Source organism: Poromitra crassiceps (genome assembly GCF_964638095.1).
Source record: "Poromitra crassiceps genome assembly, chromosome: 2".
NCBI classification, from domain to species: Eukaryota; Metazoa; Chordata; class Actinopteri; order Beryciformes; family Melamphaidae; genus Poromitra; species Poromitra crassiceps.
This window is the reverse complement of record NC_139624.1, coordinates 6345104-6417192: the sequence shown is the minus strand read 5'-3', so window position 1 is coordinate 6417192 and position 72089 is coordinate 6345104. Positions and strand designations below refer to the sequence as shown.

The 72089-nt window shown below is 45.6% G+C and overlaps 3 pseudogenes across 3 annotated transcripts; 2 read left to right on the top strand and 1 right to left on the bottom strand.

The window, feature by feature from the left end:
• Positions 1-7419: 7419 nt before the first annotated feature.
• Positions 7420-7901, bottom strand: LOC310798165 (sulfotransferase 1B1-like; annotated as a pseudogene). The gene has a single exon. The product of its transcript is annotated as a sulfotransferase 1B1-like (transcript).
• Positions 7902-28361: 20460 nt separating this feature from the next.
• LOC310798155 lies at positions 28362-35220 on the top strand (annotated as a pseudogene). The gene is made up of 3 exons: positions 28362-28452; positions 34246-34291; positions 34496-35220. The product of its transcript is annotated as an uncharacterized misc_RNA (transcript).
• Positions 35221-45362: 10142 nt separating this feature from the next.
• Positions 45363-46366, top strand: LOC310789961 (protein phosphatase 1A pseudogene; annotated as a pseudogene). The gene has a single exon. The product of its transcript is annotated as a protein phosphatase 1A pseudogene (transcript).
• Positions 46367-72089: the final 25723 nt, after the last annotated feature.

Sequence of the window (72089 nt, the reverse complement as noted above, 5' to 3'; positions counted from 1 at the left end):
AAAAAAAGGCAGGGGCTCAAGCCCCCTTTCATGTCTATGTGTGCACGTGCCTGGGTCTACCTATACATGTGAGCCTAGCTTTTCTCATATGAATGCAATCAAAACAAAGGAACGTTCTTCCATGACGAATGAGAAGTTGCATGACTGTCTGAGGATTGCCCTCACCGCTTACGAGCCAAACTATGTTGACATAGTGAAATCAAGGCCGTGTCATTTCTCTCACTCAGACTCAAAATGACAGAAGTCTGATATGTATGGTGGTGCTTTAAAAGTAAATCACCTGATCGAGGCATGTGTAATGCTAGCTAAATGCAGTGTATTTCTCTCACTGACTAAACAGGCTCAAAATGACAAGTCTGAAATGTATCTTGTTTTTGATATGAGCAGGCCATTTATTTGTTGCTGAATATGGATATTGACCAGCTATAAGCACTTTTACCACCTTCGACCGTTCCTAGAGGGCTGACCGTGGGTAGCTACTACCCACAGAGCCCGGTCCCTCTACGTACCAGAGCCTCCCCCCCCCCCCCCCCCCCCCCCCCCCCCCCCGGTCCCGGCAGAGTAGTTCCGGAGCAGCGGATTGAGTGGCCCTGACCACGTGACCACCTTCGACCCTTCCTAGAGGGCTGACCGTGGGTAGCTACTGGGACGTAAGTTGGGGCTTGGCCAGCCCCGGCTGGGTCACCTGGCCGAGGGTGTATGATGTTGCGAGACCCGAAACATCCTATGACCCCAGGGTACATCACTGAGGATACATCCCAGTTGCATCCATGCAATGTTTTCTCTTTATAAGTTAGCCTGGCTTAGCCTAGTCAGTGACTCATAGGAATAGACTACGTGACAACCAGGAATAGACTAGTGACCACTGGAGAGACAGTTGACAGCCGGAACAGGGACGGCACCCGGGAGCAGTATGGGTTAGCGCCCCAGCCTGCGTCTTCCGTGAGGAAGAAGCCCAACAATCCACGAGAGGCCTTTTAGGAGGGCCATTCAAGCCGCAAGTGGAGTCTGCAGTGCCACCAATTACTGGTACTGCATGGTATCCACCAAGATACCATCATGTCGGAATGAGATGTTTGGAGCGGGGGAGTCTGGTGCAGCGCACAGGTCCTAGACCTGGTGAGACGAGGGAGGAGCCCGGCCGGGTGGCAACCAACAGAGCCCGGTCCCTCTATGTACCAGACCCCCCCCCCCTCCCCGGTCCCAGCAGAGTAGTTCCGGAGCAGCGGATTGAGTGGCCCTGACCACGTGACCACCTTCGACCCTTCCTTGAGGGCTGACCTGTTGACTGGCTGGCAGGCTGACTGAGTTGGGGCTTGGCCAGCCCCGGCTGGGTCACCTGGGTGAGGGTGTATGATGTTGCGAGACCCGAAACATCCTATGACCCCAGGGTACATCACTGAGGATACGTCCCAGTTGCATCCATGTGATGTTTTCTCTTTACGTTTGTTTTGAATTGTTTTTGATATGAGCAGGCCATTTATGGTTAGTCTGAATATGGATATGGAGCTGCTATAAGCACTTTCTTTGTTTAGTCTGATGGCTACTGTTTATTTTCTATGCATCTTGCATTTAGCATTCATGGATGTGGACCTGTTTGACATGATTTTGGAGTGTTGCTGAGGATATTATAAACAGGCCTATTTACTGGAAGTCTGATGGATACTGTTTCACTATTAATCTTGTTGTTCTACAATTGTGGATATTGACCTCTCAGAGTTCTACCTCATTTCTCCTTGTTACTTAAACAGTTCCTTTGTGTAACATTTTGCACTTCTTGTATCAAGCCCAACATGCATGCTGGTCTTACCACCAGAGTCAATTACAAGGATCATCATACCATTTTATTTTTTATTTTTTTTTACTTTACCGTTTAACTCATTGAGTGCCAAGGACGTCTTTCGACGTCCAATTAAATAGTGACGTAGAGTGCCAAGGACGTCTTTCGACGTCCAATGCGTTTTTTGACGGTGGGACATGGATGAAAGCCTCAGGCATCTCCTGTACAAATATGGGAGCTATTGAAGGTGTAAAACCTATTTTACGGACTCATTAGGTGGCGACAGTGCTCTCCAGATTACAGACAGGTCCGAGAAACAGCAGGAAAAAGCCGTGATCAAAGACAAACCGATGCATGCTGCAGCCAGAGCCATATAGGTTGCTCTGTCTGGAGCTGACGTAGGCTCCGAGTCAATCCGCGCCCACAACTGAGCCCCTCTGTCTTTGTCTGTCTGTATAGTTTCTCCACACGATTAGCCACCAGAAAAGCAGCACCCGACGCCAAACCATTCAGCAGTCCGGTTTAGCTCTTCCCTGTCGCGCTGAGAGCCGCCCGGCACACACAAACGGAGCACTCCGAAAATAGAGTGGGTGCGTGTTGGTTACATGTGGGGAGGAGTTTGCAGCTGACGGGGGGAGGGGGGGAGAGGGGGGTGGGGCACGCAGGGCATCACACAACAACTACACTACGTCACTACATCAGAAAATATTATCTTCAGACTCAGTGAATGTGCTTGAAATGCTGCATTTCACAACAGGCGGAATATCTCAGCTAATAATTTGAAACGCCTGTATTTGCTCAAAACGACCTATCTTCTCCGGCTCATAACTAAAGAACGGAAAATCGTATCAATAAACTTTTTTTTGCTGATGATACAATAGAGTCTCATCGTTCTTTGTGCGTGTTCGGTGTTTACATAGTAATATCACACAATATTCTGTGGGCCTCGAGAAATCACTGAAAACGCTCTGAAAACTCTGGCACTGGGAGCGTCCGTTCTCCAAAAGTGGCTGGCACTCAATGAGTTAATGAGTCCAAAATAAAAAATACATTAACATTTTTGGACACCAAGCTTGGCTGAATCAGACATGTTATTAAACAGAGTCCATAATGATTCAATGACTTAAAGGTGTTCAAACTGTACACTAAACAACAAACTGTCATATCAGCCCATTTAAACAAATATAATAATAGCTTTGCCAAACAACGGTATTTTCATTTACCTTTATTTATTCAGGAAAGGTCAGTTGAGAGCGTAAGCCCTCTTTTACAATGACGCCCTGACATAATACAAATACAACAAAAACATCACAATCAACACCAAGTATCAAAAGACACAAAGCCAATACAGTACGAATAATACAGAATAAATAATACAGAACAGCATTTCAGATACTAAAACAGGAACACTCAACTGATACTGTATCCTCCAATAAAAGTTTAAACTGATTAAGTGAAACCAGTTGATTTAGTTTCAGTGATTTCTGCAACCTGTTCCACTTGTCTGGCGCATAAAAACTAAAAGCTAATTTCCCAAGTTCAGTATTAATGCGGGGGGTTTCAAGGGTTACGTGTCCTATGTGAGAGTGATTTGAGCTTTAGAAGAGATGTAAGATATGAGGGTAGCTTATTGAGTAATGCCTTATAAACAAAGAGGAGGCAGTGGTGTTCCCTTCTAACACTAAGCGAGGGCCATCCTAATTTCTGATACAGTAAACAATGATGTGTTCTGAATTTATCCCCAGTTATGAACCTTAAGGCACTGTGATAGCAGGCATCAAGTGATTTTAATGCGGAAGGGGCTGCATGCATATATAGTATTTCGCCATAATCCAGAACTGAAATGAGGGTAGACTGAACAATATTCTTTCTATTTTCAAAAGAGAAAAATGATCTATTTCTGTAGAGGGATCCCAGTCTAGTCCTAAATTTCTTTTTGATCTCAGAAATGTGAGTTTGAAATGAAAGCTTTTCATCTAGCCAGATGCCTAAATATTTATAAGTGGCCACGCGCTCAATCTTCGCTCCATTAAGGGAGCAGATATTTAGTGACATGTCTTGGTTTCTAGCACGTGAGAAGAGCATAAACTTGGTTTTAGATTCATTTAGAACTAGTCTGAGATCAAAGAGGGATTTCTGAATACAATCAAATGCGACTTGAAGATTTTTCACAGCCTGTTCAGCTGTTTGAAGTGTATGAAGTGAACAGATAATATAACAATATATACACAAATATGTGAAATACAAAATGTGTAAAATTACACTAGATACAATTCGTAGAAAGTGCAAAACATACATTTGGCCTGTGACCCTACATTGCATAAGTTCAGAAAGCTAACCTTACTTTTTCTGTTCTTAGTGTGCAGCACAAGATCCAGAATACTTGCATCTTTCACATAGCTACTAATTTGCACAAAACAGTGTTAGTTAACATATGATACAAACATATCCCCCCCCGTAAGGAAAGTAATACAACAGGCCATTTTCAACTTGGTTTTTTTTCAGATAAATATGCCTAGCAACTGGCCAGGAGGAGCGATGAAACGTTCCCGTGTGATTGGACTGTTGCCGAAAGTTGCAACACACACTTTTATAATATATTATCACCTTAATTTACATATAGAAAAAGCAGAAAGCAAGGTACAAGGTAGTGATCCATTTCAGAAGTGTCCAGAACCAGATTGGAAGGACTGTGATGTCGAAGCCAATCTTGGTCAGAGAGGAAGGGTCATCATACCATTCTTTTTGATGATACAATTAAAGTGAAAGAAAATGGATGTGCGGGACTGGTTTATTCCATGTATACCTATTAATGATTATACTGTGAAGCTCAGGGAAATGTCCGGCCCCCAGGCCCTTAGCTATCCGACAATGTGGCCCCCTGAACAATATAATTGAATAGCCCTGCTGTAGGCCTTAAAATACCAGTCGAAAACTTTGGCCCAGAATCCGGATATTAAAGGATAAAGCCAAAAAGCGTCTGACAGTGTACCCTCTAACACCTGGCACCTATCACATAGTGGTGAGACAGATGTGTAAATCTTGTGCAATTTCGATTTGGAATAGTGAAGACGGTGAGTAACTTTGAATCAGCTGGTGTCTGCTGTTAACTGAACAAAATTGGACCATAGACAAACTCCTGGCCCATATAATCTGCAACAGATCAACACCGAGTTTGTCCTGCCATGCCTCTCTAATCCTCTCAGTGGAGGCCCTGATATAGTTATCGAACAAATGTACTAATCCAGAGATAAGGTGCGTGGAGTGGGGGGGACTCAACAAGACCTCAGAAAAGGTGTGTTAGTCTGGGAGAACTTCAAAGTCTCGAAACTTAGAGCGTACATAATCTCTGATTTGTAGGTATCTGAACCAATGCGTGTTGGGTAACTAAAATGTCCTCGTCAGAAGATCAAAAGAGGCAAAATGGCCATCTACTGTATGTATAAGTCTCTAATTAAACAGAGCCCTTTCTCACTCCAGGCACGATAGGTTCTGTCTGACCGCGCGGGCAAAAAGGTGTGATTAAAACTAATTGGTATATGAGCGGAAACATCTGGTAGACTCAGAACTCTTCTGATCTGGTTCAGGATTTTGACTGAGTTTTTCACCACAAAGCTTAAATTCTTGAGAGCCCCTGGCGTTTCTAGCTTAGATAATAACATTGCTGACAGGGAGGAGTCTGTGATAGAGCTGGCTTCCATTTTTAGCCAAAGGGGGGTCCCAGGAATCAAGTTGTCAGGAGTCCCCTGTCACCAAAACATTAACATTAACATTAACACTCTCTCCCTGCTATACGCCCTCACAGTGTGGGGGGGTGCTCCCCTCTCTCCCTGCTATACGCCCTCACAGTGTGGGGGGGGGGGGGCTCCCCTCTCTCCCTGCTATACGCCCTCACAGTGTGGGGGGGTGCTCCCCTCTCTCCCTGCTATACGCCCTCACAGACTCACTCACAAGGCAGTGGGAAAGACAGATGATCACTTTGCAGGTACCTCCTGCTGTGTGTTTAGTTAGTTAAGTGCAGTTAGTTAGCTCTTGATCATGGTGGATAGCTCAGGGCTTGTGCCCTTTTCTATCCATAAGCAACTGGCTTGGATGTGGCGCCCTATGGCCCATGATGTGCTTTATTGCAGCACAGCTCATACATTGACTGGGGGTTGGCGAATGGGGTCATCAGTGATGACGTCATCATGGTGATGACCGGTGTTGGGGGTAACGCGTTAAAAAAGTAACATATTACATGTATTACTTTTAGCAGTAACTCAGTAATATAACTTATTACCAATAGGATTTCAGTAATATTATACCAGGTACTTTGTCAAGTAACACAAGTTACAAATTGATTTTTTTTTATAGCACATATAATAAAGATACAATCATTTCCTAATCAAATTGTGTTTTATGCAAATAACCACTATAGATGACAATAACAAAGGAACACATTTAGAATTTTGGATGGTTTACAACACTGACTTCAAGATGGTTTAACTTCTTTTTTGGGATGGTTCCGGGATGGCGATGTCATTCTGCTGCTGCTGTTATTTTGGTGAAAGTAATGCAAAAGTAGTGTAATAAGTAATGAGTTACTCTACAGACACTAATAGTGTAAAGTAACTTATTACTTTAAAATGAAGCTATCTAGTAATATGTAGTATATTACATTTTGAAAGTAACTTGCCCAACACTGCATAAACCCATTCCCTAAAGACAGAAAGTAACATGGCGGGAAGGTGAGACGCTGACAACGTACAGGTCGGGAATTACTAAACATCTAAGCTGACCCGTTTGTTCAGGGGCTGAGGCTGCTCAGGTGACTCAGCATCTTATCAAAACTAACAACCTTTAACAAAACTAACAACCTTTAACACTAGGCTTGTTAAAATATAACCAGACCAGACATGTGTTACCCCTGACTCCTCCATCTGTCTTTGTTCTGCAACTCCAGCTTATCACTTTGGAAGGTTGAGTGGGCCAAGAAATTTGGCCCATGTGGTAAAACTTTGATTTATAACTGTTAATTGTTTGTCATTTCAAGTAAATGTGTTGTGTTGAGAGAGATAAAGAAGCAGAAAGCTACCAGGCTGAGAACTGAAACACCTTTTTACATTCAGTAAAAACAAGTTTGGTGATTCTATTCATGTGCTGATATACGGCCATATCAGAGTGAAACTGCACTACTGGCTTTTCGTTGTCACTTTTAATGGGCAGTTTCTCACTTATACTGTACAATGTAACATGACGATCACTCATAAATGCCTCGGTCCATGTGGGGAGCTTGCGCACCATCTGCACGGAGCAGGGCTTAAAGTAATAAAACATTCTGAGCCTGAAATGTTGCTGACTGATTTTATATATAATATGATGATACAAATATTTGTATTGTATAGCACATCTTTATTGATCATTAAAAAACCTTAAATTGTATGACTTTCTCTACACAAAAAAAGCTGCAGTGATTACATTGTTTTACATCCAGGCTTGACAAGTGAGTTATTTTATTATTATATATGTATATATATTTTTAAGTGTTGTATCTTATATTTTTCAAACTATATTTCTGCCTCCTGAGTGCTGTGCTGCAGTGTCAGCTTGGTGGTCTTTGGTTTGCAGAGTTGCACCAATTTGTAAAACCCAAGTCCCGGTTAGATTCGGGTCCTGAATTGTATGTTGGATGCCTTCATTTGCATATCTTAATCTTCATCAAATATCTTTGATTGGTCAGGCGTGAAATGATGAGTCCAATCACCTACTTCACCCTTTCTCATTAAGGGAGAGATGGAATGGTCAAAGACGGTTGCAGGCATGAAGGTGTAGTTCGCCATCGGGTTCACCTTCATGATCTTGAAGGATGTGAGCTCCACAATGCGGCTGAGGACATCATCAGAGAGGGACAAGTCCAGATAGCGCATGATGCGCTCTATTTCTTGCAGAGGATTCTCCTTCATGTCTTCATAGAAGAGGTAAAGGATGGTCTTCTTCTCTCTCTCCTCCCAATAAGCCTTCACATGGTCATACCAGGAGCCCCAGGCCAACTCTCCTCACATGAACTTGTGTATGTAGGCGTCCCAGGCCCTGGCTCAGGCTGAGCCATGTTCATATGCTCAAAGTGGTAGTAGCTCACCATGTGGACTCAATTCGCACCATGACAAAGATGGACTAAAAGAAAAAGCCCCTGTCGGCTCATGATGAAATAGCTAGAGCAAATGAGCTGAATCATTTTTATATGTGTTTTGAAGTTGATACCTCTAAAGAGTACAATGAAGTGTTGGACAATCTACACTATGATTTGAATGACAGAGTGATAATTGATCCAGATTCTGTTACGCGTGTTTTTAAATCACTGTGTGTTAACAAAGCTACTGGACCAGAAAATATGTCTGCTTATTTACTATAAACCTTTGCTGAGGAACCAATGCCGGCCTGGCACCCACTTCTTCAGCTCACAATAGACACAGAGGTGCCAGAGCTCTGGAAAAAATCATCATAATTCCAGTCCCAAAAAAGGCCTGTCCCCAGGAGGACAACGATTATAGGCCAGTGGCCCTAACTTCCAATGTAATGAAAGGGTTAGAGAAGATAATCATAGAGAAATTAGATCAATATCAATTTGCTTATACTAAAAATCGTAGCACAAGCGATGCCATTTCCACCATTCTGCACTATCTTGAGGCATCTTGAAAGTGCAGTGGCATACGTCAGATTGCTCTTTGTGGACTTTAGCTCCGCTTTTAATTCAATTGAGGTGAGGGCACATGGTAATAGGGTACATTATGGCCCAGGTTAAAAGGGAAATAAGAAAATATGAAAAGTAATCAAATAGAATGTTGACAGAGACCTGATTTAAGTTTATTTATTTTTGAATTAAATAGGGGTAGGACCAGATAAGCAGAGGCTTCCTTCCTACTCCTTTTCGAACAAATACTGTTATTTCTATTGCAATTATGATTAATATTGTACATTATTGTTTTTTCCTTTTTTTGTTTTAAAATGTTTTTAACACATTGAGTGCCAGCCATTTTTTCATCCTGTAGGTAAGTTGTGCCAGGGTTTTTTTTGAGGATTCGGGCTCATTTTACAAGAGCCGAGGATTATTTTCTGTTAAGAATTCATGAACACCAATCATCTAAAAATAACTAATAGAATGTGTGCTTTCTCTGTCTAAAAGAGTTAGTTTGCAGAGTTAGTAGTTATGTAGATATTAGCCGTTGAGTACAGCATGGTTTCAGCGTCTGGAAATTTATTCAGAGATAAATGGCTTTTTGTGAATTCGATAGAACAGTCACTTTAACCATTCATTTTTGGCATCAGTAAGACCGTCAGACATTCTAAACAATAGTTTTGAACAGTAATTTCCTCCATAACAACAGGAAACACCCCTCTCATTCAAACTCCTCCCTCCGTGTGTCTTCTCCTCCTTCCTCCTGGCTCTACAGCGGGCGTGTCAGAAGCGCGTTGCTGCTGCCTGCCTGCCTGCCTGCGTGCCTGCCTGCCTGCTTGCTTGCCTGCGTGCGGACGCTCCTTGTGCGAGTCAAGATGGGCCGGGGAATGCGTGGGCGATGGGCAGATGTTGATTCTGGCCTTTCTGAGGTGTTTCAAAGTGTGTTTCACCTATAATCTATTTTGCAAATCGCTCTCCGCTCTCTGTGTGCTGCTGCCGGTGCGCGGCCGCTCTCGGGCAAGACAAGTCTGGAATGGATTACTGTAAAATCGCCTCGCCATTTCCTTGAATGGCTTGCTCCCGCGGCAGTTTTTTCTTTGATTTCGCTCGTCTGGGGGAGCACTGTCAACACTTAGTGGGTCGGTAAAATAGATTATACACATTCTCTTGCTCCAATAGTGATCTCGAAGATGTAAAAGTTGTTGATTGATGTCCCACCGTCAAAAAAAAAAAATGTTTATGTAAGACGAGTTAGCTCGTCCTTGGCACTCAAGCGCTGGATTATGTAAGACGAGTTAGGTCGTCTATGGCACTTAATGTGTTAATGTATTGTGTATTATTATTATACTTATTATTTTTTATATTGTCTTTTATGTTAATGTTCGAAATAAACATTCATTCATTCATTCAATTCATCCACATATTTTGCTAAAGAAGCTAGTTCAGTTGAATGTTAATCCATTCTTTGTTAAATGGTACCACTCCTTTCTAGGCCACAGAGACTGAGATTTAACTCTGCACTCTCAACCAGTAGCGGCTCCAGGCAACCTGTGGCACGGTGCGGGTACCACTGGTACATGCACTTTTTGTTGTTGTTGGCAGAATATGAACATGGTGAAAATGGCCATTTGAATGTAGAAATGCCTTGGGCTCACATGTCTTGGTCTTGATACAATACAATGCACTGATGTTATGCATTTACAAAATACATTAAATATATTCACTCCTACAAGTAGGAGAAACAAGTTGTTGTACTTTCCTATATGTTTAGTGGTTAACGTGATACTCATTTGTCAAGCCATATTTCTCCGGCCCCTCATTTGGGCTCATTTCCATGAGCTGGCCCCCATTCCAAACTAGTTGAATAGCCCTGCTGTATAGCCTGGATGACGTTAGCTAATGCTACCCAGCCTTCCATTGGCATATGCTGCCTTTAGCTTGTGGTATTATGGTACAGTAATATTGTATAGCTGGCTAGACAGACGAGTTTATCTGGAATCAGTGTGACAAGATCCCTGCTGCTAGCTTGTCTGCCTTTCTGTGTCACAGAGTATCTAGCTACAGTATCTTAACAGACTGCACATGCTACACCATGCAAATATATTTCGATATATCCAGCCCACCATACCATGGTGGGCTGGACTGTACAGTATTGCTGTGAAAAAGTTACATTTGATTGTGTCAACTGTGTGCACGTTATATTTTTAACTGAGCTTTGCGGAATTACCTCAACACAATTGTGTATCAGCTTTAAATGTCCAATATATACACAGCATTAAACAAACGACCAGCAGCATTAAAATGTGCAAAAACATTATATTTATTGAAATGTGGTGATCTCATGTCACATTACATAACGTTATGCCCAAATGGTCTACTGCCCAGAAGCGTCAATTTACATGTTTGGTAGGGAATTATTTTCATTATGTTAAACCTATGAAGACATTAGCTGATCACCACAGAGCTGCACAGACCAGTTTATCAGATAATTTCGCCATAAAATGTGTCCAGGTGATCAGCTCTAAAGCCCCGGCTTGTATGGTCGCTGCCCGTCCCCTAAAATCCGATTTTGATATAGGTGTTATTTTGACCAACATACCTCCTACTGTTACGTGTGTCTACTAACATCACTAAAAGATCATAAAGGTAACGCTGTCTCTGGTAGTTTAGTTTTAATCTATGGCTACGTTGCTAGCTAGCTAGCCTGCCTTGGCAACTGGTTGTGCTGTGGTTGGGATCATCTGGTTTCCTGTGGCTCATGTTAATCAAGGAAAATCCCACCCCAAAAGTTTGTCTTTTTTATCGCCTCTTACTCGAAATGGGACCATAATTTAGAAAACGGAGCCCATGAGAGCATGAAAAAGACTTGAAATTATTTATTCAGACCATAAACTCATTCGGAAAATGTTTATTTAAGACACAGACCAAGAGAGAAGTCGGCACATTTTTCAATTGAAGCCAATGTACGTGACATCACTTCCAGACCTGACATGCACCCCCCTCCGGCCTTTCGAGTGAATGGAATTCCAGGACGGGCCTCATAAATTCCCCCACTGTGTTGCCCACTGCAGGGGATGTGTCTGGCAGCTGGTCTGACTGGAAGAGGAGAAAAGTTTCTGACGCACGTTTTGCGCTTTGTTTACATAACCGGCATCGTTTCAAGTATGTGCATACCGTGCATTGTGTGGCTCTATATGGACTGCACAAAACATTCAAAACTCAGCTGCAGAGTCAAGGTGATTGATTGGAGACAATACGAGTCGGACAGATACTGTAATAGGCTAACGTTAGCCTCCACTACAACCATAGTACCATACACACTGGCTGTTTTCATAGCAACAGGCAACAACATGTCATGGATGGATAGTGTGAAAGTGGAGAGGTCTCATCCCAACGTGGATTTACGTTCCTGCAACAGCAATCATAAAGGCAGTATGGATTATACCGGACATATTGGAAATAGCTGGTACGTCACTTTGCTTGCTGTAACTGTCTGTAGTGTCTGATAGCAGAGCTATCCAGCTGGTTAGTCAGCTAGCAGCTGCTAAAACATAATTAACGTACATCAGCTGACGAGTCTCGGCCAGAAAGACTGCTATTCGCCTCCCGTATGAAACGGTGGCAGTTTCGTTAGGGTCACTACAAAATGTTTGCACTGCAGATTAACGGTTATTATATACAGTATATGCGGTTCCAGGTCGGGGCGCGGGTCTCATGTGCCGGGGCCGGGTCTTGAAAATCAGACCCGCGCAGGACTCTGGCTGACACTATACCCAGTGTCAGCCAGCATCCAATCAGACTGCAACCAGTCAGCCAGCATCCAGTCAGCAGGCACCCAATCAGCCTGCAACCAGTCAGCCTGCACAAAGTCAGCCTGCAGCCAGTCAGCCAGCATCCAGTCAGGAGGCACCCAACCAGTCAGGAGGCAGCCAATCAGCCTGTAACCAGTCAGCCTGCAACCAGTCAGCAGGCAGCCAATCAGCCTGCAACCAGTCAGCCTGCACCAAGTCAGCCTGCAGCCAGTCAGCAGGCAGCCAATCAGCCTGCAACCAGTCAGCCAGCATCCAATCAGCCTGCAACCAGTCAGCCTGCACCAAGTCAGCCTGCAGCCAGCATCCAGTGAGCAGGCACCCAATCAGCCTGCAACCAGTCAGCCTGCACCAAATCAGCCTGCAGCCAGTCAGCCAGCATCCAGTGAGCAGGCACCCAATCAGCCTGCAACCAGTCAGCCAGCACCCAATCAGCCTGCACCAAATCAGCCTGTACTCAGTCAGCATTCCAGTGAGCCAGAAGCCAGTCCATCGGAGCCAGCACCCAGTCAGCATACCAGTGAGCCAGCAGCCAGTTGGATCGGATCTATTGAAAAAATTAAAGAGACAAGATAAAATCACCAACAAAACAAGGGCGGCACTAAGAAAAATAAGGAAGGAAAATGCAGCTCTCAGGAGGACCATGAAAACTAAGGACAAGAAATTTAAGAAAACATTTTCAAAAGACCAAATCAAGGCATTAGGCAGAGTAAGCACAAAATGGATGAAATGGAGCAATGGCACAGTTAAGAAGGCATACAAAATTCACTTTGCTGCTGGTGCAACAGGTTACAAGACCCTGCGGGAATTGCATATTCCTCTGCAATCAATAATAACCCTGCAAAGAAAGATGCAATGTATTCAATTTGAGCCTGGTGTGTTGACAGAGGTCTTTGATTTCCTAAAACTGAAGGCAGATGGATTGACACAGTTTGAAAGAGAGTGTGTGTTGACCCTCGATGAAATGGCAATCACACCAAGTGTGGAGTTGCACATGGGTACCAGCAAACTGTTTGGTGATGTGACATTACCAGGTCATACAGGAGTAGCCACACATGCAACATAAACATGTGTTTATGTTGGCTGGAGACACAACACGGTGGAACACAAGCAAGTAGTGGCATATCATTACAGTGGAAATTCAACCAAAGGAGAAGCCAATACAATACAAGCCAATAATTATTGAAATAATACAGAGGGCAGCATCCATAGGACTACATGTGATTGATGTCACCACCGACATGAGGAGCCCTAACCGGGCCATGTGGAAATCCTTTGGGGTCGACCAGAACAAAACATCAGTGCCACATCCAGCAACACCAGAGAGGCAGCTCTACTTCGTGCCTGATGTCCCACATCTTTTCAAAAATCTGAAAAGTGCCCTTGTTCGTGGACAGGTGTTCACAATTCCTGACGATATTGTAAAAAAAGAGAGCCTCCCCTCTAATGAGGTTTCAGTGGTCCCTATCAAGGACTTACTGACCTTTCAAGAAGGGATGGCATTAAAAATAGCTCCCCAACTATCAGCTGCAGCCATCGAGCCAAGTCACTTTGAGAAGATGAAAGTTGGTCCTGCACTAAATGTGTTCACTAAGGCAACGAGTGCTGGGCTGAAATACATGGTGCAGCACGAAAACCGCCCTCTGTCCTACATGATGACAGCATTGTTCCTAGAGCAAGTTGACCATTGGTTTGATCGAATGTCATCTCGACATCCAATTACAGCCCTGAGCAGGCTTAAGATGGAGGAGTATGAAAAGGCCATCACCTTCCTCCAGGACATCATCCATCCATCTGGCTGGTTGCACTGAGAGCGGTGTCCCGCCTACAGCAACAGTGTGCCACCACCATTTTACAAGGGATTCCTTTGTCAAACTGAAAAGGAATGCTGTGCCTCGGCCAGTGGCAGTACACGGCCGCCATCACAGCCGCATCGTCAGGTGAGTCGAAGCTAGGTCCTTTGATATGCTGGTATTGATGAATAATGTGTTTGTTATGTGAATAGTTCGGCTGATTAGAATTGGAATACGGTCAACAGAAAGGTAATTTTGCGAGCTAAACGTAGCGTTAGTTTCAGTGGTGTTATCTCCCCCGAATAAACTCATAAAAACCTCCAAGCAGTTCACTGCAACATATTTCATTTTAGAAGAGGCAGCGAGACAAAAGACTGCTGGAAAAAACAGAAGATGGTATATAATCATTGACATATATATAGTGGACCAACGGAGCTCATTGACTTTGACACAGCAAAATGAAGCTCACTTCTCGATATTGTTTGATTTCGTTTGATTGGTTGAATGGATTAATTCTACACGGAAGTACGAGGAGAGGGGGCGGCTGCCCCTAGTGGCTGCCGGGGGAGTTTCCAAATTTGTCTCACAGGCTTGAACTGACTGCCATCTTGTTGTTCGCTTCTGATTGCTAGCTTGCTCGCTGGCTGGCTGGTTGCAGTGGTGAAATGGTCCAGGAAAACAAATACTTTTAGCCGGAAGGTATGGGCGAGTAGCAGTCCAGCCAGCCGACCACCGTCTTGTCCGGGCCCTGGCCAAGAGACCATGGTGTGGTGTGAGCCTGGCGTGAGCCTCCAGCCTGCTAGCTGCCTGCTAAGCCTCCACAAGGTAAACTGCTATTATACTTAGTACTGTATATCTCTGGGCAAACTCTAAACTTTATAACTGAGGTGGATTTGATCACGCACTTGGTGCTCTGCTATGTTGGACTGTTTGAGTGATGCTCATGTTTGTAAGCTAACGCTAGCTCGATTAGCATCGTGTGCTAACGTAAACATGTGAGCAAGGTGGTGAGCACCGTTACTATACTGTAACTAAAATTTGGTGGCGTTAATGTTATAGTGATTAATATAACACGGTGTCGTTTGTTTCTTCAAGGGATGGCCGCCGGAGTACCATGGTGGAGCAGGAACAGCAAAACACAACAGAGGCACATTGTCCCCTGGTCAAATGATTTGTGGAAATTAATGCTACGTTTTAATTCTTATGTGTATGGCTCATTATATAATTTTCTGATCTCCTGAGCTTATAATGGTAACGTTAACATATTACTGACCGGCACCTTTCCTGAATCTCTGAAAACTGCAGTAATCAAACACTTACTTAAAAAGCGTAGTCTTAACTAGAGCCCGACCGATATTATCGGCCCGCCGATATTATCGGCCGATATTGGCGATTATCGATATATCGGTATCGGTAAAATATATATATATATATCGGCCGATTTCTTTTTTTTTTTTTTTTTTATATATATATATATATATATATGTTATAGACAGCATGGACAGCATGTTGTGTATATTTGATATTTTTTCTTAACTATTTGTTCTATTGTGTTTTTGTATTTCTAGTTATTTATAATTATTAAATTCCCAGTTAAGTTTACTGTTTCATTGCATTGAGTTTATTAATAAGCTGTAAAATATCCTGCCTACATCACATATTTCAATTCATGTCAACTCAATCATATCTTTGTCAAGTGTTTGATATTTGAGGGTTGCTGATGTGGTGCCTCCTCTGGTCGTTAAGGGCGCCTGTTCGGAGGGAGGGGAACTCGTTGGAATATCGTGATCCTCCCACGTGCTATGTCCTACCGGTGAAGCTTCCCCTGTCAGGTGAAAAGAAGCGGCTGGCTAACTGCCCATGTGGAAGCATGGAGCCAGTTTTCGGCTCTCCCCAGATTGGCAGAGGGTGGAGCAGCAACCAGGATAAATAAATAAAAAATTAGCACTAATGGGGGATTAGCACTAATGGGGGATAAACATTTGATGATAAAAACAAAAATAAAATAAAATAAAAATATCGGCCGATATTATCGGTATCGGTAATTTTTTATTCCCTAAAATCGGTATCGGTATCGGTTTCAAAAATCCCATATCGGTCGGGCTCTAGTCTTAACTCCTGATTACTTAAAGGGATAGTTCGGTTTGTTTGAAGTGGGGTCCTATCAGCTAGTTCGATACACTAACTTAATTAGGTACAGTGATCTGGAGGCTGGGCGCATTGTGTAACGAGACCGCGCACCCAGAGCAGCAGCCAAACCAGCCTTTTCTCTGTGAGTACGTGGGGTCAACAACTAAAACGTAATTTAGCCACCTAAAACAACGCCCACCTAAACAAATCGACATCCGTGTACATGCACACTCTATTTTGACAATTTTCAGCGCTTTACTTTTCCGCAAAACAGCAGTTTCATTCGGCACTGCTTTTTCTCCCAACCGTACAACTACCGTATTCCTCCGCTAAAAGCCCGCACAAAGCCGCAGCACTGGATTACTCCGCAGATCAGCTGTTATTTGGGGGTATTTTATTTCTCCCGGTTTGTTAGTGAAGACACAACAAATAGAATACACAAACGAAAATATGAGTGATTTTGATAGCGAGGATGATATGCCATTCACCTTGGTGACAAGAGGATACAATTATGAACCAGAGAGAGTAATATACAGAAGAGGAACTTTTGCAGATAGAGTGAACAGGCAGAAAGAGAGATGCGCCTGCTGCCTAAATGCCGGGGTGCCCTGCAGACCTTTTTCACCATTCCCAGGATAAATTGTGGAAAACGTCCCAGACCAGAGAGGCCAGGTGACTTGTTGTCTCTAAAGTAAGTCAGTGTTTTATCTCTCTTCTAAGCCTTCCTGTTTTGTAAACCGCAGCTCTGTGCTCTGTGCTGGCTTTTAGCGGAGGAATACGGTAGTTGTGGTTACATGCTGCCACTCCGACGTGCTGCCACTCCGACGTTCTGCCACTCCGAAATATCGGCACTCAGAAAGGGGGTCTATATTCCCCGTTTTTCACTAACCTCTCCCAGCCCCCACACCAAACCTAACCTCCCCCCATGCCTAAACCTAACCTCCCCCAGACCCTAACCCAAAACCTAACCTCTCCCACCCCCACGCCTAAACCTAAGGTCGGCATTGCGGCTTCTAAGGTGAACGACCGCCAGTCCGAATAATGGAAGTTAACGTTCGGAGTGGCAGGGCTTCGGAAAGGCAGAGGAACCCCGGTAATAATAATAATAGATGGGACTTATATAGCGCTTTTCCAGGGCTCAAAGACGCTTTACAGTAGGCTACACAAAACTAAACACTGGGGGGGCGGGGGGAGACGTTAGTGAACATATAATGACAGAGATTACACTAAACACTGAGTACTATGTGGGGGGGGGGCGATAGTGGTGGGACAAGACAGTAGACAGAGACAGCACACAAGCAAGGATGGGGGGAAGGAGCAGAGGGACTAAGAGAAGGCGGTGGAAAAGAGATAGGTTTTGAGGCGGGAGTGGAAGACTGTGAGGGACTCTGATGTTCTGATTTCTTGGGGGAGGGCGTTCCAGAGTCTGGGAGCTGCCCGAGAGAAAGCTCTGTCCCCAAAGCTGCAGAGTTTGGACTTGGGGGTGGAAAGGAGGTCGGCTGAGGAGGATCTGAGGGACCGGGAGGGTTGGTAGGGGGAGAGGAGGTCTGTGAGGTAAGGGGGGGCCAGTTTATGAAGGGCTTTGTAGGTGATGACCAGGATTTTGTAGTTGATGCGGTAGGGGATGGGAAGCCAGTGGAGTTCTTTGAGGACAGGGGTGATGTGGTGCCAGGATTTGGTGTGGGTGAGGAGTCGAGCTGCTGCATTCTGAACCAGTTGGAGTCTGTTGATGAGGGTGGAGTTGATGCCGTGAAGGAGTGAGTTGCAGTAGTCCAGGCGGGAGGAGATGAAGGCGTGAATGAGAGTTTCAGCAGTGGAGTGTGAGAGGGAGGGGCGAATTTTGGCAATATTACGGAGGTGGTAGAAGGAGGATTTGACAATTTGACGGATGTGGGGTTCAAGGGAAAGGGTGGGGTCGATGATGACACCAAGATTGCGTGCCTGGGAGGAAGGGGAAACAGTGGTGTTGTCGATGGTGAGGGTGGGGTTGTTGGTTTTGGAGAGAGTGGACTTGGAGCCGATGAGGAGAAGTTCTGTTTTATTACTGTTGAGTTGTAGAAAGTTTTCTTGCATCCAGGATTTAATGGCAGACAGGCAGGAGTTGATGTGGGAGAGGGGTGGGTTGTGGGGGGAGGTGGTGCTGAGGTAGATCTGAGTGTCGTCGGCATAACAGTGAAAGTCCAGGTTGAAGTGACGGAGGATCTGACCGAGGGGGAGGATGTAAGTGATTAACAGAAATGGACCGAGTACAGAACCTTGGGGGACACCGTGTGAAACTATAGAGGGAGCAGAGGAGTGGTTGTGTAGGGAAATGAACTGAGAACGGTTGGAGAGGTAGGAGTGAATCCACCTGAGTGCAGTACCTTCGATACCGAGATCTTCCAATCTGGAGAGCAGGATGTTATGGTTCACGGTATCGAAGGCTGCACTCAGGTCGAGGAAGATGAGGATGGTGAGGGATCCGGAGTCGGCAGAGGTGAGGAGGTCGTTGAAGACTTTAAGGAGTGCTGTTTCAGTGCTGTGGAGGGGGCGGAAACCAGATTGGAGGGGTTCGAATAGGTCATTGGAGTGCAGGTGGTGTTGAAGTTGGGTGGCTACTATGCGTTCCAGGGTTTTTGAGAGGAAGGGGAGGTTGGAGATAGGCCGGTAGTGATTGAGGCAGGATGGGTCAAGACCAGGTTTCTTCAGGATGGGAGTGACAGCAGCAGTTTTGAAAGCAGAGGGGACAGTGCCATGGGAGAGTGAGGAGTTGAAGAGGTTTGTGAGGTAGGGGCAGATGACAGGAAGGCATGATTTCAAAAGGGGGGTGGGGAGGGGGTCAAGGGAGCAGGTTGTGGGTTTGGATGAGCTGATGAGTTTGGAGACGGTGGAGGCAGTGACAGGGGTGAACCGGGAAAGACGGCGGTGGGGGGGGAGGCTAGGAAAGGCAAGCGGGATGGAGAGGAGAGAAGCAGGGGTAGGGGCAGCTGGGGGGGACAGAGGGGACAGTGATTGGTAGATGGTGGTGATTTTGTCAGCAAAGAATTGAAGGAAAGCAGTGCATTGTTCAGATGAGGAGGTAGGGAAGGCGTCAGTGCGGGGCTTGAGGAGGCTGTTGACGGTGGTAAAGAGGGTTTTGGGATTACGGCTGGGATCGTTGATGATGGAGGAAAAATAGGCAGACTTGGCGGCAGTGAGGGCATCTTTGTAGGTTGAGAGGTGGAGTTTGTAGGCTTCAAGGTGAACGGTGAGTGGTGTTTTCATGATGAGTATTTCCAATTGGCGGCCGGTCTGTTTGAGTGTGCGGAGTTGAGGTGTGAACCAAGGTGCAGAGGTGGTGAAGGAGATGGTTTTTGTTTTGAGAGGGGCCAGCAGGTTGAGGGAAGCAGATAGTGTGTTGTTGAGGTTGTTTGTGAGATCATCAGGTGAGGTGGGGGGAGGTTCCTGGGGGAGAGTGTTGGAGATCAGATCGGAGAGTTGGAGGGGGTCAATGGATTTTATTTTCCGGAAGGTGATTTGCCTGAGGATCTGTGGACGTGGGGTTAGGGGTGGGACAGTGAACTGGATGATGCTATGGTCTGACAGAGGGAATGGGGACGGATGGATGTTGTGGACTGGTTGATTGAGGGAGCAGACGAGGTCGAGGATGTGGCCTTTGACATGGGTGGGGAAAGTGACGTGCTGGGTGAGGTTGAAGTTGTCCAGTAAGGTGGTGAATTCAGAGGTGAACTTGGAGGTTGGTGAGTCGATGTGAATGTTGAAGTCGCCGAGGAGCAGTAGACGGGAGGAGAGGGATGAGGCAATTGTGAGAAGTTCAGACAGATCAGATAAAAAAGATGGGTTTGGTTTGGGGGGCCGGTAGATGAGAATAACAGTCAGTGAGAAGCAGGTTTTGAAGGCAAGTGATTCAAATGAGGAGACAGTGGGGAGGATGAGTTCTGAAGTCCGAAAGTTCTGGTTGAATATTACTGCAAGGCCACCTCCACGGCGGGAGGGACGGGGTTTAGAAATGTAATTAAAGCCAGGGGGGGATGATTGGTTGAGGGAGAAGAAGTGATCAGGTTGTTGCCAGGTTTCAGTGAGGAGGAGAAAATCAAGTGAGTTGTCCAGTACTAGTTCATGCAGGAGGGGGGCTTTATTGTTGAGTGATCGGGTGTTGAGGAGGGCAAAAGTGGTTGGATGGGAGGGTGGAGTAATGGGGGCAAACAGGAGAGGTCGGAGGTTGTCGAGGTTGACAGTGCGGGATGTTACAGTGGAGGGGGGACGGTGGGAGCTAATTGTATGGATGTAGGAGACCGGATGGATGTTGGAGATAGTGGAGGAATGAGGATGGCGGGGGTGTCTGGGGCTGCGGTGGAGATAGCGGCGGCGGCGGAGGATGCCAGCAGAACGAGTGGGGATGAGTGCATCATGGTGTAGCCTGTAGTTGTTATTAAGAAGCAGGAGTTCATGGGAAGAGTAATGGATATGAGGGGGGAAGCTGGGCTGAGGGAAAAACAGGTAGGGAGTAGCATGGAGTAAAACAGGGGGTAGGGAGAATAGGAACATGAGAAAATTGAATGCGGGACCCATAATGGCAGCAGAGGGGTGGGAAAGTGGGGTGAAAGTAACGTTAGCACGGGCAAGCGTTACGGTGCTACTCACGGTACAGATGCGTTTGTGATGAATGAGGCCAGGGAGAGTGGTGTCCGGAGGGTCCAGTGAGTGAGGTAAGGGTAGTGGTAGTCCGAATGAGCAGAGGGAAATAGTCGGGGTGAGAAATACGAGCGGAGAAATTAGGGACAGAGCCGAGGGCAGCTACCAGACGTTAGCTAGCCGGCTAGCCAGGTGGAGCTAACAGCCGGTTAGCAGAGGAGCGTAGGTAGGGGGGGTAAGGAGACAGTGAGACAAGACGGACAGAGATGAAAACGGTATAGAGAAAGCAAAACAAAAGTCGATAAAAGAATAAAGTAACGTTACAAAACAGGGAAAAGACAAACAGTCAGACGAAGAAGCGGCAGCCACACACGACGCCAGCAGTACTCTCCGACAAACACAAACACAGTGATGTAGTGACGTAGGACGTCACTGGGAGGAATGGTGGGAGTAGTTGTACGGTTGGGAGAAAAAGCAGTGCCGAATGAAACTGCTGTTTTGCGGAAAAGTAAAGCGCTGAAAATTGTCAAAATAGAGCGTGCATGTACACAGATATCAATTTGTTTAGGTGGGCGTTGTTTTAGGTGGCTAAATTACGTTTTAGTTGTTGACCCCACGTACTTACAGAGAAAAGGCTGGTTTGGCTGCTGCTCTGAGTGCCGGGTCTCGTTACACAATGCGGCCAGCCTCCAGAACACTGTACCTAATTGAGTTAGTGTATCGAACTAGCTGATAGGACCCCACTTCAAACAAACCGAACTATCCCTTTATTAACTATAGACCAATATCAAATCTCCCATTCATATCCATCCTGTTTATCTTCAACTAAACAGATTCCTGTCCAGAAATGATCTGCTAGACAAACTCCAATCAGGCTTCCGTCCCCATCACAGTACTGAGACCGCACTCACTAAGTTTCTCAACGATCATCAGAATAAACTCGGATGCCGGAAAAAATTTAATTCTTGTATTGTTAGACCTTAGCTCTGCGTTCGACACCATCGATCACTCAATTTTACTAGACAGGCTTAGAAAACTGGGTGGGGCTCTCTGGTACGGCCCTTTACACACTGTGCCGCTGTTAGCTGGAACAACCTGCCTGAGGCCCTCAGATTTTCCCCAACATTTCCTATTTTTAAAAATGGTCTAAAAACTTTTCTGTTTAGGACCGCCTTTAACTGTTGAAATGTCTATTTATCCTATTATTTTCTTGTATTGACCATACGTGAAGCATCTTATTGCTTTTTTGCTTTTAATTGTCTTTTTATCTTATTTTATTCTCTAATGTCTGTAATGTCTTGTGAAGCACTTTGAATTGCTTTATGTATGAAATGTTCTATATAAATAAACTTGACTTGACTTGACTGTTAGTAGGGCACCTCAGAGGGGTCCACGCGCACCCCCTTATTTATTTTTTCTAGTCTGGATTTTTGGCATCCATAGGACCTCTAAAATAAAGATTTTGATGATCCCAAGAAAAAAACCTGTCCAAAATGTGTTTTTTTTTCAATGTTTTATTACCCCTATGACACCCGCGGCAGAAACGCCGGTGAGACTGTCTTTCAGAGACTGTGGCGCGCTCAAATCTTGACTAGGGCAAAGGTAAGGATAGCATTTGAAAGTAAACAACCTAAGGTTTCCAATGGGCCCAAGCATGTCATGCTAGCTTGTCGGGAAGGGAGCTAAATAACTAATGATTTAAAGTTAAACAGAATTTTGGCGAGGGAAAAATGGCCATCAACATTTTCCTAATGGTCCCTTGACCTGTCACCTCAATATATCTGAATGGAAATGCGTTATATGGGTACCCACATGCCTCCCCTGTACAGACACGCCACATTTATCCTTTTTTTTTTTCTTTTCTCAGATTTGTTTATTAGTTTTTCAACAACATACAGGTGTTCAAAAGGTAATTTGTCACGCTTTGATATTGTGTCAAATATAGTATGCAGAAGAACAAGATCTTGCACAATCCAATGACAGAAACATAAAAAACAACACCAACACAAACAAACAACACAAAACGTACATATTGGTCACCAAGAAGAAAAGAAAAAAAAATCTATACTAAATTTACATGATACAGAATGATACATTCCAAACCCACCATCTGTGCATGAAAGACTGTTACTCTGGAATGGCAGTAAACTCCAACTTTTTAACGTGTGTAAAAAAGGGAGCGTACCTATGTTCCCCGGGTCCTATATTCCCCGGGTCCTATGTTCCCCGTTTTTGTGAGACCGAACCTAACCTCCCCCAGAACCTAACCCAAAACCTAACCTCTCCCACCCCCCACGCCTAAACCTAACCTCCCCCAGACCCTAACCCAAAACCTAACCTCTCCCAGGGAACATAGCGGGGTTCTATGTTCCCCGGTCCCACAAAAACGGGGAACATAGGACCCGGGGAACATAGGACCCGGGGAACATAGGGATGACCCCGTAAAAAAGGGGCCCCAGGTTTGATCAAATTTGGCAAGTGAGCCATTTACAGAGCACCTGATTTTTTCAACTTTAACAAAATAAAGAATGTCCCTGATCCATGCGGGATGAGAGAGGGGTGCAGTTGACTTCCACCTAAGCAAAATCAGACGTCTAGCTAATAAAGTTACAAAAGCAACAAAGTTTGCTTTATATTTTGGAAGCGGCAGAGTGTGAGGCAGAACCCCAAACAATGCTGTAATAGCTGTTGGTTCAAATTGGGACCCAGTACAGTCTGAAATAGATTTAAAAATGTCCAGCCAATAACTGTACAGGGAAGGGCAAGTCCAAAACATGTGAATATATGTAGCAGGAGCCCGGCGACATCGGTCACATGTAGGGTCAACATCATTATAAATCCTAGAAAGTCTGACCTTAGTGAAGTGAACACGGTGAAGGATTTTCCATTGGGTCAGACCAAATCTAGCGCAAATAGATGAGGAGTGAACCCGATGCAGAATGTCCTCCCACAGTTCCTCGGAAATCTCCTCACCCAGATACGCCACATTTATCCTAATCTCATGCAGTTTTGGGCAAGAACCACATGTTTTTTACATGCAGTAAGCCTGGAAAAGTGTAATTTCCGCCTATTGCAAAAATGGTGTATTTGACCATTTCTGCATACTGGAGTCCCTAAAGAGTCTTGGAATTTCATAAATTTGGGTATGACTGGACAGCTGAGACTCATAGATTAATTAAGCCCAATTGGTGGCTATTCATGTCTGATCTATAGTCCCCAGAGTAGCCATGTCATTGTAGTGAGACACTTTTTTGAAACTAGACCTCACTGTATGAAAAGAAATGACCTATGGCTACCTCTAGGACAGGGGTTTTCAAAGTCTGAGACTGTGGGCCTCCCCCAGACAAAACTTGGAAAAAGGAGCCTCCCTCACTCAACTCCTGGATGCCTATGGTATCAAAATGTTGTTATTTGATCCCCATAGACACTCAACAATCGATCCCTGATAGCCTGATATTGCTGTTTGACATACTTCAGATTACACCAAATACATACAAAGGTCTGTCTGAAGGCATTTATTTGCTTCTGACTCTGGGAAAGTCAGATTCCCCAAACTACTGTATCTCTGAACTATCTCTTTAACCAAATCACACACATTTAGGCTATTCTATGAGATCTCCTTTTAATAACTAATATAATATTTTTTGACTTTATAATTTGACTGAGCCTCCCTGAAACTGCTTGGAGCCCCCCTGGGGAGGCCCTATGAAAACTCCTGCTCTAGGATATTCATAGCATCATAAACCTTTGCAACCACGAACTAGAGACCTGGGTCATTCAGACAATCCATGACTTTATTGTTTCTGAGCAATTTCCAAAACAGAAGTGTTTATCATCAGGTTTATCCATTGTAACCTTTTGGGAGATGACCAGTGGGGACGTTTATAGTCCTCCAAATTTAATCTGTCATTTAAGTGCCATACAATTTCAGTGTGTCATAGAAGTGACATGCAAGTTGAATCTGTCATACAAGTGCCATACAAGTTCGGTGTATCTGTATGTTAAGTATTTTAATTTGAAAACACTTGAAAATTGACAATACATTTTGTTAAAATGATATAGAAATGTACATTTGTACGATATTATTTGGAATACATAGGGGTAGGCTATTTAGACATTATGACGTTCTGACCTTTGCTGGGAGGAAATTTTAGTAACTGGACCTTTTTGAATTCTAATTGAAGAGCCCTGGTCTATACAGATCACAACCCCTTAACATTTTTGAACTCACTGCGCTGTCCAAATCAGAGACTTATAAGATGGCCTTTATTTCTTCAATCGGATACTTTAGATATATGCCATATTAAAGGAAAGGACAATATAGTTGTGGGCGCTTTGTCCAGGGCCCCATGGCAGTAGAATTCTTCTGTTATTTCTAATCTTGATATCTCTGTCTCTCTCTTAAAAGCTTCAAGGATCCACTTGCTGAGAGGAGATGTGAGGCTTTTAAGGCTGAAAGACAAGTGAACAAATATTGGGGTGGTGGTTCATTTAAGATTATATATAGATTTGCATTTTGATAATTGTACTTTTTCACATTTCATGTAATTATGCCTCCGCCGGCGATAGCCAGCCTGGAGGCATTATGGATCCGGGTTGTCTGTCCGTCCATCCGTCCGTCCAATATTCGTTAACACGATATCTGAGGAACACCTTGACGGAATTTCATCAAATTTGCCTCAAACATCGACTTAGACTCAAGGATGAACTGATTAGATTTTGGTGGTCAAAGGTCAAAGGCCAAGGTCACTGTGACCTCTCAAACGCCATTTTCTTGTTAACGCGATATCTGAGGAATGCTTTGACGGAATTTCATCAAATTTGCCTCAAACATAGACTTGGACTCAAGCATGAACTGATTAGATTTTGGTGGTCAAGGTCACTGTGACCTCTCGAACGCCATTTTCAAGCTTGTTAACGCGATATCTCAGGAATGCCTTGACGGAGTTTCATCAAATTTGCCTCAAACATCGACTTGGACTCAAGTATGAACTGATGAACTGATTAGATTTTCGTGGTCAAAGGTCAAGGTCACTGTGACCTCACGAATGACATTCCCAAGTTTGTTAAAGCAATATCTCAAGAACGGCTTGATGGAATTTATTCCAATATTGCTCAAATGTCGACTTGGGTGCAGGGATGAACAGATTACATTTTGGTGATCAAAGGTCAGGGTCACTGTGACATCTCCAACGCCATTCTTAAGCTTGTTAACGCCATATCTCGGGAATGGCTTGACGGAATTTCATCAAATTTACCTCAAACATTAACTTGGCCTCAAGGATGAACTGATTACATTTTGGTGGTCAAAGTTCAAGGTCACTGTGACCTCACGAACACCATTCCCAAGTTCGTTGACGCGATATCTCAAGAACGGCTTGATGGAATTTCTTCTGATTTGGCTCAAACATCGACTTGGACGCAAGGATGAACTGATTCCATTTTGGTTATCAAAGGTCGAAGGTCAAGGCCACTGTGACCCCTCAAATGCCATTTTCAAGCTTGTTAATGCGATATCTCGGGAATGTCTTGATTGAACTTCTTCGAATTTGCCTCAAACGTCACTTGAACTCAAGGATGAACTGATTTGATTTTGTTGGTTACTGTGAGGTTACTGTGACCTTTTGTTGGTTACTTTGAGGTTACTGTGACCTCACACACCCAATTTCCAGGCTCTGTAACGCAACATCTCAGGAGCGCCTTGACGGAATTTCTTCCAATTTGCCTCAAATGGCGATTTGGACTCAAGAATGAACTAATGGCGGAGGCATAAATCTGCGGTGCGGTCGTAGTTTGATCTATGCAGTTATAGCTCATGTACTGTATAATACCTGTTGCATTGGTTGGTGTCCAGGTTTCCCCTTGGGACCCTGGGCTCTATCTTCCCAAAAGCGCTATTTTAGCGTTTGCGCTCGTTTAACTCCGTGCGCAATGCAAATTGGGGGCGGACACAAGCGCATGCCTGTGATAACTGTACTGGGCATTGGCTGCCACAAGCCAAAGCAGGTGTTTCAGCGCTAAATGGTGATAGATGGCATTATGCTATCAGCCACAGCTCTAATTTGCGCTTGCGACAGGTGCCGTGAACGTTTCCGCATGCCCGCCGAGAATTGCATCCCCAACATATTTCGGGGCTGTTTTAACTTAGAAATCAGGGAGGTCACGTCTACCAGACAATTATATCACTTTGAAACAGTTACATTTCTGTATAAATTATTACAAGTAGCTCCCGTGAGGTGGGGATGCTTTTTTTTGCTGCTCGGTGGGGGAGCAAAACCCGGCAGAACAGCTGGCGGATGGCGCAAGGCGGAATGCTATCTTCCGTGCCTTAAGGCACGCGCAGTGTGCAAATCGCTATTAGGGGATAGCACCTGTCGGAAGATAGAGCCCCCTGTCTTTATGGGGGGGGGGGGGCGTGTGTGATTGATTGATTGATATCTTTATTGATTCAATATAAGCAGAATTGTGCAAGACAATACAACAAAACAATATTGATCAAAAGGAGTAAAACACAATAAAGCCCAAGGGCTTGTTTCCATTGTGGTCCTTTGTATGGGACAAGTGGAGTGAGTGTATGTGTGCATGTGTGAGCGCGTGTGTGCGCGGGCAACATAAACAACAAATACATTAAACAACACTACTCAACATCAATCATTCCTTTGATTCAAGAATGATTGACCTTGAAGCCATACACTCAATTACTGGAATGGTTAATAAACAACAACAAAAATGCACCAATCAATAAATAAAAAGAGAGACCAGCTCATATAATAAACCAAAAGACCTACCAGGGGTTCAAATGCTGCAAGCATACAGGAGACAGGGGAAAATAAAAGGTTAGGAACCCATTTGGGAACCAACCAGCCATTTTTTCAAGGCGAGCTTAAAGGAAAACCTGGAATTAAGGGTCTTTATACTCTCAGGGAGTTTGTTCCATAAAATAGCTGCTGAATAAGAAAAGGTACATTTACCCATTAAAGATTTAAATTTGGGGGGAACGATGTTGGAAGTAGTCAGTGAGGTAGCGAGGAGCCTCCCGTTTAAAAATCCTGAAAACCATGCACAGTTTGATCTGAGAAACCCTCTCTTCCACTCTGAGCCACCTAAGGCTAAGGAAGTGAGAGGGGAGGATATGGATTCTGGGATGCAGTTTCAGGATAACCAGTTTATTTTGAGACGTCTGTAGCCTGTTTTTGAGTTTCATGGTGATTGCCGTGAACCAGGAGGAGCAAGCATTGTCAAAATGACAAAATGACTGATAGCCCAGGGCCTCTGCTGGGGCTTGTGTGTGTTGTGTGTATGTGTCTTGTCTGCCTTGCAGGACCTGGTGATTGAGGCACCAATCAGTTGGAGTTGGGAGCAGCTGGCCACTTCAAAACCTCAGTCAGTCATTAGGCTCGTTTGAGATGACTGCCGCCTGGCCTTGAAAGCAGGCGAGTGCAGTCAGGCGAGGCGTCAACAAGTCAAACGCTCTTGACAGCGCACTCGCTGCTCTTCTTCTTCTTCTGGTTTAACACCGGTAGGTAACCTTCTTAAGAGGCGCATTACCGCCACCAGCACTAGGACTCAAACAAAGCACCATGGCTGATATCGCCTTTGCCCACATCGTTGTCGATGAAGTAGATGCGTTCATTTGGAGGTATTGCTTGCACATGAACGCCATCCGTGGAGGTATGTTCTGAAATGGCAAGTTTGTATGTATAGAAGAAGAAAACCACAAGATAACATCACTAACGTTAGGCTGAAAGCCTGTGTGTGTATGTTGTGGAGTCTCGTCAGCCTACCCCCTGACAGGTGAGAGCAGGAGGACAGCCAGCCACCACAGTGACGTCAGAGCAGGGGGATCCCAACAGAAACGCTGTCTGGGACGCGTCATCACTGATAGGTACTTCCCCAATTATGTCCTGAATCAGTGGGACCGCTAGCAGCCGGGCGCTGTTAGGAACAGAGCGCCCGGCTGGAACAGATCCCCAATCAGTGGCCCTAGAAAAACAGACGCCGCTCTGAAGCTCACTGTGTGGCCGGTTTTCCTCCAGGTGGAAGCGCTCCTTGCTGTCGGGCGGTAAGTCAGATTTCCACTCCTCTCCCTAACCATTCTCGTGTCATAAAATGATGTTGCCTGACAGACCCTCTCTCCTCTCGTCCACAGGCACGTTACGGGAGCACTTAAACGAGGAACGGAGCCCTGGCTACGTGGTGGGGAGCAAACCCCCTCACTGGCCCCAGGCTAACCCAGCCTACTTTAGTTATATATATTTCATGGACATACCCCGATAAGGGAAGAGTTTTCATTTTGGTGAATAAAACAACGCTTCGGCGTTTAAAACTGTTTTATGTGTCTTGGATTGAATCAGAGTTGCCACAAGTGGTGGAGAATGCAGGCACTCTGATTCAACGCCAACCGCACGCACCATGGAGCAAGCACAGGCTCTGGTGGCCCTAATCCAAAGCCAAACTGACCTACAGCAGGCAGTACACGAACTGATAAAAAAAATAGAGAAAGACGGCTCGACTTCCCGGGCTCCAGGAGATGTCCTCACTAAGCAGACCCCCGACGATGATATCGAGGCATACATGGAGCTCTTCGAAAGAACGGCGGTGCGAGAGGGATGGCCCGCAGCCCACTGGGGAGGCATCATCGCGCCCTTCCTCACGGGCCAGGCACAGAGGGTTTGCCGGGACATGTCCATGGGAGAGGCCCGCGACTTTGTGAAGCTGCGCACCGCCATCCTCGCCAGTTACGGCTACAGCCTTCCTGCTCGCGCACAAAGGTACCATGGCTGGAGGTACACCCCGGACCAACCGCCCCGCTCCCAAGTCGCCGATTTGCTGAGGCTCACCCAGAGTTGGCTCACCTCCACCGGGGAGCCCCCGTGGATAGAACGCCTCGTAATAGACAGATGTATCCGCTCCTTGCCGCCCGACGCCCGAAAATATGCTGCCCAGGTGAGCCCCTCATCGCTGAACGCATTGGTGGCCTTGCTAGAGAACCACCAAGTCAGCGCCGATATGATGCGCCACACGCAGCACGAGCCCCTCCGAAAGCCCGCCATAGCCGACAGACCCAGCCGAGACAGCCGACGCCGGCCACCGCCGCTACAGCCCCCGACCCAGAGGGACCCTCGTGCCCAGGCCGACCGAGTGAGTCGGCAGCTGAGGAGGTGCTATGTCTGCGGACAAGAGGACCACCTCTCCTGGTCCTGCCCCGACCGGGATGTGTCGATGCCTTCCGCCGCCGGAGACGAACCACGGCCCTCCCTCCACACCGGAGGAGCCCCTAGCCAGCAGGCGACACTGCCGGTCCGGGTGGGCCGCATCGACACCCACGCCCTCCTAGACTCCGGTAGTGTGGTGACGCTCGTGCGGGCTGACCTCGTGGAGGTCCTCACTACAGAGACAATGCCGGTGACGTGCGTCCACGGGGACGTGAAGAGCTATCCGGTCAGTTATATACGGGTCCAGACCCCGAAAGGCGACGTAAAAGTAGCCGCCGGCGTGGTGCCCAACCTCCCGGTCCCGCTCCTGATAGGCACCGACTGCCCCCTATTCAGCCGGTACTGGAGTCACGGTCGTCGGCCGGAGAAGCCCCGACGAGAGAAACCGAGGGGAAAAAGGATGGCCCGGCCGCGCCTGGCCTGCCCAGCCTTCCGGCCGGGATCAGACGGACCGCAGTCCGAAACATCAGCCGCGGAAGACGGTCCAACCCGGCCAGCCGAGTCGGACACGCCTCCTCTCGACGAGGACCCTTTCGCGGAGTTTCCGCTACCGGACGACCCTGGACCTCCGGGCCGCGGAGAGTTTGCCTCGGCCCAGTGGGCCGATCCGAATTTGGAAGCCGGCCGCCGCGCCGTCGCTGGCATCGATGGCCAGCACTGTTCCGGGGTGAGACAAAACTTTCCACAGTTTATTGTTAAACATGGGTTGTTGTATCGAGTCGCCAAAACTCCGGGGGTTGGATTTAATAGAACAATTGTTAGTACCAAAAACATACGTATCCAGAGTGTTGTATTTGGCCCACACTCACCAACTGGGGGCCCACTTAGGGGTCCAAAAAACGTATGATAGAGTGCTACGCAGATTCTATTGGCCCGGCATAAAGAAAGCCATTGAACTGTTCTGTCGTTGTTGTGGCGAGTGCCAGAAAACGGCACCCCGGCCAATGTACCGGAACCCACTGATTCCACTGCCAATCATCGAGGTCCCGTTCTCCAGGCTGGCCATGGATATCGTGGGGCCTCTCCCGAAGTCCAGCCGAGGACACCGATACATACTGGTAATAGTGGATTATGCTACTCGTTACCCTGAGGCAATACCTTTACGCACCGCTAATGCCAAAAATGTCGCTCGAGAACTGTTCCTGCTATTTAGCAGAGTGGGAATAGCGGAGCAGGTACTCACAGACCAAGGGTCCTGTTTTATGTCCAGAGTAATGACGGCGTTATACAAATGGCTGAAAATCACCCGTATCAGAACTTCTGTTTATCACCCCCAGACCGATGGACTTGTCGAGAGATTCAACCAAACCCTGAAAAAGATGCTAAAAAAACTGATTGACGTGGACGGAAAAGATTGGGACCAACTCCTCCCATACGTGCTGTTCGCCATACGGGAGGTGCCACAGGCCTCCACCGGATACTCACCGTTCGAACTCCTCTACGGCCGAAACCCCCGTGGCCTACTCGACCTGGCCAAGGAGGCCTGGGAAAGCCAGCCCTCCCCCCTCCGGAATGTTATCGAACATGTGGAGCGGCTCCAGGAGAGAGCCAAAAAGGTCTGGCCACTGGTACGGAGTCACATGGAGGAAGCCCAGGCAGCCCAGGCGCGCACCTATAACAGGGGAGCCAAACCCCGGCAGTTCCAGGTAGGAGAGAAGGTCCTGGTGCTGGTGCCCAGCCATGACTGCAAATTCCTGGCAAAATGGCAGGGACCATTTGAAGTAACCGAGAAGGTCGGGCCAGTGAATTACCGGGTCTGTCAGCCGGGGAGGAGGAAAGGCCACCAGATATACCACATAAACATTCTGAAGCCATGGCACGACGCCGAGAGACCCGGCCCCCTAGCCCTCCTCACCCTCGCACAACCCAGGCCACCGCAGACGATCCCCGTGGACATCGGACAGGACCTGGGGCCAGAGCAACGACAAGATCTCAAGGAACTCCTAGGAAGGAGTCATGATGTTTTCTCCGAGCTGCCAGGACGGACACACGCTATCCAACACGACATTGAGACGACGCCGGGAAAAGTGGTGCGACAGCGGCCCTACCGCATCCCCGAGGCCCGGAGAGAAGCCATCCGGGGCGAAGTGAAGAAAATGCTCGAGTTGGGCGTAATAGAAGAGTCCCACAGCCCCTGGTCCAGCCCCATTGTCAGTGTGCCGAAGCCAGACGGGACGCTTCGGTTTTGCAATGATTTTAGAAAACTGAATGAAATATCCACTTTTGACGCATACCCGATGCCAAGGGTAGATGAATTAATCGAGCGGCTGGGGCCCGCTCGATTCGTGAGCACCCTGGACCTCACCAAAGGCTATTGGCAGGTACCCCTAACCAGACGGGCGAGAGCCAAAACCGCATTCGCGACCCCCGACGGCCTATTTCAATACCGCGTCCTCCCCTTTGGAGTACACGGCGCCCCGGCCACATTTCAGCGACTGATGGACAGAGTCCTCCGGCCCCATCGCGCTTATGCGGCGGCATATCTAGACGATATCGTCATACACAGCAGCAGCTGGGAGCAGCACATGACACAGCTGGAAGCGGTGCTGGGAGCCCTCCGCCGAGCCGGACTCACCGCCAACGCCAAGAAATGTAAATTGGCATGGACAGAGACAAACTACCTGGGATACACCATAGGCCGGGGGTGCGTAAAACCCCAAATAACCAAAGTGGAGAGGATACAAAATTGGCCCCAGCCCAGGACGAAAAAACAAGTAAAATCCTTCCTGGGCCTGATTGCATATTATTTAAAATTTGTAAAAAATTTTGCCACCATAGCAGCCCCGTTGTATGACTTAACGCGCCAGAAGCTGCCCCACCATGTCAAATGGACGGAGGAAACAAACGCCGCATTCTGTGCCCTAAAGGAGGCGCTCTGCCGAGAGCCGGTGCTGATAGCCCCAGACTTCGCTAAGCCATTCATCCTACACACAGACGCCTCAGGAACAGGAATAGGAGCAGTGCTGGCGCAGGTAATAGATGGGGATGAACACCCCGTTACCTTTATAAGTAGAAAATTGCTTAAACATGAGAGAAACTACTCAACCGTAGAGAAGGAATGCCTGGCGGTGAAGTGGGCCATTCACTACCTACGCTACTACCTATGGGGCAGGGTATTCACCCTCATCACGGACCACGCCCCCCTAAAATGGATGGCGACGAACAAGGATAAAAATGAGCGGGTAACGCGGTGGTTCTTGGAACTTCAGAACTATAAGTTCAAAGTGGAACACAAACCAGGAAGAGAGATACCACACGCAGACGCCATGTCACGCCGAGATGAAGCAGGGGAAAGTGAAGCTCCCCGCACTGGCAGCGAGCTTAGGGGGAGGATGTGTGGAGTCTCGTCAGCCTACCCCCTGACAGGTGAGAGCAGGAGGACAGCCAGCCACCACAGTGACGTCAGAGCAGGGGGATCCCAACAGAAACGCTGTCTGGGACGCGTCATCACTGATAGGTACTTCCCCAATTATGTCCTGAATCAGTGGGACCGCTAGCAGCCGGGCGCTGTTAGGAACAGAGCGCCCGGCTGGAACAGATCCCCAATCAGTGGCCCTAGAAAAACAGACGCCGCTCTGAAGCTCACTGTGTGGCCGGTTTTCCTCCAGGTGGAAGCGCTCCTTGCTGTCGGGCGGTAAGTCAGATTTCCACTCCTCTCCCTAACCATTCTCGTGTCATAAAATGATGTTGCCTGACAGACCCTCTCTCCTCTCGTCCACAGGCACGTTACGGGAGCACTTAAACGAGGAACGGAGCCCTGGCTACGTGGTGGGGAGCAAACCCCCTCACTGGCCCCAGGCTAACCCAGCCTACTTTAGTTATATATATTTCATGGACATACCCCGATAAGGGAAGAGTTTTCATTTTGGTGAATAAAACAACGCTTCGGCGTTTAAAACTGTTTTATGTGTCTTGGATTGAATCAGAGTTGCCACAATGTATATATATACACATATACACACATATACTGTATATATACACATATACACACATATATATATATACACACACGTGTATGTATATATATATATATATATATATATATATATATATACACACACACACACACACACATATATATATATATATACACACACACACACACACACATAGAGAGAGAGATACTCTGAATGTGGGCCTACATCTGTCAGGATACAGATCACAGTGAAACGTTATGTCACATAATCTATAACCTCAGTATCTCAGTAAACCGGTTCCAGCAGCTGCTCCATGTGTCTGCCTTCCCTAGGAGCTGTACCCAAAACCCAGCAGTTTGTGGAAGTGGTGGTCCCGCAGTACAGCCTTTCAGACTTCCAAAGTCATTTTAGACTGTCGCGCGAACATGTTGAAGTATGTACAAAACCAGCACACATTGTATACACGTATGTTGTTATAGGCTACGCCTTATGATTAAATGCTAATCTCTTTTGGCTCTCTCTCTCTCCATCATCAATCAGGACCTGATTACTGACCTTGGTCCCCATTACATGAACCCACAGCACACCAAGTTGCCAGTCACTAACAAGTGTCCTTGCCTGTCTCTGGACCCTGGCCAACCAGGAATCCTATCGAGGCATTGCAGACCGCTTCAACATCACAAAATCCACCGTCTCACTCCATATCCATGAATTCTGCAGTCAACACCCACCTATCACACCACATTACTTGGCCCACTGATCAAGCTCTGCAAAATTCAGAGCTAGGTTTCCGAGCTGCAGGATTTCCCAACACTGTCTGTGCTGTCGATGGATGCCATATCCCCATCGTGAAACCACACTGCAATAACCCAATAGCATATCTCAACATAAAACTGTTCTATTCTGTCCTCCACACTGGATTCTGTGACAGCCGGCGCCGGTTCTGCTATGTCAAAGCAGGTGACCCTGGCAGTTGGCATGATGCGCGGGCATTCCGCACGTCCATTGTTGGTTTACAGCTGGAGCAGGATCCCCTTTCCGTGGTGCCAGAGGGAATATACATCATCGGAGACTCTGTATATCCCCTATTACCCCAACTGATGAAGCCATACACGGATAACGGCCATCTAACTGGCAGGCAGAGACGGTTTAACCAGAAGCTGAACACAGCCCGTGTGGTCATTGAGCATGCCTTTGGAATCCTAAAGACAAAGTTCCGGAGGCTCAAATGCCTACACATGAAAGACATTGGGAACATTAGTTAAGCAGTCACCGCCTGCTGTATCCTCTACACAACATCTGCTTGAGGCCTGATGACAACCTTGAGGATGACCCTGATGAAGATCAGGTTGATCCTGACCCTGACCCTCATCCACCCCGAGATGGAAATCACTACAGAGATTTAATTTCTGGCCTCTTGTAGACACAGTGAAAAAGGAGGGAGACACGCACATCCAAAACCCAAAGTTGGGGCAGGTGCTGAGCTGAACTAGAACAGTGAGAGAAAAAGAATAAAAACTACTCGCACACCGCAGAACTCCTTTTCTCCAGATGTATTTGTTGTTGTAACGCGTTTCGAGCTACATGCTCTTCATCAGACAAGACAGTACAGGACGCCACCATAGATATAGTGGTCAAGTGTCACATGATACAGTCACATGATGAGATCAGGTGGGATGACAGACACCTGTGTAATTGAGAGAAGGAAAATGCATATGCACACCAGGTGTAGAGAAAACGGCAACAAATCTGCCATTAACCATTAACAATGGAAATATAGAAATGAATCACTAAAATGACTCTTAGGAGAAAAAGTCTAAACATGTCAAAACATCTAAACATGTCAGCCTGACCCACCAATCATAGTGGAAAGAAACCATTTTAAATCTTAAAAACATACAAATACCATTTATCCAAAGGGACAAAATGGAAAAGGGGTAAATACATTTAAAGATGGTCTGAAATAGACCAAATATTCACCAGCACAGTCAGGACAGGTAAGGGGGGACCTGCCAAAGGCGTCTTGATAGTCTAGGTGGCACTACCAGTTAGGGGCCAAAAAAAGGAAACATTTTACATTTTAAAGAGGACATTAGAGACAGCAAAGGAGCAAGTTTGAATGCAACCAAGTTCCTGTGATAACAGGACAAAAATAGAAATGGAAATAGAAAAGTGTAACAGAAAAGGGCGGATATCCATCTCCTCATCGAGGCCTTTAGGTGACATTGTGTCTAAGGTATAAATCCAATATAATTCTCTTTGTAGAAGCAGTTTGTTGATGTCGCCGCCCCTTCGTGGGAGCTGGACACGTTCGACACCGACATAACTGAGCGACGCAACAGTGTGCCCAAGAAGGCTAAAGTGGACAGCAACAGGACTCTTTGGCCCAATCTCAAACCAGCCCCTATCCACTACCCCTCCGTTTGCGCGTTCACGCGGAGGTCCGCCATATTAAGGGCCGTCCCAAACCAATTCCTACTGAGTGGAGGCGGCTTGTCAAACCCTTAAATAGCGAGTCTGCACTGGTGCAGGCTCGCCGACGGTTGCTGCAGAAACTACGTCCGGAGGAAACATCATTCAAGTGTAAGTTAGTTCCGTCTCAATTTGTGTGCAGCAGACATAAAAAGCATAGCGAATACATGAAAAAACAGAACATGAACAAATTAAAACAAACATGGAGCATGGCAGCAGTTTTCCAGCAGAAAAAGGATCAAGTAAACACAGGATAAAATAAAATAAAAACAAAAATAAAAACACACCTCAAAGGATCTGTACGATGTACTTAAAAGTAGTAAAGACACGTACAATGTACTTAAAAGTAGTAAGAGACACGTGCATGAACTTAAAAGTAATAAGAGTCCAGGACTTATTTGAGCTCACATAAATAGGTAGGTAAAAAATAAATAAAGATATATCTCGAATATAAAATATATAAAGAATATTTATAGCAGCAATACCTACCTAAGAAGAGAGACAAGGAGAGAGAGTGCATCATCTCCTCCGCCCAGCAGCGTTTAAGCTGCACGAGAGACAGAGAAAAGAGAGCGAGAGAGAGAGAGAGAGAGAGAGAGTGCACTATCTCCTCCTCTCAGCAGCATTTAAAGCTGTTATGGAAACAGGAACGAAGGACAGTTTATATCTGTTTCTCGTAGCCCTCGGAACCTTTAGCCGAAGGCCCGAAGGGAGCAGCACATACTCTGAACAGAGAGGATGAGTATCGTCCATGCGAATGGACATGGCCTTTTTAAGCACCTGTTTGTTAAAAATGTGGTCCAGGCTACTAAAATTTACTCCGGCTATTTTTGATGCCGCTCTCACGATCCTCCCGAGAGAGTTCCTCCCTTGAATACCAAGGTTTCCATACCAACAGATAATAGAAAAAGAGATTACAGACTCGATATAGGCACAATAAAATAGTTTCATCAGAGTCCTGTCAACCTGGAATCTAGCAAGCTTCCTTAGGCAAAAGAGACGTTGTTGACCTTTTTTGCACAGCATTTCACAGTTTAGATCGAACTTCAACTTGCTGTCAAAAATAGTGCCAAGATATTTATAGTTGGTCACCAAGTCTACTGGTTGCCCATGGACAACACTGTTCTGGGGAACTGGGGAGGATCGTCTAAAATCAACACAGATCTCTTTAGTCTTTGAGACGTTAAGTTGGAGGAAGGCTTCTTCACACCAGGACAGAAAATCATTTAAAACCTGGCCATGACCGACCTCATCCCCATCAAGCAGGCTGACAATAATAGAGTCATCAGCGTACTTGATGATGAATCTGTCGGCATGACGGCTAAAACAGTCATTTGTATACAGAATATACAAGAAGGCAGACAAAACACACCCTTGTGGTGAGCCGGTCGAGGATGTTAAGAAGCTGGACAGAGTTCCGTTTACTTTTACTTGTTGTGATCTATTTGTAAGGAAGTCCAAGATCCATCCAACAAGACCTGCGTCTAAACAAAAAAGGCGTACAAGTTTCTCAACTAAAATGAGATATTTTATAGGCTACTGTATTCAAGACAAAGTGGCTAAATGAGAGCTAAGCATAGACCTAATATAAACACAGTCAGGGGTCATATACATCAAGAGCGATGCGAATATACGGCACGATATCGCACAAGTTTTGACCCACCTGTCAATCCACAGATGTGTTCCGACGCGTCGGAAACGAATTTCTGAAAAATCGACGTGGTTCGAAAAAATAAACACCACAATAACGCTCAGCGAAAAGGTGCCGCGTCTATGTGCCGACAGGTCGCAATGCCGATAGCCCACAAGCAGAACCAGCTGAGCGAGGCGGCGTGCAGCGTGTCGGTGGAGCTAACCTCTCCCAGCCCCCACGCCAAACCTAACCTCCCCCCATACCTAAACCTAACCTCCCCCAGACCCTAACCCAAAACCTAACCTCTCCCACCCCCCACACCTAAACCTAACCTCCCCCAGACCCTAACCCAAAACCTAACCTCTCCCACCCCCCACGCCTAAACCTAAGGTCGGCATTGCGGGTGGTCGGCATAGCGGGTGGACACCAGCGAAAATGACTTAGAAGCTTTATTTTGTAGCCCATGTGTGTCTTTTTCATATTTGTGGATGGTTATTAATTAAAAAATATATACATTTTGTGTGTAGTCTAAAACATGTCTATGCATAGACAACATTATCCTGGGCTAAATGCATAGACATAACGTTAAAATCTTGTGCTCAGATAAATTACCTTTTATGCTAACGTGGAGGACTTCTCTAGTGTATATTTTTGTATTTACTGCTAATTATTCATTTTAATAATGTATTTACTGCTTGGTCTAAAATAGGTCTATACATTAGCCAGCTATATGAGAGCTAAATCATAGACGCCCCGTTGAAATCACGTCTATTGTGGAACAGCATGACACAGGCAACGCGTCTGTCCATCTCCATGGTGACGGCTCCTTCCTGTTTCCATCTCCATGGTGACGGCTCCTTCCTGTTTCCGGTAAGGTAGCGAGGGCGTCTCACTTGTTCGGCTTCTCTTTTATGCCCTCCCCTTAATCAGCAGTGCCCTCTACAGCTGCGAGTGGAACTCCATTTGCAGTGGCACTACCTTGGAGACAGGTGGCCCCCCTTGCTCAATCCCTACATGCCTATGGAATGATGATTTGTTATTTGATCCCTTAGGGACAATTGAGCCAAGATAGCCTGATATTGCTGTTTGACATGATTATGTTATGGAGAGCCCCTATTTTAAATGCAAAAGTGAAATACCCACAGCTATGACTACAGCATATTGGAGCAAGATATGAGTGTTTTCCAGTCGAAGTGAACCACTAGACCACAGTCTATCTTTGCTGTCTGTCTAGTAATGTCTACGCTGTAAGTGGGGAGTGAAAGTCTAGAAAGGCGCTATGAATCCAATAAATTATTATTGAAACCTCTGGTTAGAAATGTCCTTAATTCTTGGTGCTAACTTCTAATAAATGAGGCAATAATGAAATTAAACTATCCATTCTGTTTTACTGCGGACCCGCTAAAATGAGCCCTGGCCTGGAACTAACTTACTTTAGCATGGCCATTTGACTTTGCTGTTACATTACACTAAATTGTGGAAGAAAAATGTGTGACGCCTGAGAGAATGTATCCCATAATAACGTTAAAGACACGTTTGAGCAGAAAACTTCAATAGCTTGCAGTTGACATTGAAACCTGTGGTAGTGTGTGTTTATGTTGAGATTATTATGGGTCGCTAACTGGCTAGCCTACTACGTTATGTGCTACAATAACCAACTAACGTTAACGATATTTGCTGTGTCACTCGCTTCCAGCGGCGGCCATATCCCGTACACTATCGATTACGTTCATTTTGAATCACGCTGAGGGATTACTTTCTTTTAGATTCAATGCTGGAGTTAAAAGTGGGTGGCTAATCAGCTAACGCTAGGTAGCTAGTAGCTAGCTCCAGTCCGACTCTCTCCTTCCGGCTTTAGCAGCAGCCAGCGTGCTGACGTTGTTATGGTGACGTAGGATGTTGGGTCTGACTAACCTCTGACCTGATTGGTCTGAGACTATGAGACCTCCTGATTGGCCCGTTCAGACCTTTAAACTTAACGCCCGCCTCACAGCACCTCATTCCAGTCAGACGCTGCATCAACTCGGTTGGAAACTCAAGACGTGAGATCAAGAATTGACACGGTGACGGTACATCACATCACTTGAATATCCTCATCTTTTCTCATCATGGAGCGGGTAAGTCAGACACAAAATGGTCCGTGTAACGTTTGCCCTCTCAACTCTGCAAGCATGTTACACGACATGGAGCAGTTAGTAACATTGCATTCAATTAGAAGTGAGTCGCCTTAACGTTTATCCCAGTCTTCTGTTGCAACACGGCGGCCGGTGTTTTGCAGTGCAAACGGCATGGTTTTTCACCAGACCACGGATGATTCGCTCAATCTGCAACTCCCCACCTCCCTCAAGCATAAAAACGTTGTGATATTTGGAGGTTTTTCTAATCTTGCAGCGTTTCCTCAGGTTTTGTATTCGCAAATTGAAAATGTGCTTTAAACGGTTTGATGGAAATTGTATTTTCAAAATGATAGTGGCCGTCCGCAGCGTCGGTCGGCGACAACAACCGTCAACAACTGACAACAACTGACACCATTCATGTTGGCAGTTGTTGGTGAATGTTTGATCCAGCAGTAAAAAATGAATAAAAAGCGTCAAAAAGCGTCAAGCTCTTCATCAGTCTGATGAAGAGCTTGACGCTCAAAACGTCACATTTTGGTTGTTAAAATAAAAACACTGAAACTGGAGCCCACGCAGTGTGCAAGCTTTTTAATAATTTTGTACTGCTTGTTCACCTTTGAGCTCGGCACCTGCCCAATCTGGATTCGGATGTGCGTGTTTTCTCCTTGAGAATGTTTGATCCAAACATCTCCAAACCCCATGCTCCAAACAAGGACAGACAGCTATGGCACACCAAACAAACACCTGTGTTTGTTGGAGAATGTTTGCATTTTGAGTGACTTTAATTTATGTTTGTAGAGTTATGAAGCAAAGTCAGCGTTTTGAAGCAACTTGCATTGTGTTGAACTAGCTAACAGCATGTCTGACTCTGAGTGACATTCAATCGTCTACTTTGTGCCTTCAGAAGACCGGACCAGTGAAAACCTCGGCCACACGTCGTGTCAGCCGAAAACTGAAAAAAGATGTGGTTCAGCCTATGCGTGGTGAAGACCAGGTGGACGCAGCTGAAGACCTGCTCCCGCCCGTGGCAGAGCTGCAGACAGCTGATGTGGCCAGGAGACAGACAAGGAAGAAACACAACATAAACATGGCATTTAGCCTGCTCACATGCCCTTCCTGTGGCTGGAGCAAGGTGACGAGTGTCCGGGGTCTTCACATCCATCAAAGGAGGATGGGGTGTGTAAAAAGCCAGGTAGAGAACACACACACACACACACACACACACACACACACTGGGTGGACGTCGTTTTGTTTTTCACACTGTGAAGAGAATATTTTGTAACTGCTAAAATCCAGAAGGTGGCGGTAATGCACAAAATGCTGTTTGCCAACGGTCATTAAACATCAGAAGAAGAACACACACGTAGAGTTATGAAGCAAAGTCAGCGTTTTGAAGCAACATGCGTTGTGTTGAACTAGCTAACAGCATGTCTGACTCTGAGTGACATTCAATTGTCTACTTTGTGCCTTCAGAAGACCGGACCAGTGAAAACCTCGGCCACACGTCGTGTCAGCCGAAAACTGAAAAAAGATGTGGTTCAGCCTATGCGTGGTGAAGACCAGGTGGACGCAGCTGAAGACCTGCTCCCGCCCGTGGCAGAGCTGCAGACAGCTGATGTGGCCAGGAAGCAGGAGGAGGAACTGGGCCAGGCTTTCTCTGAGATGCCCCTCTCTATAGAGGACATTGATGTGCTGGAGGAGGTCGTCTCTACAGAGGAGGAGACAGCCGATGTGCCCATGATGCAGGAGGTGATACGGGGCCAGGCTTTCTCTGAGTCACCCCTCTCTATGGAGACCATTGATGAGCAGGTTGGAGACATGATGCCACAGCTCCACTCTGAAGACCAGGTGGAAGAACCTGAAGAGCCGCTCTTCCCCGTGGCAGAGCTGGCGACTTTCTCTGAGTCACCCCTCTCTCCTCTCTCCTCCTCTCTCCTCACGCCTGGTTTGAGGTAACGTCATGCTGTTTTATTAGCCCTTTACTCTGCTGTGCTCTCTTTGGCATTTGTATTTTATATGACAAGATGTTCTGTCTCCACAGGTGCACCTTGTATTTTATATGACAAAATGTTCTGTCTCCACAGGTGCACCGGGCTGCCGTCCGCTCCGAATACATCAGAGACTTCTATGCCTGTCTTGAGGTAATTCATGCTGTTTATTTGCCCTTACTCTCTCGCGTGTTCTTTCTTTTTGCATTTGCATTTTATAATACAGGTATGTTCTGTCTCCACAGGTGCAGCAGGCGGTGCCAGCCAACTCCATGCAGGGGTCCACAACATTCGCTAAACGCAAAGATCTTCTGCTCGACTGGGTGAAAGATGTTCACTCCCGCTTACAGCTGCATCAGGAGACATGGGACCTCACCATTGCCATCTTGGATCAGTTTCTAAGGGTACAAACAGCTTGCTTTTCTTTTCTAAATCTCTTCTATTGGTTAATACATGCAGTGTAGAGCATTGGACATAAGTTGGTTCACACTTGGTAGCAACATTGTTACAGATCAACCAATTATCGGTAGTGAGTAGGGAGTGGTTTGGGATTGGGCCATCGTGTCATGATGTCTAATGTTACTCCTATGTTCTGAGTTTCGATTTTTCAAGGGTCTCGATGTTTTACCAATATAGGGAAGCCCACAAGGGCACTTCAGCATATAGATGACATTATTGGTATTACATAAAATAATGCCTGTAATGTGTAGCCGGGTGGATGAAAGGAAGCATCATTATTATTTACTCCGCTAGAGGGCGCTAAGTACGTTGATAATCCATAAGGTCGGAGTTTGCTAAATATCGCGAGACGAGATCAGGAAGTTAGAATCCAGAATCCCTTTCCTTCCTGTTGATTCTGACAGAGCAACTCACATAATCCCGGACTTCTACCTTGGTAAATAATGCTTTGCACACGAAATATAAATAGATTAATATTATTCAGAGTGTGTATAGACATATTTGGGTCCGCTGACTCACAGGTCGGGTCGGGTGACGGGGGATTTCATCAGATTGGGTCCGCTGACTCACAGGTCTGGTCGGGTGACGGGGGGATTTCATCAGATTGGCCAGCCACGCTAGTTTTCACGGAGCTTCTGTGCCGCTTACCTTCAGTCCTATTGTAAGTTGATTTGGGTTTTTGACTTGTCTAATTTATTTTGAATGTGAGTTGTGTTTACAACAGAGTTCAGTCGTTTTACTGCTCTTTTATTGCTCACTTGTGCAGTGGCGTTGGGGGTCGGTGTTCCTGCCACTGTGCATTTTGTGCATGGATGTACAGACATGTTGTGAGTATCTTACAAGATTAGAATGTGTTGCAATCTCATGCTGTACATTTAATTTAATTTAATTGTTTGTGAATAACTGTGGATGTTGAGGTAAAACTGTTTTTGTATTTTATTTTATTTGTTTTCTCAGGAAGAGCCACTGCAGTTATTTAAGCACTGTAAAAAATGTCTTACTGTGTTGGTGCTAACTATAGGAAAATAGTCACAGTGAACTCAAACACCAGTGATTGTAAGCAGTTACAGTAAACCTGCTAGTATATCTAGGACTTCTGTCAAAGGTCCACAAGTTGTGTTTAGTATACAACTGAACAAGTTACAAGTGCGTATTTTGTTTTAACTCTGTTTATTTTGAAAAGCAGAACTCATTGAACCTTTTATATTCCAACTACGTATTAACTACAGAATCATTTATTAATTCAGAATAAAGAATCCTAAAAGAAGTTTTGTGTCCTGCGCTGTATAATTTCGCCAGGCTACACATTTTGGTGGCAGCGGTGGGATTCTGCTAAATTAATGATTCTGATAAGTTGGTGGTTCTGCTTTTAAAATAAATTAGATTATATTAGTTCAACCTACACTGGTGCATAAATAACTGTAGTGGCGACCGGCGGAGCGGGCGCTGAATACATCCAGGACGGGAGGCCTGCCGAGAGGTGCCGTGGGAGACGAGTGACCAGACCGCCCGGGACCAGACAACATTGACTACGTGGAGGGAGAAGACCATCCAGGAGGACCAGCCAAGAGACTTTTCATATCCTGACGTTGGGCTAAGTGTACACAGAGACATTCCACCATGTCTGACAATGAAGAAACAGGAGATAGGGGTGTCAGAAATGAGCCTGAGAACAGGGATGAAGAAAATGAAGAGACAGAAGAGTCTGATGCTCTTGAAGAACTTCAGGCCAAATTATCAGAACTGAGTGACAAACATGACCAAGCTATGGCCACAATTTCTACCTTAAGTCGTGAGTCTAACAGGTCATATGTCTATGTACCTCGAGAGCGTCCTATCCAACCCTTTAGTGGTGACGCTACTGTTGATGGTCGCTCAGTAGATGAGTTCATTGATGAGGTAGAGCGTGCCATACGAGCCAGAGGTCTACGTAGTGGAGATCAGGTCGACCTCATCATCTCTCTCCTCACAGACGATGGAAAACCTGTCTGTTACAAATGTAAGGGAGTAGGACACATTGCAAGAGAGTGCAAAGATGGCCAGTCTACCCTCTCCACAGCATCTCCACAGGGAAACTAGCTTCCTCGATTGCCAAGAGCCAGGCGATTCGAGGAGAAAGAAAAGGCTCAAAGACTCTTACTCGTGAAAGATTTCTGGAGCGAGCAGTTGGGGAGTGTCCAGAGGTTGAAGTTGAGGTGGGTGGAGTGAAGGCTAGGTGCCTGTTAGATACAGGGAGCCAAGTGAGCACCATCTCTGAGTCTTTCTTCCGAGATAACCTATTAGGAGCAGATGAAGACATCACCTCTACCGCCAAATGGCTCAAGCTAACTGCCGCCAACTCATTACCAATCCCATACATCGGTTATGTTGAGCTGGATGTACAGACCATGGGGTTGAGTATACCTGAGTGTGGGTTTTTAGTTGTGAGGGATCAAACCCAGGAACAGTCAGTGTCTGAGAACAAAGAACCAGTTCCAGGGGGGTCAGGAAAGAAAGAGCCAAAACACCAAACCTGTGTGAAAGATGACAAACTCAAAGAGCAAGTACCAGTCCTCATTGGTATGAATGTGATTAAGAGGTGTAGGGAGTTGGCTATCGCCAGCTTTGACAATGTAATGCATCACGGGCGTACGCAAACAGGGAGCTCTGCACTGCAAACCCCCCTCATCTCGTCGGTGAACCCTCTCTGGTGTGAACTGTGACCAGTCAGCCCTTGCCGCTGTCGCAGCTTCTGTTGCTGTTAACCGATATTTGGAATACTTGGTTTTAAGAGGGACACAATGGGGGCGTTTTTGGACAAGCCAAAGATGGAAAAGTACAATTCCCACGGTGAGGGTAACAACCTGCACTATGGTCTGAGTAGTATGCAGGGCTGGCGGGTAGAGATGGAAGATGCACATACGTCTGTAATTGGTCTGCCTCATGGTCTCGACCTCTGGTCCTTCTTTGCTGTTTATGATGGGCACGCTGGCTCCCAGGTAGCCAAGTACTGCTGTGAGCACCTGCTGGAGCACATCACGAGCACCCCAGACTTCCAGAGCGCCCTGGAAGAAGTGCCCTCCATGGATAGTGTGAAGAGTGGAATCCGCACTGGGTTCCTGCAGATCGACGAACACATGCGGACCATCTCTGAGAAGAAGCATGGCGTGGACCGCAGCGGCTCCACTGCAGTAGGGGTGATGATTTCTCCAGGCCACGTCTACTTCATCAATTGCGGAGACTCGCGGGGACTCCTCTGCCGGGGCGGAACTGTGCACTTCTTCACACAGGATCACAAGCCCAGGAACCCACTGGAGAAGGAGAGGATCCAGAATGCTGGCGGCTCAGTCATGATCCAGCGAGTTAATGGGTCTCTAGCAGTGTCGCGGGCTCTGGGAGACTTCGACTACAAATGCGTGCATGGAAAGGGCCCCACAGAGCAGCTTGTCTCACCTGAGAGAGATCTGAGGGGGAAGATGAATTCATTGTGCTAGCCTGTGATGGCATCTGGGATGACATGGCCAATGAGGAACTGTGTGAGCTTGTCAGATCCAGGCTAGAGGTGACGGATGATCTCGAAAGAGTCTGCAATGAAATTGTTGACACCTGCTTGTACAAGGGAAGCCGGGACAATATGAGTGTTGTGCTAATCTGCTTGCCAGGGGCCCCAAAGGTATCTCCAGAAGCTGTGAAACGGGAGGCGGAGCTGGATAAATACCTGGAGAGCAGAGTATAAGAGATCATCAAAAAGCAGGGTGAAGAAGGAGTGCCGGATTTGGTCCATGTAATGCGGACGTTAGCATCTGAGAGCATCCCAAATCTCCCTCCCGGAGGAGAGCTGGCAAGCAAACGAAGCGTTATTGAAGCGGTGTACAACAACGACCTCTCTGGCCTCACAGAGGTACTGAGGGTAGGTATACCTACCTCCAACGAGGCCTTCATACAAGTCTGCACATGCATATTGCCTTCCTTGTGTATTTCATGGCACCGAGCAGAGCCACAGGGTCTGCACGGCTGCTCTGTGCCGACCCTGCAGGCATTGGTTGATTTCTGTGTGGGCTGACTGGCATTGGTTGATCTGTGTGTGGGCGGGTCAAAATGATGTGTCAGTCACTGCTGCACGGCCAAGTTTGAACGTGGAAGCTAGCGGGACAAAATTATGTCGATTGAACACCTGCAGGGGTTTTAGTAAGTTGGATTTCCAACAAAAATTAGATATTAAAAATGGCAGACCAACACCAGCTCTACTCGAACTGTATCAGTTTCAACGCGTGAAAGGACGGAAGGCACAGAATGTAAAAAGGTCTTTCCAGCGAGAGTGGTATGCACGAAAGGAATGGCTGTGTGGTTCAGCTACATTCAACAGCAAATTGCACTCAAGACATTCGGGAATTCCACACGGATTGACCTGGCTCTAAATGAAGCACGTAAACAACAAATCTCCATGCACAACGCTAAGGTAAAGGAAAATTGTGAGACACACACACGCACACACGGCCTCTCTCTCTTCCTCTCCTGCTGTTTATCTGATTGCTGATAAGTTATGCTATGCTGTTATCATCTGCGTAGTTGAGTTAATCAGTAATTGTGAACCAGGCGCTTTATTTGATTTTCTCCTGATAACCTCATTGTAAAACGGCACCGTTTACGGGCATGTTTTAAAGCTATTTTTCAAGAAAATTGGGAGCAGTGTAAGCTGTGTAGAAGTGAATGACTAAACTAATAATAACCATAACAGCACAAATAATTGACAAAAATCTCTAAATAAATATAGTATTATTTTACTATAATGAGAAAAGGAACAATTATTGATGGTTAAAACTTAATAATGACATCACAAGAGAACAGTGTAATCCTAATGCTAAATTAAAACGAGATATTCCTCTCAATCTGTCTTCAAACGGCAAAAGAAAAAAAAACACACAAATTGGGGCGCCTGCCTACCCAGCCACTGACCTCACTGCACGTCACTGGTCCACAGATGACATGTGGTAACACAACCTCCTACCACTAACACAGCATAGAGTTTACAAAGCCACCATCCTGTCAAGACCCACAGCAGCTCAGCTCAGCAGGAAAAAGGTTTGCCCGTATAGGGGTGGTAAATGGCTGTCGCTTTACGCATGAAGTTGCATTGTTGGCAACGTCCACACCTATAGTTACCAGGTTCGACTGGACCCATTTTGTATCCCATTTTTGTATCCCTTTTGTTGGACTCCTTTTTACATTTTCAATTTTCTGTTCTTCTGTAAATTTTATTTCCATAATAAACCATTTACAGAGTTTCATTATTGGAAAACTCTGTACATGGTTTAGCCCGGCATCTCTCGGCCTGTCTCGGAGGGGAGTCCCCGGATGGGGGTCCATTGCTGGGCCCCTATAGCACAACGACCTCACAAGGTTCCTCCTCAGCCAAGTCACTGAGGCAATCCATGTGGCGATCCATGTGTGGATTGCCACCATATGGTGGAAAGGTTTTCTTGCGTTCACTGGGGGTGAGGGGACGCCGCTGTGTGCGGGGGGCATCAGTGCTCTTCATCACTGGTCGAGGGCTGCCGGTTGGTTTAGAACAGCTTAGGTAGGCGATAGATTAGCTACAGCCTAAGGCTGACCTGTTATAGTGTTCAGGCAAAGATCAGACTAGAGCAGAGTAGGATAGGCCAGATTAGGCTGTAGATTAGCTAGATCCCCTATGTCCCAGTTAGCTCTGGTTAATGCTTAGAGTAGTCAGTTGTCTGTTCTTCTCCCCCCCCCTCTCTTTCTCTTTCCCCCTTCCCCCGCTCCTTCCCTTCTTCCCCCTTCCTGTTCTCCCCTCTCCCACATTTCCCACTCCCTCCCCACCTCCTCTCTTTCCATGCTCTTCCCTCCCCCACATCCCACCGCCCCCCCTCCCTTCTCCTGCTCTCTCCTCCTTCTCCCCTCCTCTGCTCCTTCTCCTCTTCTCCCCTATTTTCCCGAATCCCTGCCACTTCCTGCTCTCCCCTCTCTCACATTCCCCCTGCTCTCCCTCCCCTCCTTCTCTTTTCTCTCCTCCTCCACATTTCCCATTTTCTCCCCACCCTCGCCCTAATCCGGGCCCGTATCCTACTCCCTCCCATCCCCCAACCCTAGACCCTACCTCTACCCTGGCTCTCCCTCCCCTGCACCCTCCCACCTCTCCTTCTCTATTCTCTCCTCTACCCTGGCTCTCCCTCCCCTGCACCCTCCCACCTCTCCTTCTCTATTCTCTCCTCCTCCACATTCCCCATTTTCTCCCCACCTCCTCCCTCTCACATTCCCCCTGCTCTCCCTCCCCTGCACCCTCCCACCTCTCCTTCTCTGTTCTCTCCTCCACATTTCCCATTTTCTCCCTACCCTCGCCCTAATCCGGGGCCGTATCCTACTCCCTCCCCTCCCCCAACCCTAGACCCTACCTCTACCTTGGCTCTCCTCCCCCGCACCCTCCCACCTCTCCTTCTCTGTTCTCTCCTCCTCCACATTTCCCTTTTTCTCCCCACCCTCCAATATTTCGCCACCATTTAATGCATGGCACCCATGCTCTTAGTATTCCGCCACTATTTAAAGCATGGCACCCATTCTTCCCTAAAGCAAGGCACCCATAAGCTGTATATGTGAACATGTGTTTATTTGGCAAAAGGACTCACTACTAAAGGCTTGCAGCCAATTAATTTAGGCATAGTTTGGTTGCTTAGAAATTGACATATGTCCGTTTGCAAGATGTGTGTCTATATTTCTCTATCATATAATTGCTCGATATGTTATTATTACTATTGTAAATTGTTAATGTTGTGTCAGTTAGACACAGTTAGTTAGACAGTTAGCCCTCCCTTCCCTGTTCTCTCCATATAGTCTCCCATCAGGGGCGGACTGGGATCATAATTCAGGCCGGGCATTAGATACCAAGCAGGCCAGGCCGATACGGGCCGACGCGCGTGCCGGCGTCCGAAGGGCGGCGGCGAAAAATTTGGGGCGTTTGAAGCTCAATTTGGGCCGTTTGAAGCCCAATTTGGGCTGTTTGAAGCCAGATTTGGGTCGTTTAAAGTCAGATTTGGGCTGTTTGAAGCCCGATTTGGGCCGTTTGAAGCCCAATTTGGGCCAAGTCCAATTTTACAATGAGATGCACCCACTTTAAACCTGAATAAAGTAATAAAACCACTAGTAAACCAGTAGGCGGCGCCTGGCCTGCTGTTCAGTGAGTGGCCTGGCCTGGCCTGCAAAAAAAAAAAAAATTTTTTTTTTTTTTTTTTGGCAGGCCAGGCCACCGGGCATTTGCCCGACGTGCCCGATTATGCAGTCCGCCACTGTCTCCCATACTCCTCTATACTCTCATACTCTTCCATACGCTCCCTCCTCCCCCAAACTTCCCTTTCTCTCCCCACCTCCTCCCTCCCCCTGCTCTCTTCTTCCCCACACCCCCCCCCCCTCTCCTGCTCTCTCCTCTTGCTCCTTCCCCACCTCCTATACCCTCCAACATCTCCCATTCCCTCCCCACCCCATCACTCTCTCACATTCCCCCTGCTCTTCTCCCTTCTCCTGCTCTCTCCTCTGCTCTCTCTTCATTTCTATATTTTCTATATTATCAACTGTTCAAATGTTATCTTTATTCTGTATATTCTTGCTACTGTTGTGTCAGCTAGAACTAGCTAGACATACTTTCTGTGAAGCCCTCTGAGACATGCTTGTGAATTAGGGCTATATAAATAAACTTGACTTGACTTGACCCAAGAAAGTGGGGGGCAGAGGGGGGCTTAGGTGGACAATGACTGATGACTGACGAGTGAGGACTGATGACTGACAAGTGATGCCGTATTGTGCGATGACTGACGTGTGAGGAGTGAAACAGTAATGCAGGAAGAATGACAGTGTTTTCGTGGGAGGACTGAAGGTGTTTTAGAGCACACTTGATATGGTTTTACTAGGAGACACAAGAACTGACAACGCTTAGACTGAGGAATGATAGCCAATACTGTGATGGAGGAGGAGGCCCTAACATGGTTGCCGTACAGGTGGGATCGAGCCGTTAGCTGTCACACAGTGATGGTGCTGATGCTGTGCTGACAGGAGAGTTAATATCTGGCTGAAGAGGGAATGAGAGGCTCTGCACCAGCATCACGACCGCTGGGGACAATATTAGTGATGGAAGACTGGACAGGCAACATGTAATGCCCAGGCCACTCCGTGGCCTGCTCTGTTGTCATGTGTGTAATTCCTGAGGAGCTGGACTCAGTGGCCCTCAGTCATACTGTAGAGACAGGAGTGTGTTATGTTTAGTCTTTGTGTATTAGTCTCTGTCTTCTCCTCACCTGTTGCCCATGTTCCCTCATTAGTCCGCCTTTCCTCCTACCTGTTGCCTATGTTCCCTCGTTAGTCTGCCCCATTACCCGAGTTCTCCCCACCAATCAGTTCTCCCGTTTTGACCTCTGTTCCTGCCTTCCCCAGCTGTCCCTCATGCGTCATTAGTTACCTCTGTCTATATATTGTCTCAGTCGGTGGCTAGTCTTGGTCAAATCATTGTCTACACTGTCTGTCTACAGTATGTGGTTTGTTTCCCTCTGACTTACCTTGCTCTGGGCCTAGCTGTGAGCTAGCTGTTTTTGTTGAGTTCTTCTAGTAAAAACCTTTATTTACACCTAAAGCCTTGCTTGCTGCCTGTCTGTTCTACATTTGGGTCCACACACCGTGGCACTACCTGACACAACAAGCCAACATTGCCCAAGTGATCTATTTTGATGCTGCACTGCAAAAGGGAGCACATGAAGAAAACAGGGGCTTGACCCACTTATTCAATAGCAACACACATTCTTAATTGTAGAGTGGGGGAGTGTACAGAGTACAGTTTAATAGGGCATAGACTGTATAGTATAAGCACTTCTAAATCCCCTCTATATAGCCTAGCCCTAGTGTAACTGGCCAAATGGAGGCAGGAGTCACAGATTAGAGGATACTTAGTAGTAGTAGTCTTCAAGCTGAGTGACAACTTATTTATGGAGAGCAGCAGGAGGTGGTGAGCCACGGGCCTATTCAGACCAAGAGCAAGTCCCTGTAAAAACAGTTCTGGGGTCTCATCTATCAATCCTGGCGTAGAATCCCTACTAAAACCATGACTAACCTGTCCAGTGACTATCTACTCGATCCAATCCGTGTTTCACCACCCAGTCTCGTCTTGTAAAGGTATCCCACACAGACGTATAGATGTGAAAAACAAAACAAGAAAACTGTTTAGAAGTAAACAAGACAACTTACGCAAATAATCTACGCAAACCCTGACCCATCTTTAAGTCCAGCGCCCCCAGTTGCTTAGTGGCGAAGACTGAGAAGTGCACACATACACACCTTATCCCACACAAATTATTTCCAAAGCCGAAATGCCTGACCGGCCGCAGTCCAATTGAAGTGTGCGGTCTCCCTTTGTTGTGACAAGCGGAGATAATGGTTGGTCACTTATTTGCAGTGAATGCATTTGGAAAAGTAGGCCTAACCTATCATAATGGGCCTGTATTTCGTTCGCAAAAAATGTTTTGAATGATCACTCCTGTATCAATAAAGTCTGTTTTTCCTCAAGTCATTGGAAATGTTTAGAATGTTGGAACAATCATAGTCTACCAGCCAACACAATCTCTGTGATTAATTATTTCAATCCATGTGGTCATGGCCATGTGGCTGTTAATGGTCATTTACGGTATTTCTTTCTTTCTATATGAATAGTTAATTTGCAAAAACAGATTTAAAGCCATTCTTAACTCATTGAGTGCCAGCCACTTTTGGAGAACGGACGCTCCCAGTGCCAGAGTTTTCAGAGCGTTTTCAGTGATTTCTCGAGGCCCACAGAATATTGTGTGATATTAATATGTAAACACCGAACACGCACAAAGAACGAGCTGGCTCTATTGTATCATCAGCAAAAACAAGTTTATTGATACCATTTTCCGTTCTTTAGTTATGAGCCGGAGAAGATAGGTCGTTTTGAGCAAATACAGGCGTTTCAAATTATTAGCTGAGATATTCCGCCTTTTGTGAAATGAAGCAGTTCAAGCACATTCACTGACTGAAGATAATATTTTCTGATGTAGTGACGTGGTGTAGTTGTGTGATGCCCTGCGTGCCCCACCCCCCTCTCCCCCCCCTCAGCTGCAAACTCCTCCCCACACTTCACACAGCCTACACGCACCCAGTCTATTTTCGGAGTGCTCCGTTTTTTGTGCGCCGGCTCCCAGCGCGACAAGGAAGAGCCAAACCGGACTGATGAGAATGGTTTGGCGTCGGGTGCTGCTTTTCTGGCTGCTAATCGTGTGGAGAAACTATGCAGACACAGACAGAGACAGAGGGGCTCAGTTGTGAGCGCGGATTGACTGCTGCCCGCAGCCAAGTCAGCTCCCGACAGAGCAATCTATATGGCTCTGGCTGCAGCATGCATCGGTTTCTCTTTGATCACGGCTTTTTCCTGCTGTTTTCCGGACCTGTCTCTAATCTGGAGAGCACTGTCGCCACCTAATGAGTCCGTAAAATAGGTTATACACCTTCAATAGCTCCCATATTTGTACAGGAGATGCCTGAGGCTTTAATCCACGTCCCACCGTCAAAAAACGCATTTGACGTCGATCGACGTCCTTGGCACTCTACGTCACTATTTACTTTGACGTCGATCGACGTCCTTGGCACTCAATGAGTTAAAATTAGACAAATAGACAACACATGCTGATATTCCATATAGCATATCAAAGTGAAAATCATTAGGTGGGTGGGGGGACATGCAGTAGATATGATGATTATCATATGTTCCTTTTGCTGTACCTTTACTCATTATTTGTGAGGACTACTGTAATGGACCATCTTCTATAAATAAAAAGTATCAGAAAAGCATTAGGTGAAAGTTGTAGGCCTAATTATGATCTACAATAAGACGAAATATTAAAAGATAAAATGCTTATGATATAAATATATATAGGCCCAATAAGAGGCATAACAGAAACAAACCATTAATAGGCTATATTCCTTTGTCCTACCTTTCCTGTCTTCTCAGACTTACAGTATAGGGAGATGCTGCTTTATCTTCAAAATAATCATGTCAATCTACAATAGGCTATCGAAAAAACATGTCAGAGGTGTCGGACGCGATGCGAATGAGGTGCCAAAAAGGTACATTCACACTTCAAGTTTTTATACTCTTGATTGAATGGTGATAAGAACATAGCCTAATTGACACACATAATTAGTGAGTGCAGACAGAGAGTTTTTAATGGCACAAATCAGTAACGACAGAATCCATGGTTAAAGGCCGGCTTTACCGTGGGGAATATGAATATATATTAATTCTTAAAAAATCTTAAATTTCGAATCCGTTGAAATTTTTGAAATTGCTTGTTCACAGCCAGAGAAAAAAATAAAAAAATAAAATAAAAAAAAGGGCCAGGTGACGCGTTTCGCGTCGAAACGCGTCACCTGGCCCTTTTTTTTTTTTTTTTTTTTTCTCTGGCTGTGAACAAGCAATTTCAAAAATTTCAACGGATTCGAAATTTAAGATTTTTTAAGAATTAATATATATTCATATTCCCCACGGTAAAGCCGGCCTTTAATCACAGGCAGGTTGCCTGTCTGTGAGCATTTGGCAGCGAGAGGAGGGGGGGAGGCACACTGCTGACTGAAGTGAATAGGCCTTGATTAATAGGCTACATGATGTTTCAGGTGTAATATTATAATACACATGACATGACAGTATCATGTTGCAAAGGTATCCCACACAGACGTAGTGATGTAAAAAGAATATTTTGTTCAAAAGTAAAGAAGACAATTTACGCAAATAATCTACGCAAACCCTGACCCATCTTTAAGTCCAGCGCCCCCAGTTGCTTAGTGGCGAAGAGAAGTCACGGAGAAGTGCACACATAAGCACCTTATCCCCACACAAATTATTTCCAAAGCCGAAATGCCAGACCGCCGTCCAACTGAAGTGCGCGGTTTCCCTCTGTTGTGACAAGTGGAGATAATGGTTGTTTGCAGTGAATGAGTTTGGAAAAGATATGTAGACCTAACTTATGGGCCTGTATTTTGTTGTAAAATAAATGTTTTGAATGATCTCTCCTGTGTCAATAAAGTCTGTTTTTCCCCGTGCACCTCCCTGCCTCAAGTCATTGGAAATGTTTAGAACATTGGAAAAATCATAGTCTACCAGCCAACACTGGAATTTTAATACTTAAAGGAAAAAGTCTGGAGCAGCTCGGATCCATTGATGCCTTTTATTTAAGGTGCATAATATCAGACAACGTTTCAACGTACATACGTCTTCATCAGGTCTAACAGAGTAACAGGCAGGAGAGCATTTAACAGGTAGGAAAAAGGGGCAGAGCTTGCAATTAGCCAATGGCTTGGTCCTGCCTATTATTCAAATAGCCTCAAACAGAGCCTTTGCAATCAGCAATTATACAGTGAGCATAGTGAGGAGGCAAAAATAAAAGCCTGGAGTAAATAAAATGTACAGTGCATTATAGGAGGGGAGGGGAAATAGGCTATAAAAACAAGGTACAGCAGTTTATTAGTAAAGAGCCCAAACAGGCCTAATATAGGATTAAAATGTACAGTGCATTATAGGTGGGGGGAAGGGGGTAAGAGGGGGGGGGGAGGCTATAAAAACAGAATACAACAATATCAAAACCCAGGTAAAGGCCTAATAGAGGATGTACAGTGCATTATAGGGGGGAGGGGAGGAAGGGGATAAGGCTATAAAAACCCTCAGGTTCTGTGGAATTGAAAAAGTGTCAATGTCTCCTAGGGGTGGTAACATTATTAAAAAACTCTTATGCAGAGAAGCTTTTTGGATTCACACACTGGAGACACTGGAGCCTGCAGGCCTCAATGAAGAACTCTCCCTCTCCCCCTTTCTTTAGACGGTCTCCTTTAAGTTATCGGCTGCCTTTCATTTCTTGGTCTTGTTTTTACTCCTTTATTGTTGTACTTTGTTTTTATAGCCTTATCCCATTCCTCCCCTCCCCCCTATAATGCACTGTACATCCTCTATTAGGCCTTTACCTGGGTTTTGATATTGTTGTATTCTGTTTTTATAGCCCTCCCACTCCAGGCTTTTATTTTTGCCTCCTCACTATGCTCACTGTATAATTGCTGATTGCAAAGGCTCTGTTTGAGGCTATTTGAATAATAGGCAGGACCAAGCCATTGGCTAATTGCAAGCTCTGCCCCTTTTTCCTACCTGTTAAATGCTCTCCTGCCTGTTACCGTAAATTCCGGACTATAAGCCGCGGCTTTTTTCCCGTTTTTTGGCCTTTTTTGCCCCCTGCGGCTTATATAACGGTGCGTCTTATCTATGGATTTTTTCCAAAAAAAAAAAAAAATCTCTCTTTTTTAGCACTCTTTCTAACTATAAATCCACTTCTGTTTTAATTTCCTCTCTTGCCCTCTTTTAACAACATAACATAACATAACATAACACAACACAGGTAAGCAGAAAGAAAAAGATGAAGCAATCACGCCATGAATGAGGAAATGACTCACCTGCTGGAGGCTGGAGATACACCGCTTGGGCTAAACTTTTACTCCGTGAAACACTATCGATTAAGTCCGACATCGCTCAGAGGTTTTGAGCAGCTTGAAAACAAGTTTGAAAACGTGCAGAAGTCCATCCACTCACTCACTAAAGAAAATAATGCAACCGTGAAGAGTTTCACTCGTGTCCAGCCATCTGGCCGAGTTAGAGCCGAAGTCCCGAACACAGTGAGAAAACCTCCCGAAGCTGCTGCTGCAGCGGGGTGCATATTGTCCGGCCAGCCGACCGAGAGGCATGCGAGCCGGGCACTATTAAACAGTTGGGGTGTGTGAGGTGGCTGGCTGTGGAGGTGGCGGTTTCTCCTCCTCCTCCTTTCTTCTTTCTTTCCGGCCTGCCACCGAGGGCCATCTTCATCTGCCTACTCCGCTGGCCCGACCGTCAACTCATCCTCCAGGCTGCGGGGAAGAAGCCCCTCACCTGGGAGGGTACGCGCTTTTTCGTCCGGCAGGACCTCTCCGCGTTGGTGCAACAGAAACGCGCAACATACAACAGCATCATCGAGTCAATGGATATCGCTTTGGCGTACTGTACCCAGCGAGACTCGTCATAACCATTGATGGACAGCGGCGGAACAAGAGCTCAAAGTGAACCTGCCGAATATCTTTTGAGTTGGACTGGTCAATAGTACTGTGAGTAACTAAAATAAAAAAATAAAAAACGGAATTCTCTCTTCTTTAGCACTCTTTCTAACTATAAATCCACTTCTGTTTTAATTTCCTCTCTTGCCCTCTTTTCACCACACCGCGGACACTGTGTGCACTGTAAAAAAAACAAAAAATACCACAATGTGTGATTTTGTCTGGGGATTAGTGACCTGACTTTTGTTTTGTTGAAATGTTAATAAATGGGAGCTTCCCCAAACTATTTCCCGACAATCCCCTCTGTGCACGAAGCCTTACATATGGTAATTAAACATCAAAACACCCGCGGCTTATAGACCGATGCGGCTTATAGAAGAAAAAAATAGTCACCTTTGAAGGTGCGTCTTATAGACCGGTGCGTCTTATAGTCCGGAATTTACGGTACTCTGTTAGACCTGATGAAGACGTATGTACGTCGAAACGTTGTCTGATATTATGCACCTTAAATAAAAGGCATCAATGGATCCGAGCTGCTCCAGACTTTTTCCTTTAAGTATTTATGCGTCCCTCCTGTGATGCACCGGACCTGCCAGTTCCTACAGCTGAAGCGCAGTTGGATCCTTCATTTTTGATACTGGAATTTTAATGTCTGTGATTAATTATTTAAATGTGGTCATGAATGGGCTGTTAATGGTCATTTAAGGTATTTCTTTCTTTCTATATGCATAGTTCATTGGCAAAAACAAAAAAAAGACAACACATGCTGATACGCCATAGCCTATCAAAGTGAAAATGATTAGGTGAAAGTTGTAGACCTAATTATGATCTACAATAAGAACAAATATAAAAAATTAAATACAATACGAATATATAAATGAAATAAAATCATATAGGCCCAATAAAAGGCAAGATAAATGTACCCATCATAGGCTATTGTTTTCATTGTACCTTACTTTATCTTCAAAACTGCATAATAATGACAATGGTATGAAAAGAAAAAATCTAGGCTACAATAGGCTATCATAACATGTTGGTGTTATGGACAAGATCGTGATGGGATGTGAGTGCCAAAATGCGACATTTACACTTCAAGTTGTACTCTTTGATTGAATGGTGATAAGAACATAATTGACACACATAATAAGCAAGCAGATGACAGAGATTACAGAAATTTTTTAATGGCAGAAATCGGTTAGAATTAAGTAGAGAATCTATGGTGATAGGCTGCCTGTGTGTGTGCGCATTTGGCGCAGCGGCAAGATGACGGGGCGAAAGGCACACAGCGCGCAGCGGTGTGCCTCGGTGCTGCTGACTGAAGTGAATACAGTGAGTAATATATGTTTCAGGTGCAATATACATGACTCGCACCAAATCCCACTTTTTTCCCCTCCATCTCTGAATCGGACCGGTTTTATTTCCTTTTTCCCCTCTGTTGCGCTAGTCATGCATTTACTGTAGTCAGCAACATGTTGCCACTCTTTTTCTTTTGAATTGATAATCAGGCTCGTTTATATGCGCTGTAACTTCATGTTGTCATTTGCATTGACCATTGGTTTGATTTGAGGATGCAGGGGACAGGATATGGTGCAGATCCCCATGCGTAATCACTGTGGCAGCTGCTGGTAACGGGGAATTGGGTTCAGGTGTGCGCGCCGTCACTGATAGGTTAGTCATTCTTTTCAACACAGTCCTAGGAATCCTTAGTAGGGATTCTACGCAAGGTTTGATAGATGAGACCCCAGGTCTGAAAGAGGCACTTGTTTGTTGGCTGTTCGTGTGTTTCTGCCACTCTCTAAACATAAATGTTGTTTGTGTGTTTCTGCCTCTCAAAACATAAATGCAACACTACTTTTTGTTCCCATTCAAATAAACGATCCAAGACTTTCTCACACAAAACATTTGTACATTTATTTACAAAAACAGAAAATAGAAATACAAGAATAGAATAGAAAAAGAAAATAGAAGCTGAAACTCTGATAGAGACGCTGCATGAAATAAGCCACGCCCATCACGTGGGAAAACAGTCCGTTAACTTCCACACAAGCGTCATTTTACTTGAATTAAACATAGCTAAAAGCTGTTGTGTGGTGGGCTGCGCAGACAACAAATGTAAAAAATCACCTATTAACACATTCACTGCCAACAGTTTTTCCAATACAGTAGGTAGCTTCTGCCAAGGGTTTTTTTGAGGATTCTGGCTCATCTTTCAAGAGCCGAGGATTATTTTCTGCTAGGACTTTGTGAACACAAAATATCTCAAAAGAACTAATAGAATGTGTGCTTTCTCTGTCTAAAAGAGTTAGTTTGTAGAGTTAGTAGTTATGTAGGCATTAGCAGTTGAATACAGCATGGTTTCAGCGTCTGAAAAGGAAAGCTGAGATAAATGCCTTTTTGTGAAATTCGATAGAACAGGCAGAACAGTCACTTTAACCATTTATTTTTGGCATCAGTGAGACATCAGACATCTAAACAATAGTTCTGAACAGTAATTTCCTCCAATATAACAGCACCCCGCAAACTCCTCCCTCCGTGGGTGTGTCTCTGGTGGCTTTGCAGCGTGTGTCACAGGCGAGTCTCTGCTGCCTGTCTGTGCTGCCTGGCGGCCGCTCGTCGGGCGACTCTGGATCGGGCTCGTTCGTTTCTGGGGTTTCGGTTGTGAGCTGGGATGAAGCTGCGTGCGATTCTGGGCTTTCTGCTGCGTGTTTCAAAGTGTGTTGCACCCAGAGTCTATTTTTGGAATCCCCCACCGTTGTGCGCCAGCTCCCAGCGCGAAAGTGTTTTCGCCATTCTCCTCACGCTTTTTCCTGCTGTTTTTGCTCGGCTTTCTCTAGTCTGGAGAGCACTGTCGCCACTTAGTGGGTCGGTGGAATGGGTTGTACACGTTCGGTGGCTCCCATATTTTTTATAGGGGATGTAGGGGGCTTTGATCAACGTCCCACCGTCAAATTTTTTTGACGAGTTAACTCGTCCACGGCAGTCAACCGTTTTTTTTTTTTTGACAAGTTAACTCGTCCACGGCAGTGAACGTGTTAAAGTTTTTTTGTACTCCCAAGCAAAACAAGGAAGCCATTGAGAATTGGCAAGAATAAAAATGTGGATCTAGCTGTCAAGCAATTATGTTCAACGTCCGTGTATATACGAACTTGCACGCGACATAGGAGAACGCCAGGATTGGGGGGGAGTTTCTGTTTCCCCCCGTTTTGGGCGTGGTTTCTGAATGATGACGCGCTCCTCAGTGTCTCTATCCTCTCCACTCTCCACTTCAGGGAAGAGTGGCTTGGTGGACGTATTGGAGCTGAGGACGGAGGCTGATCCTTTCTGCTGCAGCAGGGGCGGTTTTATCATCAGAGCTTTGGGTGGGCTCAGCCCACCCAAAGGTCATGGACCGCTGAACCCCTAGGGGGGTCCAGGGGCATGGCCCCCCGGAAGAAAATTTTGTACAGTTTCAAGTAAAAATGGATCAAACTGGCGCACTTTGAGATCAAAATGAAGAGACTAGATCTATGAAGAACTACACACATCAATATCTTCTTTACCGTTCTGTGGTTTTACAGCGATGAAAAAATAATTGTTTCCCTATATATACTATATATATTCTGCATACAGGTTCTATATGGTAGAATTATGCTTGCATAAATAATACCAAAATCACTTCAGGGGAGTTTCAAGTAAAGTAACATTTTGCTTTGTAGGCAAAACAAAAGTAAAATTATATCAAAAGGGAACTTCCTAACTTATTGGCTGGAATAATATTCCGACAAGATAATAATATACTGTAAGCACTAAAGCAGGAGTTTGCAGTCAACTAGTTGAAATTAATATGTGGCAGTATTTGTGGGGGTCAAAATCTATGTAGGGTGTACCACCACAAATAGATCAGTGTATGGGAAACACTGACTATTAAATTGTGTGACTAGAAAGACACCAATACATCTGAGAAAATGTACTTTAATTTTGAACAACAGCACTACAACGGTGGCATTACAAATGGTATTATGAAATTATTGTGGGAAAAAACAAGATCTGACTGATTGGAAGTTGGTAGGCTACCACCACCACAGCGTGCAAAAATAGGGAAAGAAGGAAAGAAAAGGGAATAGCATGCCATGCACGCATGTTAAGCTATCATCATCATCACATCAGACAGGCTGTGTAAAGCAGCCACTTGCGATTCTGAAGGGCTTAATTTCATTCAGATAACAAGGGACCCGTTTGAAAATATGTTTGTTACTTCTGCCCATATGTTTCTCAAAAAACATTGCATCCATTTACACCCACTTTACTGCGAGCTAGCATGACATGGCTGGCTGGTGCCATGGTAGCCTACCTACCTTCCTCCAGTCCACCTGTTTGTCTGGCAGGCACAGCCACAAGTTCTTTTGTTTAGCCTACGAAACAACGTTACGCGCTAATTTGCATATCAATATGTGCTAATTAAGTAACTACTAACGACTCTGACTGCTCAATGCTCACCTCACAGTTTCATTGATCATGAGTGGGGAGAACGATTGTGTGGACTGTGGAGGACCACTTCGCTGCTGTACTGTGTGTGACCTGTGTGAAGTGATGTGGGATTAGGCAGATAGATGGAGGAGGGAGCGCCTGCGCAGCCGCGGTTCTAGAAACTTTTCGGGTGGGCTGAACCCCCCTAAATGTTTGTCTCAGCCCACCCTAAGAACATAGAGTGGGGGGGGGAAACACGCACACAGCGCATTGAGTGTAGTCAGAAACTGCTACTAATGACCACCATGGATTTGGAGAGGGAAAAAAAAAAAAAACTTTTTTTTTGCCTCTATTTTTTTGGGTGGGCTGAGACTATTTTTGGGTGGGCTAAAGCCCACCCAAAAACGGCCTAGAACCGCCCCTGTGCTGCAGCGCATGCATATTTGTCTTTGACAGCCTGGAGGGAAATATAAGGCATTATTAGGTCATGCTACAAACAACATTTCATCTTATCCTCCTCGGTGGGCACCAGCCGTTTCATGGCAAGTTCCTGCTTCCACTCAACTTCCTGCTGTGAGAGGTTGTCCTTGATTGTGGAAAATGGGAAAGGAGGTGGCGGGAGGGTTTACCTCTTCGGTGGGCACCAGCCGTTTTCCCCCAGCTTTAAGGTTACGCATGGCTAGATCCAGCATCTTGCCTGGCCTCGCATTTAAGGCCTTGGCTCTGTGTAGAATCTGTGTTGCCTTGTCCACATTACCTTAACAAAAATCACAATGACAGGGGAGGTTGGGTAAACACTTACAGTCCCTCCAATACTTTCGGATTTTGTCAAGCTCTTGACGACGCATGGCAAAGTCCTTCTTCCACTCATCTTCCTGCTGTGAGAGGTGAGGTGTGATGGTGGAAGAGAAGTTCTCCTTGATGGTGGGAAAGGGCCAAGAGGGCGAGGAGGTGGCGGGAGGGTTTTCCTCCTCAGTGGGCACCAGCCGTTTCGCCCCAGCTTGAAGGTTCTGAATGGCGAGATCAAGCATCTCGCCTGGGCTTGAATTTAAGGCCTGGGCGGGAACCAGGAAGAAAAGTTAGCATATACAGTACAGAACAATGTGGTGCAGTAGGTAGGATCTATACAAACATGCTCATATAAAATGAACATTTCTTGCCCTGCTCACAGCAACAGTTACTGTGTCTTAAATACTGCCAATAACTTTCTCCGATTATACTGGTTAATTTGACGACAATTTTGAACTATAGGACGAATCAGCGTGACGTCACTTGCCACCCAGAAATGCGGAACCCCGGTGCCGCGTCTTATGTGACGATAGGCCGCAATGCCGATAGCCCACAAGTAGAACCAGCTCATGAGCGATGCGGCGTGCAGCGTGTCGGTGGACCTGCTGGAGCTAACCTCTCCCAGCCCCCATGCCAAACCTAACCTCCCCCCATGCCTAAACCGAACCTCCCCGAGACCCTAACCCAAAACCTAACTTCTCCCACCCCCCACGCCTAAACCTAAGTTCGGCATTGCGGGTGGTCGGCATAGCGGGTGGACACCGGAACCCTGCGGCAGTTAATAGTATGAGTTGTGCCAAACAAACATTAAAGGAGAATTTCGGTTTTTTACACCACGGTCCTCATTTCCAGCTTAAAATATGATGTTTTACTCACCAAAATATGTTTGGCTTCATTCGGATGCCCACAGAAGATTTTGAGCTCTGAGTAGTCTCCTCAAACAGGCTATAACGAGAGCAGAAGGGGCAAGGTGCCTGCGCTCTGTAAATGTCACTTTTTCTGTCACATCGCGATTCATTATGGTTGTAAATATAATTATGAGAACATGAAATCGATATCTAACTAACCATCGTCTGGTGGGAGTCCCGACAACCCACTCCGTTTGCTGTCCGGGTGTCCATCACATAGATAGATCACATCTCCCGCTGCTGTTTGTTGTTGTTAGACGATATGTGGCATGATTCCACACGAGCGGTAATGGAATTGAAACGTCCATAATCTTGACATCAGATGTGGTTTCTCTGAAGAAGTGTGGTTTCACAGAAGGGGAAGATAAGCACTGTAACCCCATCCGGGGCAGATCAGAGTTGAGTCGCTCGGTGATGTTGTTAGCTTAGCTTTTAGCTTGGCATTATTATAGATATCTATCAAAATAAGTGAATACTCACTGTATTCACTTCAGTCAGCGCTGAGGCACACCGCTGTGCCCTGTGTGCCTTTCATCCCCTCATCTCGCCACTGTGTGAAATGTGCACACACACAGGCAGCCTGTCATGGATTCTCTACTTAATTCTAACCGATTTCTGCCATTAAAAATTCTCTGTAATCTCTGTCATCTGCTTGCTAATTATGTGTGTCAATTACGTTCTTAAAGGACGGCTTTTCCGTGGGGAATATGAATATATATTAAATCTCACGCCCCTAAGGTTTTCGAATCCGTTGAAATTTTTGAAATTGGAGGTTCACTGCCAGAGATATCAACCGAAATCCACTCTGTGTGTGTGTGTGTGTGGCGGGTGGGGGGTGGTGGGGGGAGGTGCGGGTGCGGGGACTCGAAATCCTACATTTCCCACAATGCACTGGGCTCGCGTGGCCTTCGTTTCCATGCCCACCCCTCAGGCATTTGGCTGATATCAAACTCCAGTAGGTGGCGGTAATGCACATATATGTTTGCCAACCGCCATAAAACTCAAAGAAGAAGAAGAAGAAGGCTTCGACAATAAAACATATAGAGAAGAAGAAAAAATCGAAAATAAAATTGCCTCCAAATTGCACCAAATTTAAACCGAAGTATATATGTCGGGAGATGTCTTCATAAAAAAAAATTCATGCATTTTAAGGCATTTTCGTAGGAGTTACGCGCATCTGATGTTGTAACTATTTTCTGTAAAAATGTGTAAAAACGGGTACATTGCTCAGCGTTGATTTCAACGCACCTACTACTAGATGTAAAATTTGACGAGCTTTCCAATGCCGTGAGTCCCGTGTCTGTCCGTGCTTCCGTTCCCGAGATCGGTCTCTTTGCAAGGAACTATGGAAAGCTTGATTGATTGATTGATTGACTTTATTTGGTGATAAAAACAGGACATAAGACAACATATCACCGAGGATAAAAACACAACAAAGCCCGAAGGCTTATTTCCATTGTGGTCCCCATGGAGACAAGACAGACAACGTAAATACGTGTAACAAAGAAGTGCAAGTGGGAACATAATTTAAAACTAATACAACTCCATTAAAAGATAAATTACTAACTCAGTTTATAATTTACCAAAATAAAAAAAATAAAAACTAGAACTAAACATATCAATCAATAAAATAAAAGACCAGCTATACCATAAATAAATAACCAATTCAAGAACTAAAAGGACAGGATAAAACGGTTTAAAGTGCGGATGTTTGTAACCATTTTTTTAAGCCTTTCTTAAAGGTGCAGATAGACTCACTCAGTTTCAAGCACGAAGGTAACATGTTAATATAGCTAATATTAATATATAATATATTATTAAGCTAATATTAGCTACAGCAGGCTATGCGGTTGAAAAAGATGGCTGCCTTTTGTTTTTGTTCAAGACCTCTGAAGGGGCGTGGAGGACCTCTAGAGGCGGGACCATGGCTCACAACAATTGTAGTTCATAGGTCCTCGACTTCCGCAAGGCTGGACTTGTCGCTCTGACGCGTTTTGCGTCAGAGCGACGTGGAAATAATGTGAGAGATGCTTGTAAACTCTGGCTGTAAACAACCAATTTCAAAAATTTCAACGGATTGGAAAACCTTAGGGGCGTGAGATTTAATATATATTCATATTCCCCACGGAAAAGCCGTCCTTTAACACCATTCAATCAAAGAGTACAACTTGAAGTGTAAATGTCGCATTTTGGCACTCGCATCCCATCGCAATCGTGTCCATAACACCAACATGTTATGATAGCCTATTGTAGCCTAGATTTTTTCTTTTCATTCCATTGACATTATTATGCAGTTTTGAAGATAAAGCAAGGTATAAGGAAAACAATATAGCCTATGATGGGTATGTTTATCTTGCCTTTTATTGGGCCTATATGATTTTATTTCATGTATATATTTGTATCATATTTAATTTTTAATATTTGTTCTTATTGTAGATCATAATTAGGTCTACGACTTTCATCTAATCATTTTCACTTTGATAGGCTATGGCGTATCAGCATGTGTTGTCTATTGGGCTGTTTTTGCCAATGAACTATAGAAATAAATAAATAAATACCGTAAATGACCATTAACAGCCCATTCATGACCACATTTAAATAATTAATCACAGACATTCAAATTCCAGTGTTGGCTGGTAGACTATGATTTTTCCAATGTTCTAAACATTTCCAATGACTTGAGGCAGGGAGGTGCACTGGGAAAACATACTTTATTGACACAGGAGAGATCCTAAAAAAATAAAAATACAACGAAATACAGGCCATTAGTGCCAATGACGACTTTAGTCGTCAATTGCTTTAGTAACGTTGAGTGCCAAAGACGACTAAAGTCGTCAATTGCGTTTTTTGACGGTGGGACGTGTATCAAAGCCAGATCCATCTCCTGTGAAAGTATGGTGGCTGTTGAATGTGTAAAAGCTATTTTAGGGACCCATTAGGTGGCGACAGTGCTCTCCAGATTAGAGAAAGGCCAGGAGAAAAGAGAGAAGAAGTAATGAGGAAACGGAAATCGCATCGATATGCATGAAGCATAACGTTAGCTGTGCCTGTGAACAGCAGTCAATCTGCTGACACCACAATTGAGCTCCTCCGTCTCCGCTGCAATAGCCCCTCCATATGATTTAGTTGCCGACACCAGCCTCTTTCTGAAAAGTTACATTATTCTCAGCTGGGAGCCGGGACAGGCTGTGAAAAAGCGGGGGGATGCAGCGCACTTTTCAGTGCAGACGGAGCAAAAGCAGAGCGAGAGCAAACGCAGCGACACTCAGAGTCGCGCAGAGACACTCCCACGAAGGAGGAGGGGGGTGGGGCACGCAGGGCAGCGTACAACACACAACACCCACACAGCAGGCTCGATTGACAGAGACAGGCAAACAAGCTATCTGATGCCCACCAGCAGTAAATCAAGACCAGCAAGAAGGTGTAGGGTCTGCGCACGCAGGGGCCAGCGCTGCTGGTTGCAGCTAAAAAATATTATTTTGCCAAACAAAATTCCTTTGTTTTCACTGTTTTATTGAAGTAAATTATTTTTGAGGTGTCACATCAGAAAATATTACCTTCAGAGTCAGTCATGCTTGAAATGCTATATTTCACAAAAGGCTCAATATCTCAGCTTCTAGATGGAAACGCCAATTTTTTCTGTTTTTGACCTATCTTCTCCGGCTGATAACTAAAGAACGGAAAATGATATCAATAAACTTTTTTTTGCTGCTGATACAATAGAGTCTCATCGTTCTTTGTGCGTGTTCGGTGTTTACATAGTAATATCACACAATATTCTGTGGGCCTCGAGAAATCACTGAAAACGCTCTGAAACTCTGGCACTGGGAGCGTCCGTTCTCCAAAAGTGGCTGGCACTCAATGAGTTAAGTTAGGTCTACATATATTTTCCAAACTCATTCACTGCAAACAACCATTCTCCGCTTGTCACAACAGAGGGTAACCGCGCACTTCAGTTGGACGGCGGTCTGGCATTTCGGCTTTGGAAATAATTTGTGTGGGATAAGGTGCTAGTGATGGGAATTACGGCTCTTTGAAGGGAGCCGGATCTTATGGCTCTGTTCCTTTCTGAGAGCCGTTCAAAATAGCGGCTCCTCGTTCCTTTTTTTTTTTTAATGGGGCGCGCACTACTGTTTCTGAGAAATCACTAATATAATGATATGGTATGATTTGGATCAGATTTGATTAGACCCACCACTATTTAATTTTGCATCAGTGGACTGCAGCAGCATTAAATTACTCATACAGTATTTCCAGACCTAATGTCAATAAACTGCATTGTAAACATTACACAAGGTGACACCATATCATCTGCTTATTTAGTCAGTGAATTTACTGACTAAGCTGAAAGTTGGCTGTCCTTGATGCAATTCATGCAACACTTCGCTACCCAGAAAGTGGGCAGATGCACTCCGGTTTTGATATTAAGCTGAGTCCGCCCACCCAGGCCAGCTACAGCATGCGACTAACGAGTGCACCCGACCTATCCTCCCCGCCCCATGCTCCTTGCTCAGCGGACTAGCAGAGGGAGGGAGGGAGGTCTAACCTGTGTGTGTGCTGGGGAGCGGCAGGCAGTGAAATTTGGGCACAACATTAAAACGAACGGCTCTCAAGTAGGACTCGGTTCCCTTCGTTCATTAGTCTCTTAGAACAGACGAGTTGGCTTCCGCAATTTTCAAATGCTTCCGCCATACCGTCTGTACTTCGTGAGGGAGAATCATGCACCAACCGGAATGGGAAGCAGAAAGGTGGGTCTTCCGCTCATTAGTCCAATCAGAATTTTTTTAAGGCGGGTCTTCCGCTCATTAGTCCAATCAGAATTTTTTTCCGTTGGCACACGTGTCGTGATTAGTCGGATTTTGTTGAACTTATCCAGTCTGAAGGTTTTTTTCCCAACTTCCTTGTGCATGTTCTGGGGGTGTAACGTACAGACTGTATATAGCTGCATTCGCCGGATGTAGATGAAACAGTCTGTTTTAAGAGACTATTCGTTCATAGGAAAGAGCCGTTCAATAGATTCGGGTCGTTCGCGAACGTCACAACACTAGTGCTTATGTGTGCACTTCTCTTCTCTCTTCGCCACTAAGCAACTGGGGGCGCTGGACTTAAAGATGAATCAGGGTTTGCGTAGATTATTTGCGTAAATTGTCTCTTTACTTTTGAACATTTTTTTTTTTTTACATCACTACGTCTGTGTGGGATACCTTTGCAACATGATGCTGTCATGTCATGTGTATATTATAATATTGCACCTGACACATGTAGCCAATTAATCAAGGCCTATTCACTTCAGTCAGCAGTGTGCCTCCCCCCCCTCCTCTCGCTGCCAAATGCTCACAGACAGGCAACCTGCCTGTGATTAACCATGGATTCTGTCCTTACTGATTTCTGCCATTAAAAACTCTCTCTGTCTGCACTCACTAATTATGTGTGTCAATTAGGCTATGTTCTTATCACCATTCAATCAAAGAGTATCAAACTTGAAGTGTGAATGTACATTTGTGGCACCTCATTCGATAGCCTATTGTAGATTGACATGATTATTTAGAAGATAAAGCAGCATCTCCATACTGTAAGTCCGAGAAGACAGGAAAGGTAGGACAAAGGAATATAGCCTATTAATGGTTTGTTTCTCTTATGCCTCTTATTGGGCCTATATATATTTATATCATACGCATTTTATCTTTTAATATTTCGTCTTATTGTAGATCATAATTAGGCCTACAACTTTCACCTAATGATTTTCACTTTGATATGCCATGGCATATCAGCATGTGTTGTCTATTTGGCTAATTTTAAGAATGGCTTTAAATCTGTTTTTGCAAATGAACTATTCATATAGAAATAAATAAATACCGTAAATGACCATTAACAGCCACATGGCCATGACCACATGGATTGAAATAATTAATCACAGAGATTGTGTTGGCTGGTAGACTATGATTGTTCCAACATTCTAAACATTTCCAATGACTTGAGGAAAAACAGACTTTATTGATACAGGAGCGATCATTCAAAACTGCAAATAAGGTACCAACCATTATCTCCGCTTGTCACAACAAAGGGAGACCGCGCACTTCAATTGGACTGCGGCCGGTCAGGCATTTCGGCGCTGGAAATAATTTGTGTGGGATAAGGTGCGTATATGTGCACTTCTCAGTCTTCGCCACTAAGCAACTGGGGGTGCTGGACTTAAAGATGGGTCAGAGTTTGCGTCGATTATTTGCGTAAATTGTCTTGTTTACTTTTAAACATTTTTTTTTTTTTTTTTTTTTACATCTATACGTCTGTGTGGGATTAGTCTGGGCACCTTTCACCCCGCTTTTTGTCATGGGGGCGTAAACCAAGGAACCGGAAATAAGTGTGACAAAAAATGTCTTTGTTGCCGTTAGCTTGAGGTTACGTTAGCTAGAGCCTGAAAAGAACAACACAAGTTGTATAGTAGCGTTAGCACATTTCTAGTAACTGCCGAGGAAGGTTTCTGGAGAGCCAAAGACAATGGAGTACTCGCCATGTGAACTCTTATGATCAATGTCCATGTCTTTCCCAGCACAGGCAGCAGAGATGCTTCAACTGTTGTACTCGATCCTCCATTATCGATAACAGCGGACAGACAACTAGCGTTATAACTATTCCATCAACTGGCCATTTGTTTGAAAAGTAAAGCTTCTGTATTGGCTTAAAATATGTGAGATTGTGAATCCGCAATGTTTCTACAAGAACTTCTTCAAAAACTTTGTTCGGTACGTCCATCTTTTGTTTTGTTGTTTGCTGTTTTATTTTCTGATTCGTTGTGTCTACTTGTCAAGTTAACAAGCTATGTCCGCTGTTACTTCCTGTCTAGAGCGGGCTCTAGGCCGGGACCAGGCAGGGTGACAAAATCACTTGTGAATGGAGGCCAGAGCCTGGTGACGCGAGGTTAGTGTGGGATACCTTTACAAGACGATACTGGGTGGTGAAACACGGATTGGATCGAGTAGATAGTCACTGGACAGGTTAGTCATGGTTTTAGTAGGGATTCTCCGCCAGGATTGATAGATGAGACCCCTGGCCTCTCTGGTCTGGGACGTTTTCCCCAATTTAACCTGGGAATGGTGAAAAAGGTCTGCAGGACACTGGCATGCAGTAATGCAGCATATTATGGCAGTTCCCCGTCTCTCTCTTTCTGCCTGTTCACTCTATCTGCAAAAGTTCCTCTTCTGTATATTACTCTCTCTGGTTCATAATTGTATCCTCTTGTCACCAAGGTGAATGGCATATCGTCCTCGCTATCAAAATCACTCATATTTTCGTTTGTGTATTCTATTTGTTGTGTCTTCACTAACAAACCGGGAGAAATAACCCAAAATAACAGCTGATCTGCGGAGTAACCAGCGCCACGGCTCTGTGCATGCGTTTAGCGGAGGGATACGGTAGTTTTATGTACAATTTACAAATACTACTGGCCTGTATTTGGGTGCACTAAATATGCAACAAGAGTAGACTGTGTATAGCAGAGGGCATTTATCCTTGCTGGATAAATGGACGGGCCACTTAAAAAATGGGGGGGGGGGGGGCATATTCAGTGTACCCCCAACTTCTCACTCAATCCCAGTACATATTATGAGTCTGTCAGCTTAATATAGCTCCAAAAATCACCCCAGGTAGTGCCGGCTTCCTCCTTGCAGTATTCATCTCATCGAGCATCAACTCGTATGAGGCTGTTTTTCTCATTGTTTTGGCCCATTCACGTAACTGGCAGTTTTGGTGACCTCCAAAATCGAAGTATTATTCTTGTTGCAGTCGTGGTTCCCACCATAATTACAAAGAAGCTTGTATTTTGATATTCTTTCTATTAATGTTCTTTCTGCTGATAGACACAGCCTTGGCGACATTGGTTATACTACTCTGAGCCAGTTACTCAAACATTCCAAGACTTTCCCCCAAAACGGCGCCTCCCAAATATAATGCAATCATGCTAATTACATTGAAAAATTTATTATTTGGGACTAAAATGATGGTTGTTGGTACGTATGTTGTTGAAGGCCCCCTAGCATAGGACTTTCACACGTGTGTACTCGACAATAAATATCTTGAATCTTGCAGGAGAAGATGGCTGCGGAGGCTGCAGCAGGAGACCACCATCAGGGTCAGCAGCAGGAGACCACCATCAGGATCAGCAGCAGGAGACTAACATCAGCCAGAGACAGCGAGGTGGGGATGGAGCGGTAACGGCCACCGCGGCGCGGGCCTGTGCACGCCGCCTGTATGAAAACGAACCCATAGTAGCTGCCGAGACACCCCCGATCTCTCCCTGCAGCGCTGCCGACACGCCCACCATCACTTCCAGCAGCAGTGCCGAAACACCCCCGATCTCCAGCAGCAGTGCCAAAACACCCCCCATCTCCAGCAGCAGTGCCAAAATGGCCCCCATCTCCAGCAGCAGTGCTGAAACGCCCCCCCCCCCCCACACACACACACACACCTCTCCCTGCGACACTTCATCAATGTTTTCCTCCACGCCAGTTACTGAGGAGGACCCTTTCGCATTCCTAAATGACTTGGAGGGCTTTTTGCAGCACTATCCTTGTTGGATTGGGCAATGGAATTCCCCTTACTGGACCTGATTAAATCGAAAGGCAGCACGCGTGTCGCTGCTCAGCGCAGAAGGGGAGGTTGGCAAAGGATTGCAGATTGTGTAAATGCGTAAGTTATAGGCTTGTGCATGCTTTATAGATCTAGCCAACGTTCATTAAGTCATATACGCTAATGTATTAATGGACAATTACATCATGTCATTAAATTGCTTATCCTAGATGTAGGCTATCCGTTGTGGTGTGTGACAATGTGCCTGTCTCCGTTGTGCACACAGTGGGCTTTGGTGACGTACTAGTCTCGCTAGCCAGCCTCTCTTCCCTTCTGTCAGAGAGTCTGGCGCCGCAGGTTTCCATTGTGGGATTGCGAAAAAAAATGCTCTGTTTGGGTTAACCAATCATCCTCGTCTTGGGCGGTGCTTAGCGTTAGTGCCCTTGGAAAATAGTTTCGGGGTGGAACTTGTGCCGAGCAGGCCTTCTTTATTGCACAATCCAAATTTTCTTCAAAACTTGCCATTTTCAGCGTGTAGCAACGAGTTAGCCTGTAGGTTTCTGCCGTTAGCTTTCTACGCTAGCTAGTTAGCGTCGTTGTTTTCACATTCAGCGGCCGGGAGCATTACAGCGACACACATGGGAGCTGATTGACATGGTCGGAGCCAATGACAGAGCGTGTGACAGA